Source organism: Athene noctua, chromosome 32 (genome assembly GCF_965140245.1).
Source record: "Athene noctua chromosome 32, bAthNoc1.hap1.1, whole genome shotgun sequence".
Classification (NCBI taxonomy): domain Eukaryota; kingdom Metazoa; phylum Chordata; class Aves; order Strigiformes; family Strigidae; genus Athene; species Athene noctua.
Genome location: NC_134068.1, coordinates 821,565 through 891,132, shown reverse-complemented (window position 1 = coordinate 891,132; position 69,568 = coordinate 821,565). Strand labels below are relative to the sequence as shown.

Genomic DNA, 69,568 nt, shown 5'->3' with positions numbered 1-69,568 from the left:
GTCCCTGATGTCCCAGACCGGACAGCCGTCATCAGCGAGCTCCCCGACCTCTCTGAGTACGTGGAAGCAGGTGCTGGTGGCGGTGGGGAACAGTAAGGACACTGTCCCTGATGTCCTTGATCTCCCCAACAGCCTCACCAACACCGTCTGCCTTGATGAGCTCCCCGACCTCTCCACGTATGCGCTGGAGGGTGACGGCCCTCAGGACCAAGCAGCAGTGGCACGTCTAGGGGACAGTGGGGACACCATCTCGACCTCCAGTGTCCCCAGCTTGCCTGCTGACGTCGTCGAGGAGCTCCCTGACCTCTGCAGGTACGTGGCGGGGGGCGGCTGCCCCAAGGAGCGAGCCGTGGCGGCAGGGCTGGGGGATGGCGAGGACACCGTCCCCAGGGTCCCCGATGTCTCCAGCCTGACCGCCTCCCTTGAAGGGAGCTCCCCCACCTCTCGGAGGACAGGGCAGAGGCTGGCTGCCATAACGAGCAGGCAGCGGCGGTGATGCTGGTGGAAGGTGAAATGATCTTCCCCGATGTCCTCGACAGCCTCGCCAGCACCGCCCCCTCCAGCGAAGCCCCCGACTTCTTCGGGCACGGGGCGCAGGGCGACTGGCCCAAGGACCGCTTGGCAGCCGCGATGCTGGGGCACGCCGACCCCTTCTGGGGGGTGCCGGCCTCCCCCTCGCAGGACCCCACGGCGCAGCAGGGCGGGATGGCGGCAGAACTGCCCACCTGGCTGCCACCGAGGCCCTCGGAGACTGTCGAGGAGAGCTCTGCGGAGAGTCCTCCGAGGAAGGCAGAGGAGAGCTCAGAGGAGAGCCCAAGGAAGGATCCCCTGCAGCGACTCCTGGACAGCGTCCTGCTGCGGGTCCCGCTGCTGAGTCCCCTGTCCAGCCCCCCGCGTCCCTCCCGCTGTCACCCGCCCCGCACGGCACAGCTGGCGGAGGAGGTGCCGCGGAGGCAGCCCCGGGTGGGTTTGACCCACGTGCCGCTGCCCTTGGGCGCCATCACCTACCGGGGGCTGCCTGCATTGTGCCGGCGGGGCGGCAAGCAGGCCAAGCGCCGCGCGCCGGCCAGGGGCCCCAGGGCACAAGAGACCTCCCTGCGGGACAACATCCCACCCAAGAGGAGGAAGATGGTGGAGCAACGGGTGGGAACACACTCAAAAACCCCGCGGGAGGCGAAGCCAGACGGGGACGGCGTGGCGGCAGGCAGCAGCAGGCAGCAGGCGGGCAGCAGCAAGCGGAGAGCACCCGATGGCAACAACGTGCCCGCCAAGCGAGCCAGAACCCTGAGGGACGCCACGGGGCAGAGTGCCGCCCGCCCCCCGGCCCCTTCCGACAGGCGGGCAGAGAAGATGTGGAGCCGGATCCCCGCCACAGGCAGCCTGCGCCCGCCCGCTCCAGCCCCAGCCCCAGCTCTCTCCCGGCGCTCTCCGGCTTAGTTCATTAAAGGTTCGATGTTTGTTTCACAGCGCCTCTGCCTGGGCTCATCCCTGCAGCGGGAGGCGGGGGGCCAATGCAGCCCCTGACCCATGTGTCGATCTGACCCTCCACAGCTTCACCCACTGTAGGAGGAAACCCCCACGATTCTGGTCATGTTAGCCTTCGTTAGCATATTGAGGGCTGTTTGCTTTAATATGCATTCCGTGGATAATGAAGCAAAGGTCATTCCCCGGACAGATGGCCCCTGTAATTGGCCCGGGAGCCCCAGAGCAGAGCCATCCTGTCCCGCAGGGCTCCCTCCCTCACCTGCATCTCGTGTTCCTGGGGCAGCCTGATCGGCTTCCACCCCGCCCCTGTGACTCAGAGCTCTGTCTCGCCAGTGCTGGAGGCATTTCTTCCATCAGGCCCAGCTTTTGCCTTCTCAGGCTGTTTGCCTTAGTTTCTCGCAGGCCTGGTTTCTCATCTCTCGCAGTGGGGCATACGGGGGGATACAGGGAAGCTTTGGGGTGATTTGGGAGGGTATGGAGGTACGGTGGGGATATGGGGGGTTGGGGTGATTTGGGAGGATGTGGGTGGGTTTTGGGTAATATGGGAGATATGGGGAGACATGGTGGTGATTTGGGGGGTTATGGGGGGTTTGGGGGTGATATGGGGTCTATGGGGGTATATGGTGGTGTTTTGGGGTGATATGGGGGGATATGCTGAATGGGGAAATATGGGGGGTGATTTGTGAGTATATGGAGGGTTTGGGGGTGATTTGTGGGGATATGGGGGGCTATATGGGGGGTTTTGGGGTGATATGGGGGGATATGGGGGGGTTTAGCGGTGATATGGGAGTATATGGTGGGGTTGGGGGGATATGGGGGTAGATTTGGGTGTAATGGGGATGTTATGGGGGTGATTTGGGAGGGTACGGGGTGGTTTGGGGGTTATTGCGGGATAAGCGGCATTTTAGAAGGATATGGGTGTTTTGAGATTATAGGGGGGTTTTGAGGGGATTTGGGGAGACAGGGCTATTTGGGGGTGTAAGGGCCTGTTTGGACTTTGTCTCAACATCGCTGCTTCGCGACCACCACTTCTTGGCCTCGGCGTCCCGTCGCTGTGCAGGAGTACGCTTTGAAGGAGATGAATAGTCCCCGACGAAACCACGACACCCGCCCCAAGCTAAAACAGCAGCCTTGGCAGTGCCCGCCAAGCTGCGCCGGCACACGAGCTGGGTGAAGAGGACATCGCGGTGAGGAAGACGGGCAGAGGCTGAAGGCACCGCAGGCCGACCCCTTGCCAGCAAGACCACTGTGCACACCCGGGCGTGCGCGCGCGGAGGACCGCGGGGTGGCACGTATTGCCGCGAGCTCCGTGGAAATGAGCGGACTTTTCGGAGAAGTCGTGGGGACGGGGACAATGAAAGGACTGCGTACTCCTCTCTCGGGTTGCCTGTTGCGTGTTGGTGCGTGTTGCTTGTTGATGCTTTTAATGCTTCTTAACGGATGCCCGAGAATTTGGCGGAGCTTGGAGTGAGGAACATCATCACCCGCACCGAGACCGAGCCGACAGAACATCGCTGGATCCCTGGTGGTGGTAATTGCATCTCTGCCGCTTTCTTGCTTAGGGATTCTGACTTTGTCCTTTCTTTCTCTCTCTGTCTTATTGCTCTTATCAGTTGTTACAGAAAATAAAGTTCACACGGTTATGCGGCATCTGACCTTGTTTGTGTCTCAACCTCGCTCTTGGGATTAAGAACCCTCCCCGATATCGGATCAGGACACCACTGGAGGTCACCGACAAACAGGGATCTGCGTTTCCTGCAGCCGCTGGGAGGGGATTTAGACCGGGGAGGGGAGGTGGAGTCCTCCAGCAGTTTTGCGAGAAATTAGTTTTCGCCGACTGATAAAATATGGCAACGCTCTGATCACAGAGTATTGCAAACCAGGCAAACCACGTATCGTAGTCCAGCTGATGAATAAGGAGTGAGCACAGCCATCAAATACTTTATGCTGTTCTGGTGGTGAGCACGGCTGAGTCAGCGTGGCGTGGGTTTGTACGCAGGCAGCAACAGTCCACTGCTGCCTGTGACTTTGGCTGAGGCATCATTCAGACGACTCTCTCCTCTCTCCCTGCTCTGCTCGGGCAGCGAGAGGCCTGTGTGCTGCACGCACGAGGTACTGCAGCAGTACAAGTATCTCTGGGTGGATCAGGCTCGCGTGGCTCTGGGCGAAGTCGCCCCTCGGATCCAAGGGCAGCTCCTGTCTGAGCACAGACGCTGGTCTGGAGCTGGGGGCTGCAGTGTTTGATCTGCTGCCTTTTCCTCGGGGAGCTGCCAAAGAGTTGTTCTGCCGTGGCAGCTGACGGCTGCCCTCTTGCCTCTGCAAAGGGTTAAATCCCCAGAGTGCCGGTGTCGGTGTGGGACTGGCACCCACTCTTGGCTGCGTGGAAGTGTCCCGGCCCTTCTGGAGATGCGCTGCTGCCAGCTGGTGAGACGGGAGGGCGCACGGCTGTGGCTCAGCCTTCCCCTGTCACTGATGGTACAGAACCGCAGTTCAGGGGCCACGTCCCAGGTTTCTGGCGTGATTTTGACGCCTTAGCTGCTGTCGTTCTCATTCCTGGCCCCTCTGTTCCTGTTCCGCAGGGCTGATCTGCCTGGCCGCAGTCTCGTTTCTGGTTCCGTGCTCTGCCAGCAGACGGGGCACGGAGAAAGGGCCCTCAGCGCCGGCTTGGGTGTGACCTCTCAGCTCTCTCCAAGGGGGGTGTCGTTTCCAGAGGGGTGGCAGGATACAGCTGTCCTGCGCTTCGTGCTGACGTCGCCTGGGACATCCCCGCGGGGCAGAACGGCTCTTTCTGCCCGGGCTCTCGGCAGACTGGCAGGGCACCCAAATGTCGTGGTGGGTTTGGTGGGGCTGCAGGGGCGGGGACGGCAGCGCCCAGACACAGAACAACTTGTGTGTTCCGAAGGGAGCTCCAGCAAGGGCGTCACGGGCCGGTGAACGCATCGAGCGGAGCTTCCCCGGTTCGACGCCGTCTGGGGGCGCCTGGCAACGAGAGACCCCAGAATGACACCCACCCCCAGCCCCGTGCCCTGCTCCCGCGCCCGCCGCAGCCAGGCCGTGGCTCAGGGAGTCCTCTGCTGCCGGGAGCTGCCAGCCACGGCGGGAGAAACCTGAACCCCCTCTGCACCCCGGGGCCGAGCAGACAGCGGGGGGCGGCGCTGGGCCCCTGGCACTGCCCCGCTCAGCACCCCGGGGTTGGAGGAGCCTCAGCGCGGCCGCGCTGGGCAGGACGAGCCCAGACAGTGCCGGGAGAAACCGAACCCCCGCCCAGCGCCCCCCGCCTGCGGCCCGGCCATCGCTGCTGGGGGTGCGGGCAGCGCAGGCAGCGCGGGCAGGGGCGGGCAGCGCTGCACCAGCACCCCCAAAAGCCCCCAAACTTTGCCCCAAAATTCTCTTTGGACCCCAGAATGCCCCAGTTTGGCCTTAGAATGTTCTAACAACTAACCAGTGCCCAGTGAAATCCAGCCCAGCTCCCCAGTACAAGAGAGGATTTGGTGCTGGGACAAATGGCGACGTGCCAGCTCGGCGCACGGGAGCTTTTTTGTGCCCTGAGGTGTCTCAGGAGGGGCAGGATGGGCCCAAGCTTCCCTCCTCCTCCTCCTCTCCGGGCTGGGTGCGGGTGTGCGGTCCTGGGGGCAGCGGCAGAGGCCGGGGGGGACCCTGCTCAGCACACTCAGGGGGGTCCCCGTGGGAAGGACGCTACGGAGTCCCAGCGGCTTGTGGCTCCAGCTTTATTTAAAAAAAAATAATTATTCAAGGACAGCCTGTTTCCAGAGCGTTTGGTCTCTTGAAGGCTCATCAGAGCCAGCAGCACAGCGACCGCAGGCTCCATCTCGATGTCGGACTCTGCTCTATGGTCAGGACCGAGATGGTCTTGACTGCCAGGGACCTGATGGAGAGTTCCGTGTCTTTCCCCAAGGGCAGGAGCGCTGGGAGAGAAGGGAGCAGAGCAGACGTGAGCCCCCAGTGCCTGCAGAGACCCCCAGGACCCCCCCCAGCCCATGCCAGCCCCATCCATCTTCTTCCCTGGCCAGGAGGAGCCGGTGAGAGAACCAGAGCGGCTGAAGCTGCTGCTCAGGAATGACCCGTGTGCCCCCGACACACAAAGGAGCTCAGGACTGGGCCAGACCACAGAGTCATTTTTCTGTTTGCCATACGAGCTGGTCTAGAGTTGTGTGTGGCCTCAACGAGCCCGTGTATTGATCTGAGCATCAGTGTGGAGTCTGGACATCATCAGCCTCCTGGCAAGGGGCAGGACAGAGACGGCTGTCCTTCCCCCACAAATTCCCTTCCTTTCTGGGGAGAAAACAAAATTCCTCCCATTTCAAGACCTTACTAAAGAGATATGCTAACCTGTGTGTCAAAGACACACACAACTTTGTGAAACTGCTCTTGAAAAAACATTCTGAAACTACTCCTCTGCCCCCGGAGCGTTTTCCTGGGGCGGGGCTGGGCACGGCAGCACCTGCCCGGGTTCTGTCCCCTACTCACCATCGCAGATGTGCCACAGCCTCTCCTGGCTGAGGATGCTCTGGCGCCGCGCAGCAAGACCTGGGGCACAGAGCTAATGTCAGAGCTCTGCTCCCCCTGGGCAGGGCTGTCCCCCGGCAAGGACAGCTCCCGAGGGCTCTGGGACCCATCAAGACCCCCAGCGAGCCCCACCAGTGGCGACTGGGTCTGGGCGGCCAGAAATGGGTCCCTGGGGACTCACCGATGAACCTGACGGCCTCCTCCCGCACGGTGGCCTGAGGGTCCTTCAGGTAGGGCAGGCTCTGGAGCAGATACTCCTCCACCCTGCTCCTCCTGTGCGTTATCTGAGGGAGCACAAGGGCACGGGGCTGGTGCGGACCCTCCACAGCAGTCCGGACCAGTCCCTCCCGCCAGCACCCCAGCTCCCTCCCAGTGACTCCCGTCTCCCAGCCGGGAGCCCCGTGGGGCTGAGGGCCAGAGACAGCCGCGGGCAGAGGGGGCTGGGGGTGCCGAGACCCCTCCGTCCCGCTGCCAGGGCCCAGCTGGGCCGGGCTCTCCTGGAGAAGAGCCCCTGGGGGCTGCGTGCTGGAGGGCAGGGAAGGAGGCTGCAGCTGGAGCAGCGGGGCCGGGGCAGGGCGGCGATGCAGAGCGGCACAGCCCCCCCGGGCACGGCTGCAGCCCCCGTCCAGCCCGCCCCGGGGGTTTGGGGGTTGTCCTCACCAAGCACTCTCCGATCAGGGGTGTCTGCCCTGTCTTGGCCACAGAGCTGAGCCTCCTCAGGCCCAGGAACTTGGCAGAAGCGTGGAGGGTGTCCCGGGAAGCCTGCGGAGAAGCAGAGGCTGGGAGATGGCCCCAGAGCCCAGGGAAGGAGACCTGGCATCCTCCTGCTCTGGGCCTGGCTTTGAGCTGGGGGCACGGGGTGATCCCGGGACCGGCTCCCCTTCATTGCTGGGGCCATGCCGCGCTCTGGGAGCCGGCCCCGGCTGAGCAGGGAACTGCCTGTGCCAGGTTCTCTGGCCCTGCTCGTGCTGGGGCTGCAGGGACCCTTCCTGTGGGGCAGGGGGTCCCCACCTCCCCCTCCAGCTCTGCAGCACGGGGACCAGTGCAGCGGGACCCTGCGGTGACACCTTCCCATTGTCCCTCAGGCCCAGGCCACCCCCGTGGTGTCAGCACACCCTTCCCCGTGACACCAATCGCTGTCACTGCACCTTGGCCACGCTCTCGATCTCCTCGTTGGTGTGCAGTAACAGTGGGAGCAGCACACTCTGCACTGTCTTCAACATTTTTTTCTTGTTTCTCCCCACCACGGTCTTCATCATGCCTTGGAAGAGGCGGATGGAGAGCTCCCGCACGCGGCTGCACTCCTGGCAGGGAGGAGGACAGAGGGAGCTCAGCACCAGCCGCTCCTCGCCCACAGGGAGCAGGGGCGTTAGCGTGGCCGGGGGAGAGGAGCTGCTCTGGGGCCGGATCCTGAACGCAGGAGCCGTCGGCCAGACCTGCAGCTGCGGCTCAACGGCCCCGGAGCCCTGAAAGGCCGCGGAAGAGGAGCGGGGAGGGGAAGAGCCCCCAAAGGCTACACAAGAGGAGCAAGGGGGGGACCCCTGCCCAAACGCTTCCCGCATGGCCACACTCAAGGGCAGCCACCTTACAGCCGTCGCCTCGGCTCAGGCGCCCACGGCAGCCTTACATCATCGAAGAGGGGCAGGAGCTTCTCCGCCAGGCTCAGGGAGATGAGGTTGGCCTCTTCCCTCTCCATGTGACCCATCACGCTGATGAACAACACCAGGGCCTTCGTCTTGACATTGGCATTGGCATCTGTCAGGGTCTCCAGGATGTCGGGGAGCAGCACCGCGAGTTTTCTGGCCTGTACGAAACACACCGTTGCCTTTTTGTGAAGCGGTGAAAGACCCCCCCACCGCCCCAGCCCCCACCTGCCGATGTGGCTCCCCTTGCCGACCCCCCACTCACCATTTCAGGTGTTTTCGACAGCGTGTTGAGGCCCGTGAGCACCATCGAAAGGAACACCGGGCTGGGACGCCTCAGGTACCTCTGGGCCTTGTAGAGGGCAGCAAACTCCTCCGTGTCAATGTTAGCGCAGGCCAGGAGCTACAATGGAGACAGCGGTGAGAGACCAGCAGAGCTGCAGGGCTCCCTCCCCGCACCAGCACGCTCCATGGCAAGGGTCTCCTCTCCCCTTGAAGCCACCTCCGAGTCCCCACGTCTCTGACCCAGGACCAGCAACCGCCTCGACGCTGGTTTCTGCCCCTTCCCGGGGTCTCCAGGCTGCGGAGCTGGGCAGGGGGATGCCGGCAGGGGGGAGGGCAGAGCGCTGCCTGTGCCGGGACAGGCTTGGTGGGGCCAAACCAGCACGGGGTGGCCCTGAGCCTGTGGCACGGGGGTCTGGCTGGTGCTGAGCAGGGGAAGGAGGAGGAGGAGGAGGAGGAAGGCAGAGCGGTGGGGCTGGGCGTGGGTCACTCACAGCCAAGGGGTAGATGCAGGCGTCCTCCGTGGCAGAGCTGAACACCCTGCTCAGCCGCCAGTCCTGCAGCACGCCGAGCAGCTCCGACATGACTCTCCGCAGAGCCCAGGGCACGGAGACCAGCACCTCCCACATGGCCACGGCCGCCCTGCGGAGCCAGAGCCAACTCGCTCAGCAGAGCTGCCTCGGCGCCTCCAGACCCCGGCCCTGCCCACCCTCTCATTTCGGGGTGCCCGGGGAGGCAGAGGGGGTGAGGTTCTGTTCCCACGGGGCACGGGCTCCGCTTGGGCCGGCTCTGGCTGCAGGGGGAAGCGTGGTGGGATGGAGAGCCCTGCCCCTCGGGGATAGCCCGCAGTTTTCTGTGGGTCTGGCAGCCAGACGGCCTCTGGGCCACTCTCCCCGTGGGGAACGAGCCCTCAAGGCTGTCGGGGCCGGTACCTGTCACTCATTGGAGAGATGCCCAACAGGCTCCTGACCACCTCCCTGGGGCTCCACTCCGTCAGCAGCAGCAGCAGCGAGTGCAGGCTGCGCCGGGCTGGCTCCGTGTGGATGTGCTCCACATTTCTGTGGATGTGTCTCAGGATTTCTGGCACCTGGAGGGGACACGGGTGAGGATGGTGCTGCCCTTCCCACCCCTCCCTGCTGCCTTGACCTGGCTTTGGGTGCCCGAGAGAGCCGGGTTAGGGCAGGAGGGAAGATTTGACACGTCTTGACACAGAAGGACAGTCCAGCCACGGGGCACTTACATCCGTCAGCCAGGACACGGGGTCTGTCATGGCCATGTCCACGATGTCACCGCCCATCTGCCTGTCGTGCGCATCGTCTGCCGTCAAGGCCTCGATGCCCACGAGGAGAACGTCCGTCTTCTGCGAAGGCCGGAAGTATTCGCCAAACACCTACGGGAGGAAGGACGGGGGAAGGCGTGTCACGCTGAGCTTGGCTGAGCAGCTCGACCACCTCTGGGTCCCTTTGCTCGCACAAGCCGATGACACGGACAAGGGTCCCGGCGAGGGGGGAGCTCGTTACCGTTCCCATGTCGCTGCAGTCAAGTAAAGAAAGCAACCAGGCGCCCTCAGAATCCCATCCCGCTTCCTCTGGAATCTCCTCTGGCAGCGTCTCGTCTACACGGAAACACGGAGGAGTCGGTGAGACAACGGCCATCTCGGCCAACCAGCCTCCCAAGGGGTGAAAAGAGCTTGAAACGGGGGAAACGGGGTCCTGGCATCGGCCCCCTCGCTCACCGATCCGCAGGGCCTGGACCAGGGACACCTCGCAGGGCTCCGGCAGAGAGCTGCTCTCCTGGGGAGCCCCCACCTCCTCCCAAACCACCCTGGGGCTGCTGGGGGGTCTCTCTGCCATCCTCAGAAACGGCTGAGGGACGGTGGGGGTTCAGCTTTAGGGAGCGACGGGAAAAGACGCGGGCTGTGCTCAGGAGTCTCCTCGCTGCGCTCCCGCCCTGTCCCTTCCCCGTCTTGTCAGGCACTGCGGGGCTGCGCTGCTCAGATACGGTGCCGGGGGTGACACGGAGCGATGTCACAAAGGGGTCACATTGTGACGCGTCACCCAGGCCGGGTGGGGCAGGGTTCCGCTGGGCGGGGCGGGGACCCCCTGGCCCCCATCGTGTCCCCTCAGCACCTTCCTGCCCCCCGGCTGGTCCCAGAGGTTCTCACACCCCGGCACGGAGCCCGGACCTTCCGCTGCGATCCGACAGAAACCCTCCAGCCTGCCCCGTCTCTCCCTGGCGGTCACCCGCGGCGTTCGCTCGCCCGTGCCCAGTCTCTCCCCCGCGGCCCGAGTAGCTTTCACCTCGGCAAGAGTTTCCCGGTTTTGGCTGGGAGAGAGTTAATTTTCTCCGGCCGGGAGGGAGCACAGCCCCGGGGCCGTGTCTGGCGGCGGCGGGATCTCCGCTCTGTCGGGGTCACCGGCCGGGAGCGGGCTGTTGGCCGGTGCGGGGCGAGCGGTCGCCTTGTGCATGGCCCGTTCGCACCGAGCCCCGCCCGCGGCCCGGCCGGCGCTGCGGGGGGGCGGGCAGCGCGGGCAGCGCGGGCAGGGCCGGGCGGCGCCGCTCCAGCCCCGGAGAGCGCCCGGCGGCGGCGGCGCGGGGACCGTGCGCGGACGCGGCCCCGCCCGCGGAGTCTGAAGTCCAAAGTATCAAAGTAGCCAGAGGCCAACTTTGTGTCCTAAGAATTAGTCAGGGAGCCAGAGATCAGCTTCTTTCCAGTCCATTAGCCAGAGAGGGAGAAACCACCTTCCCTCCCAAAAATATGAGATATAAAATATGCCCACAACCCCATAAATGCCCCCAAAACACCCCCATATATCCCATATAACTCCAAATCACACATATCCCACCAAATCACCCCAAAACGCCCACATACCCCTAAATCACCCCCAGAACCTCCCCATATCCCCGCACAACCCCTCCAAATTCCCCGAAACACTCCATATCTCCTCAAATCCCCACAAATCACCTCAAAACCTCCCCATATAGCCCCAAACACACCCATATCCCCCTAATCACACCATGTCCCAGCAAATCACCCCAAAAACCTCCCATATTCCCCCAAATCTTCCCCCATATCAATACAACACACCCACATCCCCCCAAATCACTCCAAAACATCCCCATATCACCCCAAAACCCCCCATAACCCCCCAAATCACCCCCACTATTCCCCATATACCCCCATAGCCCACGTATCACCCCAAAGACCTCATCACCCTCTGCAGCTCCCTGCCAGGAGGGGGCAGAGAGGGGGGATGAGTCTCTGGAGCCAAGGCCCCAGCGCCAGGCCCCGAGGGAATGGCCTCAAGCTGCCCAGGGCAGGGTCAGGCTGGCTCTGAGGAAGGATTTCTGTGCAGAAGGGGCTGTTGGGCGTTGGAATGGGCTGCCCAGGGCAGGGGGGAGTCCCCGGGATCCCTGGGGGGGTTGAAGAGTCGGGCTGAGCCAGCGCTGAGGGATCTGGGGCAGTTGGGAAGGGTCAGGGGGAGGGTCATGGTGGGGCTGGAGGAGCTGCAAGGGCTTTTCCAGCCCGGATGATTCGGGGATTCTGTGAAAACACACCCATATCACCCCGTATCACCCATATTACCCCAAAACCACACATATCCCACCAACCCCACCATATGCCCCCAAATCACCCCAAAACCCCATATCCCGCCAAACCCCCAATATCCCCCCAAATCAGTCCTGAACCTCCCCATTTTCCACGTATCAACTCCAAAAGCCCCCACATACCCCCAAGTCACTCCAAATCACCATATACCCTAAATCAGCCCCAAACCTCCCCATATGCCCCCAAATTCATCTGTAGCCCAACAAATCACCCCAAAACCCAACCATATCCCCCCAAATCACCCCAATCCCCCCCATGACTCCACATCACCCCACTACATCTCCCCCAAACACCCCCTATATCCCCTTCAGTCACCCCACAAAACACCCATATGCCCACAAATCACCCCCATATACCAACAACCCCCCATATCCACCACAATCACCCCAAAATACCACATATTCCCTCAAATCACCCCAAAACTTCCCCACAGATCCCCAAATCACCCCAAAAACCACAATACACCCCCAAATCACCCCAATCCCTCCATATTCCCTCAAAACCCCCATATCACCCACAAACCCACTATACACCCAATCCTTCTCTATCCCCCAAATCACCCCAAACACCCCTATATCCCCTAAAGCACCCCCAATACCTCCCCAGATCCCCCAAACCCTCCCTAAACTGCATAACTCTCACAAATCCGCCCCAATCTCCTCAAAACTTCCCCGTATTACCGCAAAACCCATATATCCTTCCAAAATAATGCTTATATCCCCCATATCCCCCCAAATCCCCCCATATCTCCCCAAATCTGCCCCCATACCACCTAAAACTCCCATATACCACCAAATCACCACAAAACCACCCCATATCCCCCCAAATGCTTCCAACCCCACATATCCCCCCAAAATCCTCCCCAAAACAGCCCATATTCCCACAAATCACCCCCAAATCCCCCTTACGCCCTGAAATCACCCCAACATATATCCCCCAAACAGCCCCCATATCCCTACAAATCACCCCCAAAACCACCCATATTCCCCAAAATCACCCCCAATATCCCCCACTCCCTCATCTTCCCCCAAATCAACTCAACTGCCCCATACTCCTCCTAATCACTTCCCCATATTCCATCAACCCCACCATATCCACCCAAATCATCCCAAAATCGATCCAGGTCCCCCAAATCAATCCAAAACTTCCCCATATACCCCCATATCCCACATAATACCCCCAAACCACCCCAAAAACGACCATATACCTTAAATCACCACTAAAACGTCTTCATATGCCCCCAAACCACTCATATGCCACCAAATCACCCCCAAAACCACCCATATCACCCCAAATCACCCCCAATATCCCCCAAGCCCACATATCCCCCCAAATCACCCCAACCCCCCCTTATGCCCCTAAATCACCCCAACATATCTCCCCCAAACACCCCGATATCCCACCAAATCACACCCCCATATCCCCCTGTCGCGGATGAAAGTATTGACACGGTAATGATTTAGAAAAATAATCTAGATTTATTAATAACTAACAACTATTTGTCAATACAAAATAGCTCAGAAAGAAAAGCAACTTATTCAGGTTCTAAAATGACAATATTCACTGTAACTTACTTAACGGTACCTTAATTTATACACATAGGTACATGCGCATACACAAACCAGACAGGTACATACAGGAACAAAGGGGTTTGGGTTCGGTAAAATGAACACAAAAGGGACAAGCACACAGGAACAAGGGCAAGGAACGTACCCACACACACACACCAATGAACAGGTGAAATAGAAGCAGCTCAAAGAAAATTTCCCCCTCGAGTTCAGAGCAAATACTCCCAATGCCTTGGCATTCCTCAACGGGCGATCATCGAGACTCGAGCGGGGGGACTTCGCCCCGGCCGGCCGTCTGGAGCAGACGACACCTGAGAGGCTCCCAGCTCAGGGGAGATGCTGGTCACAGCCCGCTGCCATCCAGGAGAGCTCAAAGGGTCTCTCTGGGGGTCGCAGTTTATAGGATCCAAGATAACTGACTTTTGTCAAATCCCATCTGGTGCCTTCCGGCAGCTGCACAAGGATTTGAATAACACGCAACCCTGTTATTGTTCCATCTGACCACATCCCAGGCACAGGGGTGTCAGGCCATCAGGAGGTGATGGGCCGGTATAACCTTTTCCAAGCAATTGGGGGGGCAGGAGCCAGGCTCCTCAAGGTTATCAGTCCTTATCTCCACAGATGGTGTATGGCTCGGGGGGATGTGGATGGAATCACACCTGGCACCAAGCAGCCCAACAAGGAGGGCAGGGAGGGGTAAGAATTGCACCACCACACAAGCCAAACCCTGTCCAAAAAACCTTTCACAATTCAAGTAGAGACAAGAGAGCTGAGGGTGGAAATGTCAAAAAACTGCACCAGAATATATGTAAAATTATTAGATAGTAAGTTTGGAGGGGACATATTAGGGCTGCTTTAAGAGAAGGGAGCAAACGAGGATGCCGATTGACTTCCCGTTGATGATGGCTAATAAGAGCAGCAAGACAGAAACAGATCAGGCAAAGCAAAGTAAGGGTCTGATGGAAAGCACCCTCCATAGGGGAGGGACGCGTGGCAACACGAGGGTGCTCGCAGGAGAAGTGGGCAAGACGGGCTGACTGAAACAGCACAGTCCCTGTCATGTAAGGAAATAAAGGCTGGGCACCTCGTCTGTGACATTCCAGGCTTGAGCCTGCATTAGGAAGTCTGGTATTCTACACTGAAGACATTCCATGTCCCCAAAATCAACAAAGTAAAAAAAGCTCTGAAAAACTTCTCTAACGTGGGCATTTAAGCTTGATCCCAAGACAATGGGGGGAGCTAGGTGTGTCAAAACCATTTCAGGTTTTTATGTCCTTTGTCCACTTACAGTCCTTTGCACCATTACTGTCTCTCTGACAAGACATTTTCACGCATCTCCTTTCATCTTCTTGAATTACGGTTTTATTACCCACAAATGCAAGTTCTGGAATATTCTCTTGGGGCTCAGGATGGTTACAGCCTTTCATCCAGTTAGCTGCAACTACAGAAATCTTACTAGCATCTGTAATTCATCATTTTTGAGTTTTATTTTCTCAGAAATTCTAGGCCACAACTGTCAAATGTTTCATTTGACTGCAACAGAAGTTGAGTTTCTCTGAAATCTGCATGCATCCCTCTCATAGCAACAGCTGCTCTGAACCCAGTTTGGGCAGGAACAAGCTGCTGACTGCCTTTCAGCACTGCCATCCTCTGGGAAATAAAACCTTTCCAGTAAGTTGCCCGTTCCTTGGGCTAGCATCCTATAACCGCTATTGGCCAAATTTAGCCAAAATTTGTTAAAGTAATAGCGGTCTCAAAACATTTTCAAGTTCCTAGAAACTTCATTAAGTCAACAGCTTGTAAAGGGGATTTAAGCTACTGCCCCTGCCAGGAGAGAAACCGGTAGCGACAGAGGTTTGGTTCCCTTTTGTTTGGCCCATCCACCTGCACCTCACAAACGTGACCCCTGCTGTTCAGGTAGTATGTAGGGGACACAGAAGGACCCTGGAGGTACTCACGAGAAGAGGAAAGCAATGCTTCCGTCAATCACCCTTCAGCTTCTGAACCTGCCTGTACATTTTTGGATCCTGTAACATGCCCAACGCTTTGGCAGGGGCTTTGCCCAGGGCTTCGTTTAACATGAACGATCTTGGGCCAAAGGCAGGTGAAACTTGCTAGCTAAAATCTCACTCTTGGAATGAGGCAATCTTAGCACCTAAAAATTAATTAACTAGATTGTTAAAACTGCCTAAAGAAGGCATAGTAACACAGACCATATAAGAAACATTTTTCACAGGGGTTTTTGATTGTTTTGGCTTTGTTTGGTGATTCCAGCTTCTTTTAAAACATTCTGCTACAGATGGCTGGCCACATACAGGAGCAGCAAACTCTCCCCCCGTCTCACATAACCCAACACACTCATGTTGTTGGTATTAGCGTATTCCCCAGCAACAGCATAAAATTATTCCTTTATAAATATTCTGAGGTATTTTGGAGTAGCCAGATGTAGTTCTCAGGAGGAATACATACGGCTTGGCAGTGGGATGTATGCACCCCCACCAGTTAACTCCCTATTTTCTTGATTTTCACAGCCCTGGCTTACAAAAGTAGCTCAGTACATGTTCGTGCTAAGTTTCATGAGTTGGGCTCCCTAAGTTTAAAGATTTTTATCTGTGCCTTTGAAGAGATGAACACAAGCCCTAAATCCTGGTCACACTGAAATAACTGAGAGTTCTGCCTTTAGGGCTGAAGTATAGATTGCATGAAGTATATGAAGATTTCATACAGGAACTCCATCTTTGGGGCACAACCATTTCAAGTACAAACTTAGAACAACAGCAGATGACTGATCTTGCTAGATTTTTTTCTTTTCCACCCTAGTTTTGGCTTTAATTGGGCAGTCTGAGAGTGGAGGACTTGAACTCAAAAGGCTTATTTGGGTGGAAAGAGTCGTACATGTTTTCATTTGAGCTTCTGATGGGCTCGGGATAATCATTGAATCAGATAAATATATCTGGTTATATATGTGATCACATCATTACATTTTTTATCTATTATTATCTATAGTAGATATATATCTATATATATCATTATATCCAACTATAGCATTATATCTTGATTCCTGAGCCTTTTGCTTTCTTTTCTCCCTCCCATTCCTGAGGGGGAAGGAGGGAGCAAGCAGATCCGCGGTGCTCAGTTGCCCTCTGGCCTCAAGCCACAACAGCCCTGACTGACCAGGGATCAACACCATGCCTACTCAAATACTGGAAAGCACAGCTTTATCTGCATATGCAATAGCCCAAGCATGGCTTTTGAGATAACAGTCTACTCTTCTGGAATACATTTTTTAGGCTGCACAGATGCCTTAACCTCTGAAAAGCTGCTAGGGCTACTGTTCACAGCACCACTCTGATAATTTCCTAAAAAAATGTACAAACAAATCAGACCCGTTACTCAGATGGTTAAAAAAATTTGGGCTTGTAATTATTAAGAGATCTCAGCATCATGATGTCACTTTTTCTAAAATTCCTCTTAGCCAATATTCAGCTTTCTTAATAAGCAGCAACCAGGACCTCACGTTCTCAAAAAACTTCAGACCTCCTGCTCTGATCACAGTATTTACCATTCCTTCAAGGTCTAAACTGCCAAGAAAAAAAAAAACAAAAACAAAACACCAAAACCTGTTTCCAAGCTAAGTTTCTCAGTATGAGCAGACAGAAAACAAGGCAGAGTTGTTTCTCTGTTCAAGGAAAGACTAAAAGTCTAGGCCTGTGTGTGATACTGGATTGCTGGTACTCGTATAAACAGGGCATTAACTTGGCAGCCTTGGGAACTTCACCACTGATCAGATCAGATCAGCCGTCAGCTAACATGTTAACCAGGTGTCACCAGACAGTGCAACGAGACACAAGAACGTCAGTGGAATTGCTGCCTACTGAGGCGATGAACCAGATGTTCAATTACACCTATTCAGACTGGTCTTAAAAAAAAAAAAAAAAGTATTAGCTGCTTCAGCCCTATTTCCCCCCAAAATTCTAAAACATTAGTATAAACTATCATAGAGGAAGCTCCACACACAAAAATGGAGAAGGCTTTAAAAGAAGCGGAGAGCACATTTAAGCAAAGGTGTGTACTAAAGCTAAAATCTAAAAGACAAAGTGAGCTTTTACTTACAACTAACCTGTTCATACACATTGGCTTTCCGGGTGATCTTTACTACAACCAGGTGCCTCTCACAGACATTCCTCTATTCTTAGCTGCCTCTTGAAGTAAAAGCACCAACAGACCAACACAGAAGATACTCTATGCTGATTATGCAGTCATTACTTGTCCTTTTTTAATTAAAAAAAAAAAAAATCCCTCTGCCATTAAGGGTAATCAATAGGCTTCACATAATGAACAAAATCTGTAATTCCGTGGGATTTCAGGACTTTCATAGATCCTTTACAACACAGTGATTTCTGTTGCCAGCTCTCATTTTTGGAGGGGCAAAAGTGGTGAAGCTCACTTTCATTTTCTGTGGGTGCAAAATTACGGTAAGGTATTCAGATATCCACCAGAGTCCAGGAAAACTTCAACATGGAAACGTGTTCATAACAGTTTCAGTCACCTACTGACAGCACAAAGTCTCTTATAAAACCCCAGGTCAGCATCGACACCCACAGAAATACTGAGCCAAGGCACCAGGACACAGGACGGTATAAACATTCCCCCCTTCAATCTCCAGGGGATTCTGGACTTTATTAAACAGACGCCACCCAGCCTTCACCTCAGTGAGCTGGAAGAACCAATCAGACGCACGTTTTCGTAAGGAAAATGTGAATTCAGGGGGAAGCTTTGTCTCACACCGGGCCTGTGGAGCAAAGCCTAAGCAAAGCCCAGGCAGGGTCTGTGAGGCTCCTCCCGACCAGGCTGCGGACACAGGGCAGCGAGCGCCTGGACCCGCAGGCACCCGCGGGGGGAAGAGGCAAAAGGGCAGCGGGTAACAAGGAAAGCAGCTGCCCTCACAGCTGGCGCCTGGGGCGAAGAAACATCCGCGTCTGGTTAGCCAGACCCACAGTCACTCGATCTCCGAGTTAGACAAACGCCCCATCTTTCCCCCTCGGCACTCTCGGGAAAGCCCGACTCCGAGCGCACTCTCCCCACAGAAGCGCAGGGTTCAGGAACCCCCCAGCCCCAGCACAGCTGTGCCCGCAGCGCCCGCAGCCCCGCAGCCGAACCCCTCTCCAGCACCGCCTGGAGACAACCCAGAGGACACCTGGGCAGGGGCCCGGGCACCTCCTCTGCTGCCGAGGATGCAGGGAGCGCTGCTCAGGTCCTGGAGCCCGCTTTTCACCCTAAAAACTTGAGCCATCTTATCCCTTGGGCCGCATCCACATACGTTCCTCCAACAGATTTTAAGACACATTTCACTCAATATATAGGCTTGCACACAACAGTCTGCTATGAGAAAATGAACTGTAGCCGTATTTATTTTTTTAAGGCCCATCAAAACCAATTAAGTTAATTAAACTCTCTCCATCAGCTTTCTTAAGTCAGTCCTAATATGCAAGAACATGAAGATGGAAGAGGCCAGATCATTTGCCTACTCTAAGCTGTGAAAAAAATTAAATTAATGGACAGAATAATCAGCATGAGCAGTGCAAATGCTTCCATATTAAACATCTTTTAGTGTTAAACAGAAGATACCTGGACTGTGGACTCTTTGAAAGTGATCACTTTTTCATCCATCCATCAAAGAATGGATGAAAGTTTACCATGTGATAGTCTGCATCCCAGGAATAGCTCTCTTCTCAGATTTTAGGGACAGGGTAACCAGGATGAGCACTGCTTCACACCTCCTACAGAACAGCCCACACTAACCAGTGCCTTCATATTCAGATTTTATACAAACTCTTGTACTTCCAGCTACTAACTAAACTCCACCCTATTTCAAGAAGCTTCCTCTTGCCTGCACATACATTTCCGTATTTTTATTTATATTTATCAAGTTACTTTTTTTTCCTGTTAACTCAAACAAGCAGACTTTTTTTAAACCCCCAAGTTAAAACATTTTCTGACTCTTGAATAAGCTCCCTTCATTTTCTTTAAAACTTCCACAAGCTGACATCATATTTGGCAATGTAAGAAACCAAACCGACTCATCCCAGCAAGCAGTCTCACTGACGAAACACACAGCAGGAAAAACACCTCCTTTATTTCTGCTCGGCACTCCCCCATGCAGAGACATACTGTAGCCTCATCCCCCGTGTGAGATGGGGATTGCTTACCCACCACCTCAGCAAGTCACTATTTTTTTCATGTATTTTAAGAGTGACCTAAATCTTTGCTTCCTTTTCCTGCAATTTTCATTCATTTACCTTATTAAAATGAACGCTGTACCAGTGACTTCATCTGACTATGCAGCACAGATCAGTCTTTGAAATTGAGTTAATTCCTCGTATTACGCTGACACAAACAGCCTTTTTGTTCATCTAGAATCTGAAAGTTTAAGAACTGGTTTTTGAAAAGAAGTGATGCTGGTCACGGCCACAGTGCTTTTCACATCCTTATCTGCGAAGGGGCCTGGGACATACACATGCTGTGTCAGAATGCAGGGGAGATCAAATTTAAAACACAAACACCCCGGGATTTTTTCTTCCTATGAATAGAGTTGAGAGGCTAAAACACCATTCGACATGAGAAATCTAATGTGAATCGGAAGTCATGGTACAGAACCTGAGATTAATTCAGCTGCCAAGAAATTGTTGCCATCGCCTGATACACAGAAAACAAGATCTGCCTTGTTTGGCCACGTGGGACAGTGGATTATCAAAGTTCAAAAACCAAAGAGAAGATCAGCAGCACTCCCTTAGCTCAGGGAGTAAGATTGTGACCTCGTACAATTCGTATTCTCCTGGGCACTGCGGACATAACCAGCTCTCACACAGACTTCCAGCTCTGAACTTCCACAGCTGGAATCAATTTTAATTTGAGGATGCTCCGTGACTGCAGAACTTGCATCTGGCGTGGCCACTCCTACAATGCAGCCAGCCCCCACACTGCACTCAGGCAGGGCAACATCTTCTGTCCAGGAAGAGCAGAAGGGACTGCCCCCAGAAAGAGTCCTCCCGTGTCCTACCATTTTCACACCAGAATTTCTGTCGCCTTGGTAACACTCCTTGGATTTCACTTCCATACGCTTGTCCTGCAATCCCTGGAAAACATCCAGACTTTCAACCTGCGCCACATACTTTGGCATCGAGCTTCCAGGTTACCCACCCACTGCACGAAGACCATGTTAGAAAGCATTGTTTTTTTAAAACTGGCTACACCTCACTCCATGTGTCACTGCCAGTGACAATCAATAAACACAGATAATATTTTATGCACAAAACCCAACTTAACTATTGTTTTGACTGCATTTTTTACATCACAACTGATCCAGTGAATGTATATACTGGGGAAGCAAAAATCCTTCAAAACATCTTGAAAACTCGGTAACTGCATTTCCTGAGAGCACTCATTCCTTCCATCAAGTTGTGGAATTCAAATTAACTACAGCCTTCTCTCCTAAATCCACACATTTAACTGACTGCCACCACGAAATTTAAAACATTTTCGGCATCTGTGCCCACAAAACAACCTTCCTGCGTAACAATCGTTCATAACTGATAAATTACAAAAGGTCTTTCCAATACACCCCTACAGGAACCAGGGCACAACTGAGGCGCAGCCAGCACTGGCTGAAGCACAACTGACACGAACAAAGGCAAAACCATCAGAGGGCAAAAGCAAGAATCCCAGCTACAAACGGATGCTTCACCCCCAGGCACTCTGCTGCACCCGCAGACCTGTTTGTCTCAGCTGAAGTTTGCATTCCAACAGCCAGGTGCATTTTCTGCACGCAAGCTCAGCAAAGGGGTTCACAGGAGCACGGCAGTGCCCACCCGTCTGACAGAGCAACCCAACCCCTTTTTGTAGGGAAACACGCTCTGCAATAATCCCTGCGGGGCCCTGCCCGAACTGCTCTCCAAAATAAACAGCCACACCGGGAGGTTTTTGATGTTGCTGCTGTGCCAGACTCTCACACCATTACCCTTCTTTTTCACAGTCACTCTCTTGAATATTTATTCGGCATGTTCTCCACAGTAAATTGTGATCCACTGTAGGAGCTCAACCAAAATCAAATGAAAGCACGAGAAAACAAACTCGAGAATTCTGACACCCGTTTCCCACAGTAGTTTCCTTGCTCACCCTTCTTTAGTGAACAGCATCATCCTCAGGCCTCCTTGCACTGAGGCTACAATACAATTGCCAATGCACAGTTTTCAGAAACATCTTGCCCACAACATATTAAACTCCTTAAAACCAGGGTGAGTAGGAGTTTTCTGTTATTTTCTCTCCTCTGGTTATTAAGCATTTAGAGACCTGGCAGTGTATTTTAGAAGCTGTGAACTTATATTTGCATTTTACTGTACTAGAGCGAGTAAATGAGAGAAATCCTTTGTTCTGAAGCATCCACTATTGCTGTTCTACATCCAGAACAGAGCGCAGCTTTCAACGGAAAGCTCCACAGCTTCCCTCCTGGCTGCACCGAGAACAGGGGAATTTTACACGCGTGTGTACGTGCACCGGATTTACAGTATGTGTATGTACGCAGGATTTACCCCAGAGCTGATCCTTCCCGTGTCTAGGCAACGTTATGTATCCCTGTCAGCAACTCACCGGGTGGGTTAGCTAAACACTTCATTCACAGCCTAGTCCTCTTCACCTGCTGACACGCTTCATTTGAAACTGTTAGAGGTGTAAATGATGTCTCTCCTGACAAAGAGGAGTCAGAGGCATAATCAAGTTCTTAGGCCTTCAGCTACGCCACCTCAGGGGGCTGTTTGCACGCTCCTAGCTCACGTCAAACACTACATGGAAACAGTTCAAACTAACTTTTCTGTTCATTAAAGCGTAGCAGAGCTGCAGAGCTGACACTCTAAAACAGCCTTGCAGCTTCTGGGTCCGATTTCTGCCCAATAACAGTTTAATCTGTAACAAAATCTATCACAAACAACTGCACGTTAGACCCTTTTTGAGGGCCGTAAGCCAGTACTAAAGACTGGTGTGAAACTGGCTGAGGCCCGCCACAGACAGTCAGCCACCAAAACCAGACTGGACCCAGATCAGGATGTTAATTTTAAAATGAGGCTTTAGAGAGGATCGAGATTACCTTGTGGCTAAAGTGACTAATGCCTGAATTTCTTCTAACAGCCCTTTGGTGGTAGAGTAGAACAAAGGCTGAACAGCTGATTTTTCTTTCATTCCCCACCACCTCTCCTCTACGTCTTTTTCTTCCCCATCTCAGCAGATGCCCCAGAGTTTGCTCACTATAAAATAAAGATTAGCAGATAAAAAGAAGCCATTTGTGGTGTCAGCTCTTAACAGCTGACAAACTAATTTCTCTATATTCCTTTTACTTTGATTTAATGATGTAACAAAAACCATCAAAACCACACACGCTCAGTAGCTTCTGAAGATCATTCCCTGATGAAAATAAATGCTGTACAAACCAAACAGACGCCAAAATATTATTTAAGGATAGAATCAAGAGACCTCATTAAAATCAGCAGCAGTTTTGCCACTGGCTTACAGGGCCAACATTTCCCACAGAGCCTATAGCTGCCACGTTCAAAAAAGAAATAGCTTCAAAACGGTAACAAATGATGATGCTTGAGTCTCCTACCCGCAGCACAATCGCTGCACTAACTAGAGCTACAAACCCCTGGAGAAGTCCCACAAAACCACCCCACGTTATGTCGGCGCTTACGCCGAGGCAGAACCCTGCGGCCCCTTCGCACCCCACATCCCTCCCCCACATCTCCTGCTGGGCTGGAAACTGCGAAACCCAGAGCACGGGAGGTACCTGCAGCTCATTCACCTCCGACAGAGAGAGGAACATCAGGGGAGCAACCGCAGCCCCTTCAGAGGCTGCCTCTGGCAGACACACGCCTCTGCCCGCACATACCCCGTTTTTTCCCCAAATATCCGAGCAGCCACCAGCCAGTGATTCCAGCACAGCGTCTGCACTTCCACGGGCACGCTGCGGCTACCGGGGGCGTTACAGGGCAGCAATTTGTAAATGCCGTTTGCTATAGATCCTCTGGGTCCCAACCACACTTAAGTATCGAGAAATATTAAAATTTAATGTGCACTGATATTTATCAGCCATAGCTACTGGGTCGTTTGATGCCCAGCCGATACCTTGCACTCCCAGCCGAAGGCACGATCTGCTCTCAAGGGGTCTGAGAGGTCTGCAAACCTGACAGAACCTACAGCCCCTTGCAGCATCGCTTTAAATTCATGTGTAGAAAGCCACACCATTTTCCCTACTGCCATTTTCTGCTGGCCACCAATATCGAGAGAAAAAACGTTAATATATCACTGGAAGAATCTGCTTACCAAGGGAGTTTGTTAATATTTCTGAACACTGCAAATTAAATGAGCTTGTTAGCGCTTTCATCCTTTCAATATATAGATTCTTATTTAAAATTCCTGTGTTGACAGCAGAATAAATATCATTTTTCATGCACAGATTGAAGTAGTTAAAGAAAATGAAAGGCAATCTTATTTTTGGCAGCACCGTGGTTATTCCCTTTCCATTGTACGTGTGCCACAACACGTTCAGCTGGGCATCGAGAATCCAGCCTGCGTATTTTAAAGTTATAAATCTGTTCCAACAGTCACCAAGGCTCCTATTCAAATCAGGAGCAGTTCTGTCACAGGCTTAAATGGGCAAAACCTCCCCAAGAATTCAGAGTAAAACTTTGTTCTTCTCCTCCCTACTCATCAGTCACACGGTAAAAAATGAATGCAAAACATGTCAAATGAATAAATAAAAGAGCCAGGGTAGTTCAGCACCGCACTAAATATAGTGAGGAGACACTGCAGAATTTGCAACTCTTACCCAGTACACAGACAAAATTCGAAGCCCCACATGCGGGTTTAGGCTGCTGGCAGAGGGGCAGAAGCTGCTGTTACCCCCCCGGCACAGCACATTACCCCCCCAAGCCCCCTCCTGCCTGTGCCAGGTGCCTTCGCCTTTCCGGGGTCCAGGTGCTGCTGGCACGGCTCACGATGGCAGGGGAACATCATCTGCACAGTGTCATTGCTGCAGGGGTTCTGCTTCGAGTCACCACGTCCCAGGCAGCACAGAGACCAGGGGCCTGCCGGATACTTCTGCACTTCCACCCAAATCTAAACCCCACTGCACCATACACCATCAGCTGCCAGGCAAGAGGGTTCTCTCGTAACAGGCAAAGACAACCGGCTACTTCTTGCACAGGCTCAGTGCAGAGGTTTATGTCTTCTGAGACAAAAGCTTTTACTAAAAAAGAGATCTGAATTAATGATTTTTTCAGAAGGAACACAAGGCAGAGAGATGCCATTGGGATGGGGCAACCCAGAAATCACAGAAAGTGAGTTTCTCCTGAACATCTCACCTCTTTGCTGCTCTTCATCTTTCCATGGCTTCCAAGATGTGTGAAACTAATTTAATCAACTTTAAACAACGTCCTTATCAAACAGAACATGCCAAGAGGAAGAATTTAACCCGCGCATGGTGTGAGAGTACAGACAGTTGTCCTGTTTGTGTCTAATGCCTTTTGTTTCTGAGAAGAATATTTGACACGTGAAGTATATTCAGCAACTTGGCTCTCCCGTTTGCCTTCCTGACTTGCTTCTGGTGCCTCACCCTAAGGGTTATGCATCAGTCAGCGTATTTCATATCCTCCTCCTGGCCTTGAAAAAAGGCAACCAGCCACGAAGCTGTCTAAATGCTGCAAAATTACCAGGTGAGCCTCACTGTTCAAAGACAAACTCATCAATTACTTTACAGTGAGAACAAAGCTAACAAAGAATCAAGAAGGTATTTTTAGCACTAACCAAGCCCAACATATTCCAACATGCTTAAGTACCTACACAGCCATATTTTATCGAACATGTTCAGTTTCCTGAACAGAGACTCAAAAATCAACCCCCTTGCTTTTTTCACCCTTTCATCAGGGTCTGCTGATTCTATAGTAGGACTGTAAGTTGACTAGAAAGGCATGTCCTGGGCTTCCCTCTCCTTCCCAGCACTGACTGCAGATCCCTCCTCTCCCAAATCCTCCTGTGCACGAGGGGTGAGCTGCATTTGCCACTAACCATTCACAAGGGACAGCTGGCATGTGATCTGTCTATCTCTAAATAAAACTTGTGAGGACACAGGAGTGAGGAGATGGGCCAGCTCCATGTGAGGTGAGTTCCTCCGCTCTGTTTTTTCACCCAGAGACCAACGCTGTAACAAACCCTGATTTTGTTCCTCTCTGAAGACTGGGCAGCATCCCCATACCACCCTCATGAATTAGAGAAAGAACGGAGAAGTATTTAAGTAGCAGGTAGAACCACAACTCTGCCTAAGAAAAGACACTTTCCAGTGGCTCAGCCTTGCTTGCTGAGCTGATCTGCCAGGCTGCACCGTCTGCCAGAGCAGGCAGCGGGACTTCTAACAATGAGATCCAGTCACGCAGTGAAGAGATGAATTCACATCAGTTACAATACCTATGGAACAGCTCATTAAATCAGCCAGGCTGTGCCATCCAGCACCCCTGATGGTCTTAATCTAACCTCTCACCCTGGCCCTGGGGTCATCAGTGGGCAGCTGTGACCATAAGTGATGGAAAAGACATTTTCCCAGGAGAGTGTCTGTTTCCTGGAACTCAGGCATCACTGATTATTTGCCTGTGTTGCCCATTCCAATCTTGCCTTTCCAATCTTCTTATCCCCTAGAGGGGCTATGCAGCTTTTTAGTGACTTGAAATCAAGGTATGAAATCAGCAATATTCTGATTACAGGCAAGTTCTGGAGGTAACACCTGTGGGCTTATAACGACACCGCATTAGCACCGTATCGATCTACCATCTGCTGCTGTCTCTGCACAGGTAGGAGCCAATTCATCTAAGAGGTCACATTTTGTTTCCTTATTCCTGCAAAGCCTTGAAGTGTGTTACACTGGGAAGACATAAGGACTTTCAGGAATGCCAAAGCATTTGTACGCGTTTTTCAGAAATTATAACTTCTTTAAACATGAGTCTTTTCAAAGAAAATTGACCCAGCAGGTACACAAATCTCAGCTAACAGAAAGCACATGACATCCACCACATTTTAAGGTTCCCATTTGGCTAGTGGGGTCACTTCTGTTAAGAAGCACCTTGGAGCATGGTCACACCCTGACCTGCAAAGGACCCGTCACTTTACTCCCTGGGATGAGCAGTCTTTCCAGGCAGAGCACGCCACGTGTGCCTCTCCCATCTCTGTTCTTAGCACTCAGCCAAGGGTGCCCACAGGGCCCCAACCCGCAGGACAAATTAGAGGAGCTTTTTTTTTTTTTTTTTCTTTCCTCTGGTTTCCCTTCAGCCTCGAGGACTAGACTTGTACCACCACCTCATTTTGATGTGAGCTGCAGGCAGCTGTCAGATGGCAACACTGCTCACTAATACACGAGTGGGAATTGAGTCAGCAACTTGGGAAGTAAAGGTTTAGCTTCTGTAACTGCTCCTTTAAACCGCCCAGTCCCTAGAACCTAGGGAGCTATTTTACCTCTAAAAATAACCATGTTCTGGGAAAGAAGAACACACACATCATCCCCTCCAGCAAGGCAAACCTGTCTGATGCCAGCGCTTCAACCATTCCAAACACTGTGCTTCAAACAGCAAAAGTCACTTACCAACATACTCCGAGAGGAGCACAACAAAGAATGGAGTCACCAGGTCACTGATTCCCAGCCACCGGCTGCGTGTCGAATGGCTCAGATAAACAGGATTCTGTCAAAGATCTAGGGAAGAATGAGGGAAAGCAGGTACCTGCATTAGCCCTGCACAAAGGAAAGGCAGAAAAGCGTAACTGCTAAGCTCAGGGAGCAGAGATCATGCGCTGACAGGCTCTTCTGCAGCAATACGGGTGAGAAGCAGCATGCAAGTCCTCGGAGAGGCTCTGGTATGATCCACAGATCCCCCACACAGGCCAGCCCACATTTCACCAAACAAAGCAGCCCAGGCTCCTCAGAGCCTCTGTTTGAAGAAATGCAGACCAGGCTTTGCAAGATCCAGGTGGCTTAAGACCCTTCCACCCCTAGGGCAGAGCAGCACACCCTGCTGAGCGTCAGGTGGAAAGCCAAGGCTGTTCCCAGCACAGTTCTCCCGGCAAAACATCACGGGTCAGGATGGTTCCCAGTACAGCAGCCTCCCCCCAACAACCGGCGTGTTATTTCCAGACTGCCCCAGCCCCAGGACACCGTGCTCTGACATAGGCACACACGCTGAGCTTGTTTCTGAGGAGGACAGATGCTCCTCACACCTCCCGGCCACCTCGCAAACCCCTCCCTGCCCGTGTTTCTCACATCCTGCTTCACACAAAAGAGGTTTCTTAGACACACAACTCATCTCCTCTGGTTCAAACACCTTGAATTGGTCTCAAAAGAAGAGCTTCAGGTCTTTCACCAGTTTTTGGCTACATCTCGCCACAAAAGAGCCGATCTCATCACTCCTGAGCTCCAGGTCTGATTTCAGAAACATGGGACAAACTTTCAGCAGGTATTCGCATCAGGAGCTGTCAGCCAGGGAAGTTTCCCTGCAAAACCAACTCCCTCGTGGCAGTGCTGGTCTAACCCCACACACCCCCCACGGCAAACGTGGGGCAGGAGCTTCGCTGCCCCTCTTACCTCCCGGATGAGCAGCTGCTGGAAGAGGGGGATGAGTGCGCTGGTCCTTGGAATGTCCATGTGGCTCTGGAAGAGCGGGTGGGTCACACACACCAGCTGTGCTTTCCGGGGGCACAGTAACTCCTCGGGGGCTAACAGAGGGGAATCCACCCCGCAGTGTCCCCCCAGGCAGGAGCTGCACTTGCTGACAAGCGCAGTGAGGGCTGCAGATGACGGCTGCACTGAGAAAATCAGAAAAACAGCTTAATCTCCAGTCTCCTCTGCTCAGGCACGGGCAGGTACCCTGAGCTGGGAAAGAGCTGGGGTCTGAATTCTAGTTACGAGGTCGATTTAGGGAAGGCTTCTGGAGCCCTGTCCCCTGTGCGCCCGCCTGCAGCTCCGCACAGCAGCGGGGCTCTTCTCAACCCCGGGCTCTGCCCAGGGACACGAGAAATCACAGCGCTGCCAGCATACAGCAAAGGCTCCAGGCTCTCGCCTCTGAAGCAAAACCCTTCCAATCTGCACTTACGCATTTCATACAAAATCCACCAGCAATCCAAACAGCTCCGTCCACCAGAGAAACAACCCCTGGCTGCTATGGGGACGTGAGCAGCTGGGCACGTGTGACTTGCGGAAAAACTAACTCCACAACTGTGAAGTTGTAAAGTAGGTACGTTTATTCAGCGCCGGGCGCATGGGGGATCGCTCCTCCACAAGCATGCGCACCCCTTGCAGCTCTCGTCCTGCTTATATATTACAAAATAATGCATATTCATAGAATGCTTATACATAAACATAATATTTCCCCGCCTCCCCTCGCTTCTCATGGTAATTAGGTCTCCTCCTCTTGCGTCTGCGCGTTCAGCTCCTTTGGTGGTCGCAAGTTCCTGGGAGAGGGTCGTATAGATGAAGTATCTCCTCTTCCTCGCTGATGAACTTTTTACCTTATTCTTCTGCGCAGCCTCAGTTGTTCCCTAACTCCTAGCTAAACCACAAGGCCAATTAGTGTTAGGATTTGAGGTGATCTATTGCTGTTCTGTACTACTTCAAGGACAATAGGAAGCTTCTGTTTGAGCCAGAAGATAATATCTTAGCAACAGTCAGCCCCTGGTATGTCTTCACGTATAGCCCCCTCATCTTGGCGCAAGCTCTGCACCATCAAACTCAAATTCTTTAAATTCCCTATCTCATTCCCCCCTTTTCTTCTTACTTAGTAAATTCTTTTACTACTCAAACCATCTTACAGCTTACTTTTATAACTAAGTTGTGTTAGTCTTCACTATTCTTTTGAAACTCAGGTTATATTTTATCTGTTATGTGCATTTGCTGTCTTGATGTTTTGCCCTGTATCATTCCTTGCTTTGTTCAGTTAATCCAACATGTTGTATCTAGCATGTAGTTTACATCTACTGCTTCACCTGATGGCGTAAAACAGATTCGTACTGTTTGCCAATCAAAGTCTACTGCTGTATTAATCATTTAAACTTTATATACACATGTATTCTTGTTTATATTTAGGATAGGTGCTTTTAGGCCTAAATAACACATGCACGTTGGGCTGGGGGCGTGGAAATTCTTTTCTTGCTGCGTATTTGGACTTCCATTTTGGAGCTTTGGAATCTATCGCAACCATGAATATGGATTGCATTTCTGCGCTAGCTTTAATTCTTGTTTTATCGGCTATTGCCTTATTTGTTATTGTAATGTTTCTTTTTTGTCGGTGTGAATGTCAGTTCTGTAAGTTATTTTCACGTTCTTCTGCTGCTTCGCCTGAATCTCCTGAGCAGCAACCACTGCAATCCTCTGTTAATTCTCCTGCATCTCCTCCTCAACTATCGTCTTCTTCTGCCACTGTTTTCACTGCTACTATCCTTGAACCTCAACCATCGTGTTCTTTTGTTGACTTTCCGGAATCTCAAGTTTAGTTTATACGATGTTTTTGTTCTATAAAGTTAGAAATAGTAGTATTGCTTATTTGTTTTGGTTGAAAATCAAAATAGAACTTTCTAGTCTCACATGACGCATGCGCTTTGGGATTAAAAAGGGGGTGCGGAGAGCCTTTTCCCACTGCGCATGCTGATCCCGAACCCAGCAGACCAGAGCAGCCGACCGCGTGGATCTGCAGGGCCGTAATCAGTTTGTGATATCTTTTGTTATAAGAATGGATCACCTTTTGGCATTAATTTTGATTCATGTTGTCTTTTTTTCTTTACTGGCTATTATCTTACTTATCATTATTATACTTTTGTTTTGTCCTGGTAATTGTTGTTCTTGTAGAATGTCACTTCGTCCCTCTACTGATTCATCGGAGCCTCAAACTTAGTTTATAAAATGCCTAGGCTTTGTAAAGTTAATTAGTTTTAAACATGTTATATTTGTTAGATAAAAATGTTTAAATATTGTTAAAATATGTGTTTGTTAGATAAAAATGTATAAAAATGTTTATTGTTAAAAATAGTGTTAAAAATATTGTTAAAAAAATATATACTTGTTAAACTAAAATGATTTGTAGTAAAGAATAATGTTAAAAATATATACTTGTTAGTTACAGTACTGCGCTTTTCCTAGCTTTTCTCTTTCTGTACTGTTATCTTTCACACCACCACGACGGCAGCAATGTTGAGCCATGGAGTGGTTCAGAGACTTTTGGTTTGTCTCAGCATTGCTGCCTCCAGGTATACCACTTCCTGGCTACAGCATCGTGTTGTTGTGGAGGAGTACGTTTAGGAGGCGACAAATAGTCCCTGGCAAAACCACGACATCCGCCAAAGGTGAAAAACAGCAGCAGCCTTACCAGCACCCACCGAGCTGCACCTGCGCACGAGCCAGGTGGAGGGGAAACCACGGCGAGGCTGAAGACGCCGCAGATCGGCCCCTCACCAGCACGACCACCATGGACACCTGGGCATGCGCGTATGGAGGACCATGGGGCGGCACATAGAACAACGAGCCCCGTGGAAATGGGCGGACAGATCGTGAGGATGGGGACTATAAAAGGACAGACTGCGTACTCCTTAGTAGAGGGGAACCAACTTGGAGCCAGGAACGTGGAGCGTCATCGGGCCGCCAGAACATCGCTGGATCCCTGGTCGTGGTGGTGGTAATTAGTTGCGCTTCTATCGTGTTCTTGCTTAGGGATTCTGACTTTTCCTTCTTTTTCCTCTCTGTCCTATCGCTTTGATTAATTGTTATAGAGAATAAAGTTTCTAGGGTTATAAAGCATCTGACCTCATTTGTGTCTTAATCTCGCTTTTGGCTTGGTTTGTATTCGTAAAAGAGCTATATGGAGAGATAGAGGCCAAGCCAAATTAGTCTCCTATAACTAATTCAGTGTTAGTAGAATCTACCCCAGTCTTTTAAAACTCGGATTATGGTATAAAGCTTCATACATAATTTGCAGGCGTTTTGTAAGTCTCCAGTTCCATATATATATAGTTACAGTAAGAATTAACAAAATTACTACAGATATCAAAAGAACTACTACTGGGTGAAGGATTGCGTTAAAAATTCCGGTTGCCGTTGGTGACCATCCAAGGAGGGTGTCCCACCAATGATGTTCTCCTACCTTTTGTACTTTCATCAAAATCTCGTGAATTTGCTCCGTATCATGTTTTACTACTATTAGCATCTCCTTCCCTTTTTGTTTTACTTCTTCTAGAATAGAAAGTAAGTCTTCGTGCTGTAGCATCTCCTTCACTCTCTCCAAATTCATTCCTATGGGGGTAGAACCTATTTTCGATACAGAGTATATTTCGTTTCTATTACTTGGGAGCTCAGAACAGGGCTGACATAGTTAAAGTCACAACCTTCGATTTTTGTAAAATTACATACACAATGATTAGAGTGGTTTCCTATTTCCATTTCATCACCATCGACTATAAAGCTCTTACAAGAAGTGCGTAAACATATGCACCCCCCTCCTATGTATATTAGAACTGTATTGTGGTTAGGAGAGGGTTGTACTTCAAAGTTGCACTCTTTCTGGTGGGTGTCCAGGCACATATCTTGAGCCTCTATGGAGTTTCCTTCGCAGACATATCCCTGATGTCCCATGTTAGTGCACAGATCTGTGTCAATAGTCTGCCATTTATCCCCTTGTTGCCACACCCACCCTTTATGTCCTACCGGATTGATTATTACTCCCTTATGATACAATCCTATGGCAGTAATAGGGTAGATTTTATACTGTGTAGCCCTTGATATGGTCAGGACGAAGGCGATTATTTTATCATTCTTATCATCATACGTGAAATTTACCAATTTCCACCAGGATTGCAATTCTCTTTCTTGATCAAGTGCTTTATCCCAAACTACCTTCCGAATTTCCTTAGGGAGGATTCCTTCCTCCCCTTCTCTCAGAATATCGGAAATAATCAATTGTATCCACATTTGTGCTTGTATACAACTAAGAGCCAAGGATGTGTCTTTCTGTAGAGCCTCCATCCCTTCTACCACTAATGAATGGTCTTTGATGTTAACTCTCTCCCAATCAGGGAGAAGTTTTGATGTTAGCCATTGGTGAGTCCCTAAGGCTAATAAGGACGATTTTAGAGGCCGTTTTAATTGATCCAGTTCTTGAGTTGCTGTAGCCAATTTGTTCATTATTACTTCTGAATCTACACTATTCAATACCCCCAATCCTGTCCCTAAAATTCCTGTCACATCCCTTTTTTGTCTTTGAACAGCCCGAGCCTTTAGCCAGGCATCCCATCCCCTTTGAGTTGTTTCCAGATATGGAAGGCACTTTGGTTGTATGTCTGTCAGATTCACCTGCAAATGCACTTCCACCTGTTTTAGTGACCACTGGGGATTAAACAATAGGACTTGCTGACCAGTTTTCCGGATCACATGTGGACCTATTTTAAAGATTCTTGGTTTTGACTTTAGCACTTGCCCAGCAATTGCTTTTGTACCTCTTACAGACGTGACAGGTGGCAAAGTGGTTGCAGTAGACTGCATGGGGTCAATTCTGACCCTGTAGAACAATGCCTGTCCCCTTGACCCTTGTCCTAAGCATGTTACAAAAGTTATCTTGGTTAAGGTAAAGTTAAACCAACACATTGATTTCCCTTTGCACGATTCTCCAAATTTATATGGGGACCCTATCATTCTCACACCTATCATAGTGTCTTCTAACACTGGAACTAGACCGTCCTCATGATATACTTGACAACCCACTGTTATTTCATCCCCCGTTTTTCCTTCTAATTGGTCGATTTCATCCTTATCGTCCCTTCTCCACTGGTCCCCTTGGTATACCTTATTGTTGTTAACAACCACCATGGCTAGTTTTGTTCTTAAGTCCACATCCTTCACCATCATGGCATGATTTTTCTGGGCGTGATTCCAAGGCCAGTCTTTGGGTTCCTGGGCACAGGCAAGAAGGATAATCCTAAAACATATTAATAGTTCCAACTCACGGTTGATCATTTTGAGGTCTTAATCCGAAAGTTTTTGTTTGAATTTGAGTTTTAATGGTCCAGTTTCTGTCACCTCCCAGCGTTGTTTAGGAGCCTTCTTGATCCTAGTATGATGTATCCATGATGTGTGTTCTTTAATTTTCACTGCAGTAAAGGTCGTAAGCAGCACCTGGAACGGCCCCTCCCATTGTGGTTCCAATGTTTTTTCTGCAAGAGACTTAACATACACATAGTCTCCAGGCTGTATATCGTGTACCGGTCCGTCTAACCCTCTACCCCGAGTTCTGAATACATGTTTCCCAATTTTGTTAAGTTGTTTGCTTAATGCTATCATGTATGAAGTCATAGTTTCCTCTCCAATTTGCATTGATATTCCCTTTTGCACTGCGTAAGGTCTGCCATATAACATCTCAAAAGGACTCAACCCTTCTTTGGCCCTTGGTTTTGCTCGTATGCGCAAGAGTGCCAATGGGAGAGCTTGGGGCCAGGTCAGGTTTGATTCCTGACCGAGTTTTACTATTTGCTGTTTAATCAAATGATTCATTTTCTCTACTTGGCCACTGGATTGGGGACGATATGGGGTGTGAAGCTGCCAATCTATGCCCAGATAGTAACTGACTTGCTGGACTACTTTGGAAACAAAGTGCGACCCCCTGTCTGAGGATATGGTCGCTGGAACCCCAAAACGTGGAATTATTTCTTGCGTTAATACTTTTGTCACTTCTCTGGCTTTAATCGTTCTGGTGGGGAACGCTTCTGGCCAACCTGAAAAGGTATCTGTTAATACCAATAGGTATCGATACCCCCCTTTTCTTGGAAGTTCTGAAAAATCAATTTGCCATTGTTGTCCTGGTCCGTTCCCTTTTCCAATCTGGCCTACTTCTAGATTAGGGGTATTCTTAGGATTAGTCTGGAGGCAAAGGTCACACTGTTGAGTCACTTGCCTTACTATGGTATACAAATTTCTGGCTCTAATATTCCTAACTAAATATCGGTATAGGGCCTCTGCCCCCCAGTGTCCTTTTCTGTGTTCTTCCCTTACCAGGTGTCTGGTCAAATAAGAGGGAATTACTATCTTTTCTTGGGGAGTGACAGCCCAACCTTCTTTATTATATGATCCTTCCAGATCTGCAATAAGCTTTTTGTCTTCTTTTGTGTAAATAGGCTTACCTTCTAAAATAGTCTGTCCATCAGGGACTAAAGCACCCTCCATTTTTACCTCTCTTTTGGCTGCTTGTTTTGCCTCTCTGTCCGCCAGTTCATTTCCTCTTTCTAAGTCGGAATTCACCTTTTGGTGTGCCTTAATATGCATGATTGCCACTTTTCTTGGAAGTTGGACAGCTTCCAGTAGCCTCAGAATTTCCTTCCCATGTTTAATGTGTTTCCCTTGTGAATTTAGCAGTCCTCTTTCCTTCCAGATTGCTCCATGAGCATGAACTACCCCAAAGGCATATTTTGAGTCCGTATAAATGTTCACAGTTTTGCCTTGGGCTAATTCTAAAGCACGGGTCAGAGCGATTATCTCCGCCTTTTGTGCAGATGTACTCACAGGCAGTGGTTCTGATTCCAGTATCTCTTGGGTGGTAGTAACAGCGTACCCAGCATATCTTTTACCGCTCAGGACATAACTGCTCCCATCTGTAAACCAGTTCTCTGCATCTTCCATAGGGCTGTCCTTCAAGTCTATGCGGCTTGAATATGTTGCCTCGATGGTCTCCAGGCAGTCATGTTGCACTGGTTCTCCTGTGTCTCCACTAAGGAAAGAAGCTGGGTTGATAATGTTAGTCACTACAATCTCCACATCATCTTGTTCTACCAGTTCAGCCTGATATTTTAGGAATCTTTGGGGTGAGAGCCAATGCCCTCCTTTAATTTCCAATACTGCTGACACTGTATGAGATACTAATACAGTAATCTTCTGGCCTAATGTGAATTTTCGTGCTTCCTGTACATTTAGGATTACTGCTGCAACCGCTCGTAGGCATCCGGGCCAACCCTTAGCGGTTGTATCCAGTTGTTTGGAGAAATAGGCAACTGCCCGATGGTATGGGCCTAAGTCTTGTGCCAATATTCCCAATGCAATTCCCTGTTTCTCGTGTGAAAAGAGAAAGAATGGCTTACTTACATCTGGGAGTCCTAAAGCCGGAGCTGACATCAGGGCCTTCTTTAGTGAGTCAAAGGCCCGTATGGCCTCTTTATTCCACTGGAGGTTCTTCTGTTCAGTGACAGTTAGTGCATATAGTGGCTTAACAAGTAATCCATAGTTATAGATCCATAGCCTGCACCAACCAGTCATTCCCAGGAATGTTCGCAATTCTTTCACTGTTTGTGGTCTCGGAGTCTGACAAATTGCCTCTTTCCGAGCTTGTCCTAAGGTCCTTTTCCCAGCACTGATTTCGTAGCCCAAATAGATCACTTCACGCTGCACTACTTGGGCCTTCTTTTTAGATACCCGGTAGCCCTGAAGTCCCAGAAAATTTAAAAGGCTTACCGTCCAGGTTACGCAGGCCTCTTTCGTCTTAGTGGCAATTAGGATGTCATCTACATATTGCAGCAGCTTTCCCTCTTCAGGTGGAGTTGGGGCTTCCCATAGTTCAAGGTCTTTGGCTAGTTGGTTGCCAAATATAGTGGGGCTGTTTTTAAATCCTTGTGGCAGCACTGTCCAAGTTAACTGAGTTTTACGTCCACTCTTAGGATTTTCCCATTCAAATGCAAATATTTTCTGACTGGCTTCGAGGAGAGAGAGACAAAAGAAGGCATCCTTGAGGTCTAAAACAGTAAACCAGATTAGTTCAGGAGTTAGCTTTGTTAATAAGGTGTAAGGGTTTGCTACCACTGGGTAGAGATCTTCCGTTATTTTATTTATTGCTCTTAGATCCTGAACTATCCTGTATGACCCATCGGGTTTCCGGACAGGTAATATGGGAGTATTAAAATTAGATTCACACTCCCTTAATAATCCTATTTGCAAAAACTTGTCTATAACTGGCTGGATCCCTTCCCAATCCTCCTTCTTTAAAGGATATTGTTTAATTCTTACCGGTTGTTGTCCTTCTTTAAGGTTTACCTCTACAGGTGGAGCATTCTTCGCCCTCCCAGGGGTATCAGTGGCCCATACTCCGGGATACACTTGATCGATAATTTCCTCGCTAATTTCTCCTTCTGTGGGGACACTAGTTAAAGATAAGCTCATGATTTGTATAAATTCTTGGTTGTTTACCTCCAGAGTAATCTCTCCATGGTTAAAGTTAATGGTTGCTCCTAATTGTTCTAATAAGTCTCTCCCCAGGAGCGCTTTTGGGGAGTTCGGCATATACAGAAACTTGTGTATGCCTAACTGCTTTCCCAATTCATATTTCAAAGGTTTGCAAAAGTATGCCTTTTCACTTTGGCCAGTGGCTCCCACCACCATGATATAATCTTTCTCCAGGGGTACTAAATCCATGTTCAAAACTGAGTATGTTGCTCCAGTATCCACTAAAAATTCTACTTCTTTTTGTTCTTTCCCTAGCTTTATTTTAACCAGCGGATCCGCTAGGGTAGATTCCCCGGGTCCCCGTCATTGTTCTTCTAAATTAGCTAATGTCTGCCGTTTTCGGCGGTTTCCCCTTTTTCCTGTGTTTCCCCATTTCTCTGGACACTGCCTCTTCCAATGTCCGAACTTTTTGCATATAGCACATTGATTTCTGTTAAGCGGCTGTCGCTCCGATCTCCTTTGCTCCCCTTCTTTTATTACAGCCAAGATTTTCTTGTGCCCTTTCTTGTAGTCCTCTTCCCTATTCCGAAATACCCTCCATGCCTCCTCCAATAGTGTCTCTAAGTTCCTTCCCCCAGGAGGAGGTACTTTCTGAAGTTTTCTCCTAATATCCCCTGTGGCTTGCCCTAGGAACAGAGATACCAGATGTTGTATCCCTGCCTCTGAACTCAGGTCTAAGGAAGTGTTACTGCGCATTGTATCTCTCAGCCGATCCAGGAACTCGGATGGGGACTCGGATGGACCTTGTTTAATTTCATAGAGTGTTGCCCAATTTATTGTTTTAGGGATAGCCCTTTCCATTCCCTTTGCAATCCACTCTCGGTATGCTCTTAATCTTTCCACATGTGCAGACCGATTGGGATCCCATTTCGGGTCATCATGTAAGGGGAGGAACTCCTTATAGTCCCCCCCAGTAGCTCTATAGTGATCCTCAGCCAAATTTTGTGCTGTTTTTAAAACCAGCTGTTTTTCGGTCTCAGTTAAGTGATCCAGTAGCAGCTGCATGTCTTCCCAGTCAGGGTTGTGCTGCCTTATAATGAACCGAAAATGCCTAGTCACACTCTCAGGGTCATTTCGGTAGTTTTTAGCTTTCTTTTCCCATATCTCTAAATCAGAGGTAGAAAACGGCACTTTAACCAACATAGTGCCCTGGGGTCCCACCGCCTCTCTGAGGGGTGCTTGGAGAGCTTTAGGAGTTCTTCCCTGTGTCCTGGAGGAGATTGGGCTATCTGGAGAAATGGACTGTTCCTCCGAGTCCTTGTCCTGTTCCTGGGACTGAGGAGGGGGTTTGAATAGGTCTTTGAAGCTCTGCTCTTTCGCCCTTCTAGTCTTATCTGTTCTAGTACACCTCTGTCCGATGCTGCATGACGAGCAGCACCTTTTTAGTTTTCCTTTAATTTCTCCCTTATAATCCTTTTCCAGGGCAAGCACTAAAGGGTCTTGTGGTGGGACTAATCCACAATCCCTCTGCCACTCCGGGTGATTCCGGAGGGTGAAAAACATATCTGCGTAGGACACCTCGTCCCACTTCCCCTCTCTCCGTAAAAATAACATTAATTGCAGCAGTGTATGGTAGTCTAAGGTCCCATTCAGTGGCCATTTAGCCTCCTCTTCCAGTTCGTAAAGTGGCCACCACTGATTACAATATTTAATCAGAATTTTCTTGCTTTCTGTGCTTCCCCTCCCCGCTATGTCTTTCCAGTGTGTTAATATACAATCTAATGGGCTTTTCTTTACAATTCTTCCCTGCTTATTTCCCATTATTATTTCTTCTCAAAATCCTTTCTTTCCACTTTTCCCAGCACTCTGCACACCTCGACCTCCTCTTATCAGACGCACAGTACCACTTACATCGACAATCTACGCACTCTGCTAATACCCATACTTGGTGAGAATTCCCTTACCGGGGGGGGCAGGAATACAAAGAAAGCAGGGGATTCTTCCACGGACCCGGCGGTATAATCAGCTGGTTGTTTCCAATCCAATGCTACCAGCTGCCCAGAAGGAGTTGTGTACAGTCCTTCTAGCAGGTATAAATCATCTCCCCGTGCCAACCATTTATTCCTTCTACACAAATAATCACTAGATTCCAACCCAAACCAACGGAGAAGGGATCCGCTTTCCCGGTTCATGCGATGTTTTCACAAAACATACAAAGACAGTGCATTACTTAAACAGATAGAAACTTTTCACTTGTTTTGCAGCGGCTGCGTCTCACTCACGCCCTGCAGGCTCTCACTCACACAGCAGCGGCTGCTCTCACTCACACCCTGCAGGCATGCAGGCACACAGACACGTAGCAGCGGCTGCTCTCTCACACAAAGCCGCGGCTGCCTCTCACTCTTAAAGGGCCAGTCACACCTTCCACTCACACCACAAAATAAAACAACAACTAGGTCCGTGTAGCATATATCATAAACCATTAACAATTTGCCGTAAGTTCAAAACCAGTATATCCACAAGTAGTGCACTATACAATAACAGCCCGGAAAAATAGGGTAAGATCTTACAGGTGACGGTAATTGGTAATTACCAGTGCCCTGCCCAAATGCAAACTGCCTCTTATATACCAGTGATCGGTAGTTTGACCCAAAAGACCTTACACCTTTCCCTCGGCTTTCCAAAACCAGAACCAAATGGGTATACCCCCTCCTTGGGACTACGCTGTGCGCCAGACGTCTCTGTGCGTCTTACCAGCAGCCCGTTACCCTTTAAACATACCTTTGTCCGCGATTTAGATGGTCCTTGTCTACTCCCGCAGTGGACAGCTGGGAGCGGAGTTCCTCCGAGAAAAGCTCGGGGTGCGCACCTAGGATGTCCACCCCTCAGCAGTGTCCCGGCAGCCGAGTAGAGAGTCCCATCTGGGTCGCCAAGTTGACTTGCGGAAAAACTAACTCCACAACTGTTAAGTTGTAAAGTAGGTATGTTTATACAGCGCCGGGCGCATGGGGGATCGCTCCTCCACAAGCATGCGCACCCCTTGCAGCTCTCGTCCTGCTTATATATTACAAAATAATGCATATTCATAGAATGCTTATACATAAACATAATATTTCCCCGCCTCCCCTCGCTTCTCATGGTAATTAGGTCTCCTCCTCTTGCGTCTGCGCGTTCAGCTCCTTTGGTGGTCGCAAATTCCTGGGAGAGGGTCGTATAGATGAAGTATCTCCTCTTCCTCGCTGATGAACTTTTTACCTTATTCTTCTGCGCAGCCTCAGTTGTTCCCTGGCTCCTAGCTAAACCGCAAGGCCAATTAGTGTTAGGATTTGAGGTGATCTATTGCTGTTCTGTACTACTTCAAGGACAATAGGAAGCTTCTGTTTGAGCCAGAAGATAATATCTTCGCAACAGTGTCAGCCCCTGGTATGTCTTCACGTATAGCCCCCTCATCTTGGCGCAAGCTCTGCACCATCAAACTCAAATTCTTTAAATTCCCTATCTCACGTGTTATCAAGAGCAGAAACCCAGGATCTGGAGCATCGCTTCACCGCGGGTGTCTCCCAGACACACACGACCCCAGAGATCCTGGCACCGCTGCCCGGGGTTCCTCCTGCACCAGAAAGAATTCCGACACTTCTACACGTTTCCTTCCGATTTACAGCGGCAGCAGCTGGGGCATTCATTCTGGTTTCTCGAGCCGTTACACTCTCCCCTTGATTAACAGCCATCCCCGGCCAGACTCCAAACCAGATCTCCGGGAACCTCGGCAGATGGGTCTGCAGGGGAACGCCCGGTACCGCCGGGGGTCCGACAGCGGCGTTCCCTCGAGACAGCTCACCTCCAGCTTTCCAAAACCCCCGAAAACACCCACAGCCCCGGTGCCACTGAGAAGCAGCGGGAAAACGGATCCTTCGCTCAACCTCGCTCTTGCCCAAAGCGCAATTTCCACGCGGCCCTGGCGCCCAGAAGCCCCCATTTTACTCGCACGGTTTAACTCTCCTCCGCGCTCTCGATCCGCCCCTCGCGCAGTTTCTCTCTCCCACGAACACGCGCAGGCCCTCCGCAGATCCCCCCCGCGTGTTCCCGGCCGCCCGCCCCGGGTCCCCGCGCAGAGCCCGCGGGAATCCCCCGCCCGGAGGAACCGGCGTCCCGGCCCCGAGCGGCCGCCCCCGGCCCCGCCGGCCCCTCCGGCAGCGCCGCCCCGCCGGCCCCGCGCCTCGCTCCGCGCCCCCCCGCGCACGGCCCGGCCGCCCCCCCGAGCGCAGCCCGACCGCGGGAGCGGAGCCGCGGGGCGATCCGCGCCGTCCCCGTCTGCCGCCGGCTCGGGCGGGGCGGCCGCCGCTCCCCCGCCGCGGGGCCGCGCGGGACCGCGCCTGCGCGGGGGGGCCGCGCCCCGTGCCCGCGGGTGCGCCTGCGCGGGAGCGTCCCGCGCGCCCGCGGCCGTCTCCGCGCGGGGCTCCGCGCCCGCCCGGCCCCGGTGCCCGGCGCCTCCGCCCCTGCGCGACGGGGCCGCTGCGCCCGCGGCGGGGGGGGCGGCCGCGTCTCCCGGGGCCGGTCGCGCGGGGCCGCGGCCGCGTCTCGGCTCCGGGCGGGGCCGGCGCTCCGCGGGCGGGGCCGCGTCCGCGCACGGTCCCCGCGCCGCCGCCGCCGGGCGCTCTCCGGGGCTGGAGCGGCGCCGCCCGGCCCTGCCCGCGCTGCCCGCGCTGCCCGCCCCCCCGCAGCGCCGGCCGGGCCGCGGGCGGGGCTCGGTGCGAACGGGCCATGCACAAGGCGACCGCTCGCCCCGCACCGGCCAACAGCCCGCTCCCGGCCGGTGACCCCGACAGAGCGGAGATCCCGCCGCCGCCAGACACGGCCCCGGGGCTGTGCTCCCTCCCGGCCGGAGAAAATTAACTCTCTCCCAGCCAAAACCGGGAAACTCTTGCCGAGGTGAAAGCTACTCGGGCCGCGGGGGAGAGACTGGGCACGGGCGAGCGAACGCCGCGGGTGACCGCCAGGGAGAGACGGGGCAGGCTGGAGGGTTTCTGTCGGATCGCAGCGGAAGGTCCGGGCTCCGTGCCGGGGTGTGAGAACCTCTGGGACCAGCCGGGGGGCAGGAAGGTGCTGAGGGGACACGATGGGGGCCAGGGGGTCCCCGCCCCGCCCAGCGGAACCCTGCCCCACCCGGCCTGGGTGACGCGTCACAATGTGACCCCTTTGTGACATCGCTCCGTGTCACCCCCGGCACCGTATCTGAGCAGCGCAGCCCCGCAGTGCCTGACAAGACGGGGAAGGGACAGGGCGGGAGCGCAGCGAGGAGACTCCTGAGCACAGCCCGCGTCTTTTCCCGTCGCTCCCTAAAGCTGAACCCCCACCGTCCCTCAGCCGTTTCTGAGGATGGCAGAGAGACCCCCCAGCAGCCCCAGGGTGGTTTGGGAGGAGGTGGGGGCTCCCCAGGAGAGCAGCTCTCTGCCGGAGCCCTGCGAGGTGTCCCTGGTCCAGGCCCTGCGGATCGGTGAGCGAGGGGGCCGATGCCAGGACCCCGTTTCCCCCGTTTCAAGCTCTTTTCACCCCTTGGGAGGCTGGTTGGCCGAGATGGCCGTTGTCTCACCGACTCCTCCGTGTTTCCGTGTAGACGAGACGCTGCCAGAGGAGATTCCAGAGGAAGCGGGATGGGATTCTGAGGGCGCCTGGTTGCTTTCTTTACTTGACTGCAGCGACATGGGAACGGTAACGAGCTCCCCCCTCGCCGGGACCCTTGTCCGTGTCATCGGCTTGTGCGAGCAAAGGGACCCAGAGGTGGTCGAGCTGCTCAGCCAAGCTCAGCGTGACACGCCTTCCCCCGTCCTTCCTCCCGTAGGTGTTTGGCGAATACTTCCGGCCTTCGCAGAAGACGGACGTTCTCCTCGTGGGCATCGAGGCCTTGACGGCAGACGATGCGCACGACAGGCAGATGGGCGGTGACATCGTGGACATGGCCATGACAGACCCCGTGTCCTGGCTGACGGATGTAAGTGCCCCGTGGCTGGACTGTCCTTCTGTGCCAAGACGTGTCAAATCTTCCCTCCTGCCCTAACCCGGCTCTCTCGGGCACCCAAAGCCAGGTCAAGGCAGCAGGGAGGGGTGGGAAGGGCAGCACCATCCTCACCCGTGTCCCCTCCAGGTGCCAGAAATCCTGAGACACATCCACAGAAATGTGGAGCACATCCACACGGAGCCAGCCCGGCGCAGCCTGCACTCGCTGCTGCTGCTGCTGACGGAGTGGAGCCCCAGGGAGGTGGTCAGGAGCCTGTTGGGCATCTCTCCAATGAGTGACAGGTACCGGCCCCGACAGCCTTGAGGGCTCGTTCCCCACGGGGAGAGTGGCCCAGAGGCCGTCTGGCTGCCAGACCCACAGAAAACTGCGGGCTATCCCCGAGGGGCAGGGCTCTCCATCCCACCACGCTTCCCCCTGCAGCCAGAGCCGGCCCAAGCGGAGCCCGTGCCCCGTGGGAACAGAACCTCACCCCCTCTGCCTCCCCGGGCACCCCGAAATGAGAGGGTGGGCAGGGCCGGGGTCTGGAGGCGCCGAGGCAGCTCTGCTGAGCGAGTTGGCTCTGGCTCCGCAGGGCGGCCGTGGCCATGTGGGAGGTGCTGGTCTCCGTGCCCTGGGCTCTGCGGAGAGTCATGTCGGAGCTGCTCGGCGTGCTGCAGGACTGGCGGCTGAGCAGGGTGTTCAGCTCTGCCACGGAGGACGCCTGCATCTACCCCTTGGCTGTGAGTGACCCACGCCCAGCCCCACCGCTCTGCCTTCCTCCTCCTCCTCCTCCTCCTTCCCCTGCTCAGCACCAGCCAGACCCCCGTGCCACAGGCTCAGGGCCACCCCGTGCTGGTTTGGCCCCACCAAGCCCGTCCCGGCACAGGCAGCGCTCTGCCCTCCCCCCTGCCGGCATCCCCCTGCCCAGCTCCGCAGCCTGGAGACCCCGGGAAGGGGCAGAAACCAGCGTCGAGGCGGTTGCTGGTCCTGGGTCAGAGACGTGGGGACTCGGAGGTGGCTTCAAGGGGAGAGGAGACCCTTGCCATGGAGCGTGCTGGTGCGGGGAGGGAGCCCTGCAGCTCTGCTGGTCTCTCACCGCTGTCTCCATTGTAGCTCCTGGCCTGCGCTAACATTGACACGGAGGAGTTTGCTGCCCTCTACAAGGCCCAGAGGTACCTGAGGCGTCCCAGCCCGGTGTTCCTTTCGATGGTGCTCACGGGCCTCAACACGCTGTCGAAAACACCTGAAATGGTGAGTGGGGGGTCGGCAAGGGGAGCCACATCGGCAGGTGGGGGCTGGGGCGGTGGGGGGGTCTTTCACCGCTTCACAAAAAGGCAACGGTGTGTTTCGTACAGGCCAGAAAACTCGCGGTGCTGCTCCCCGACATCCTGGAGACCCTGACAGATGCCAATGCCAATGTCAAGACGAAGGCCCTGGTGTTGTTCATCAGCGTGATGGGTCACATGGAGAGGGAAGAGGCCAACCTCATCTCCCTGAGCCTGGCGGAGAAGCTCCTGCCCCTCTTCGATGATGTAAGGCTGCCGTGGGCGCCTGAGCCGAGGCGACGGCTGTAAGGTGGCTGCCCTTGAGTGTGGCCATGCGGGAAGCGTTTGGGCAGGGGTCCCCCCCTTGCTCCTCTTGTGTAGCCTTTGGGGGCTCTTCCCCTCCCCGCTCCTCTTCCGCGGCCTTTCAGGGCTCCGGGGCCGTTGAGCCGCAGCTGCAGGTCTGGCCGACGGCTCCTGCGTTCAGGATCCGGCCCCAGAGCAGCTCCTCTCCCCCGGCCACGCTAACGCCCCTGCTCCCTGTGGGCGAGGAGCGGCTGGTGCTGAGCTCCCTCTGTCCTCCTCCCTGCCAGGAGTGCAGCCGCGTGCGGGAGCTCTCCATCCGCCTCTTCCAAGGCATGATGAAGACCGTGGTGGGGAGAAACAAGAAAAAAATGTTGAAGACAGTGCAGAGTGTGCTGCTCCCACTGTTACTGCACACCAACGAGGAGATCGAGAGCGTGGCCAAGGTGCAGTGACAGCGATTGGTGTCACGGGGAAGGGTGTGCTGACACCACGGGGGTGGCCTGGGCCTGAGGGACAATGGGAAGGTGTCACCGCAGGGTCCCGCTGCACTGGTCCCCGTGCTGCAGAGCTGGAGGGGGAGGTGGGGACCCCCTGCCCCACAGGAAGGGTCCCTGCAGGCCCAGCACGAGCAGGGCCAGAGAACCTGGCACAGGCAGTTCCCTGCTCAGCCGGGGCCGGCTCCCAGAGCGCGGCATGGCCCCAGCAATGAAGGGGAGCCGGTCCCGGGATCACCCCGTGCCCCCAGCTCAAAGCCAGGCCCAGAGCAGGAGGATGCCAGGTCTCCTTCCCTGGGCTCTGGGGCCATCTCCCAGCCTCTGCTTCTCCGCAGGCTTCCCGGGACACCCTCCACGCTTCTGCCAAGTTCCTGGGCCTGAGGAGGCTCAGCTCTGTGGCCAAGACAGGGCAGACACCCCTGATCGGAGAGTGCTTGGTGAGGACAACCCCCAAACCCCCGGGGCGGGCTGGACGGGGGCTGCAGCCGTGCCCGGGGGGGCTGTGCCGCTCTGCATCGCCGCCCTGCCCCGGCCCCACTGCTCCAGCTGCAGCCTCCTTCCCTGCCCTCCAGCACGCAGCCCCCAGGGGCTCTTCTCCAGGAGAGCCCGGCCCAGCTGGGCCCTGGCAGCGGGACGGAGGGGTCTCGGCACCCCCAGCCCCCTCTGCCCGCGGCTCTCTCTGGCCCCCAGCCCCACGGGGCTCCTGGCTGGGAGACGGGAGTCACTGGGAGGGAGCTGGGGTGCTGGCGGGAGGGACTGGTCCGGACTGCTGTGGAGGGTCCGCACCAGCCCCGTGCCCTTGTGCTCCCTCAGATAACGCACAGGAGGAGCAGGGTGGAGGAGTATCTGCTCCAGAGCCTGCCCTACCTGAAGGACCCTCAGGCCACCGTGCGGGAGGAGGCCGTCAGGTTCATCGGTGAGTCCCCAGGGACCCATTTCTGGCCGCCCAGACCCAGTCGCCACTGGTGGGGCTCGCTGGGGGTCTTGATGGGTCCCAGAGCCCTCGGGAGCTGTCCTTGCCGGGGGACAGCCCTGCCCAGGGGGAGCAGAGCTCTGACATTAGCTCTGTGCCCCAGGTCTTGCTGCGCGGCGCCAGAGCATCCTCAGCCAGGAGAGGCTGTGGCACATCTGCGATGGTGAGTAGGGGACAGAACCCGGGCAGGTGCTGCCGTGCCCAGCCCCGCCCCAGGAAAACGCTCCGGGGGCAGAGGAGTAGTTTCAGAATGTTTTTTCAAGAGCAGTTGCACAAAGTTGTGTGTGTCTTTGACACACAGGTTAGCATATCTCTTTAGTAAGGTCTTGAAATGGGAGGAATTTTGTTTTCTCCCCAGAAAGGAAGGGAATTTGTGGGGGAAGGACAGCCGTCTCTGTCCTGCCCCTTGCCAGGAGGCTGATGATGTCCAGACTCCACACTGATGCTCAGATCAATACACGGGCTCGTTGAGGCCACACACAACTCTAGACCAGCTCGTATGGCAAACAGAAAAATGACTCTGTGGTCTGGCCCAGTCCTGAGCTCCTTTGTGTGTCGGGGGCACACGGGTCATTCCTGAGCAGCAGCTTCAGGCGCTCTGGTTCTCTCACCGGCTCCTCCTGGCCAGGGAAGAAGATGGATGGGGCTGGCATGGGCTGGGGGGGGTCCTGGGGGTCTCTGCAGGCACTGGGGGCTCACGTCTGCTCTGCTCCCTTCTCTCCCAGCGCTCCTGCCCTTGGGGAAAGACACGGAACTCTCCATCAGGTCCCTGGCAGCCAAGACCATCTCGGTCCTGACCATAGAGCAGAGTCCGACATCGAGATGGAGCCTGCGGTCGCTGTGCTGCTGGCTCTGATGAGCCTTCAAGAGACCAAACGCTCTGGAAACAGGCTGTCCTTGAATAATTATTTTTTTAAAAATAAAGCTGGAGCCACAAGCCGCTGGGACTCCGTAGCGTCCTTCCCACGGGGACCCCCCTGAGTGTGCTGAGCAGGGTCCCCCCCGGCCTCTGCCGCTGCCCCCAGGACCGCACACCCGCACCCAGCCCGGAGAGGAGGAGGAGGAGGGAAGCTTGGGCCCATCCTGCCCCTCCTGAGACACCTCAGGGCACAAAAAAGCTCCCGTGCGCCGAGCTGGCACGTCGCCATTTGTCCCAGCACCAAATCCTCTCTTGTACTGGGGAGCTGGGCTGGATTTCACTGGGCACTGGTTAGTTGTTAGAACATTCTAAGGCCAAACTGGGGCATTCTGGGGTCCAAAGAGAATTTTGGGGCAAAGTTTGGGGGCTTTTGGGGGTGCTGGTGCAGCGCTGCCCGCCCCTGCCCGCGCTGCCTGCGCTGCCCGCACCCCCAGCAGCGATGGCCGGGCCGCAGGCAGGGGGCGCTGGGCGGGGGTTCGGTTTCTCCCGGCACTGTCTGGGCTCGTCCTGCCCAGCGCGGCCGCGCTGAGGCTCCTCCAACCCCGGGGTGCTGAGCGGGGCAGTGCCAGGGGCCCAGCGCCGCCCCCCGCTGTCTGCTCGGCCCCGGGGTGCAGAGGGGGTTCAGGTTTCTCCCGCCGTGGCTGGCAGCTCCCGGCAGCAGAGGACTCCCTGAGCCACGGCCTGGCTGCGGCGGGCGCGGGAGCAGGGCACGGGGCTGGGGGTGGGTGTCATTCTGGGGTCTCTCGTTGCCAGGCGCCCCCAGACGGCGTCGAACCGGGGAAGCTCCGCTCGATGCGTTCACCGGCCCGTGACGCCCTTGCTGGAGCTCCCTTCGGAACACACAAGTTGTTCTGTGTCTGGGCGCTGCCGTCCCCGCCCCTGCAGCCCCACCAAACCCACCACGACATTTGGGTGCCCTGCCAGTCTGCCGAGAGCCCGGGCAGAAAGAGCCGTTCTGCCCCGCGGGGATGTCCCAGGCGACGTCAGCACGAAGCGCAGGACAGCTGTATCCTGCCACCCCTCTGGAAACGACACCCCCCTTGGAGAGAGCTGAGAGGTCACACCCAAGCCGGCGCTGAGGGCCCTTTCTCCGTGCCCCGTCTGCTGGCAGAGCACGGAACCAGAAACCAGACTGCGGCCAGGCAGATCAGCCCTGCGGAACAGGAACAGAGGGGCCAGGAATGAGAACGACAGCAGTTAAGGCATCAAAATCACGCCAGAAACCTGGGACGTGGCCCCTGAACTGCGGTTCTGTACCATCAGTGACAGGGGAAGGCTGAGCCACAGCCGTGCGCCCTCCCGTCTCACCAGCTGGCAGCAGCGCATCTCCAGAAGGGCCGGGACACTTCCACGCAGCCAAGAGTGGGTGCCAGTCCCACACCGACACCGGCACTCTGGGGATTTAACCCTTTGCAGAGGCAAGAGGGCAGCCGTCAGCTGCCACGGCAGAACAACTCTTTGGCAGCTCCCCGAGGAAAAGGCAGCAGATCAAACACTGCAGCCCCCAGCTCCAGACCAGCCTCTGTGCTCAGACAGGAGCTGCCCTTGGATCCGAGGGGCGACTTCGCCCAGAGCCACGCGAGCCTGATCCACCCAGAGATACTTGTACTGCTGCAGTACCTCGTGCGTGCAGCACACAGGCCTCTCGCTGCCCGAGCAGAGCAGGGAGAGAGGAGAGAGTCGTCTGAATGATGCCTCAGCCAAAGTCACAGGCAGCAGTGGACTGTCGCTGCCTGCGTACAAACCCACGCCACGCTGACTCAGCCGTGCTCACCACCAGAACAGCATAAAGTATTTGATGGCTGTGCTCACTCCTTATTCATCAGCTGGACTACGATACGTGGTTTGCCTGGTTTGCAATACTCTGTGATCAGAGCGTTGCCATATTTTATCAGTCGGCGAAAACTAATTTCTCGCAAAACTGCTGGAGGACTCCACCTCCCCTCCCCGGTCTAAATCCCCTCCCAGCGGCTGCAGGTAACGCAGATCCCTGTTTGTCGGTGACCTCCAGTGGTGTCCTGATCCGATATCGGGGAGGGTTCTTAAACAATCTGACTTGCGGAAAAACTAACTCCACAACTGTGAAGTTGTAAAGTAGGTACGTTTATTCAGCGCCGGGCGCATGGGGGATTGCTCCTCCACAAGCATGCGCACCCCTTGCAGCTCTCGTCCTGCTTATATATTACAAAATAATGCATATTCATAGAATGCTTATACATAAACATAATATTTCCCCGCCTCCCCTCGCTTCTCATGGTAATTAGGTCTCCTCCTCTTGCGTCTGCGCGTTCAGCTCCTTTGGTGGTCGCAAGTTCCTGGGCGAGGGTCATACAGATGAAGTAGCTCCTCTTCCTCGCTGATGAACTTTTTACCTTATTCTTCTGCGCAGCCTCAGTTGTTCCCTGGCTCCTAGCTAAACCGCAAGGCCAATTAGTGTTAGGATTTGAGGTGATCTATTGCTGATTTGTACTACTTCAAGGACAATAGGAAGCTTCTGTTTGAGCCAGAAGATAATATCTTCGCAACAGTGTCAGCCCCTGGTATGTCTTCACGTATAGCCCCCTCATCTTGGCGCAAGCTCTGCGCCATCTAATTAAAATTGTTTAAATTCCCTATCTCATAACCTGACAGATCAACCCCGCAGACACCACAGACCCCTACAGACAGCAAAACCCACCGAGTTCAAGGGAAAAGGACAAGCACAGCCCCACATCAGAACGTCTGAAGAGCCCAAAAGGTGACAACAAAGCTTTTTTTTGAGGAAAAATCAGAACCATGACAAAGTTGGGGGTTTTAGACGAAAGCTTTCCCCTTCCCCAGCGATCCCGCCCCCCCTGCAGGGAAATCGGGCCCAGCCCCTGCGCTCAGCCCTGCTGGGCCGGAGCCACCACCACGAGGGCTGGGGCTGCTGGGGCTGGGGCTGCTGCCGCCTTTGCAGGAGAAACATTCCGTCAGCCCTCCAGAACAACGCCAGTGTTTCCAGAGGAGGAATTCCCACTGGCCGGGCGAACCAAATCTCTGCAGGAACATCCCTCAGGGGAGGCCCTGGAGAGCTGGAGGCCTCCTGCCCGGGCCGCCTCCCTGGAGCCCACGGAGCCCTGGCAGAGTGTCGCAGGCAGTAGGCCCTGTGGGGCCAGGGGACCCCGGGGGGCTCCAGCACGTTGTGTCCCCCCAGCACCTGCCCACACTCCTGCCTGTGCCGTGAGGGGGCACTGGGGACCGGGGGGTTATTGGGGGGGTGTTACTGGGGTTCTGTGGGAGGTGTGGGGGATATTGGGGTCCTGGGGGGTATTTGGGTCCTAGGGGGAGTGCAATGGAGTCGTGGGTGGGTGAGGTTGGAGAGGGGTTTGGGGGGGCCGAGGCTGTTTTGGAGATACCTGGAGGTGGCAAAAGCAGTTTGGGTGGGTTGCAGGGGGGATTTGGGGTTCCCGGGGTACCTGTGCCCCCGCCCCCCCCCCCGGCGGGAGCTGCTGCCCCAGGGGTACCCCGAGAGCATCAGCCCCGACCCCCTCCAGTACCAGTGCTGGGACGCCGTGGGGTGGGGGACGGCGCCTCCACTGTCACCAGGGCCACCCTCACCTGGGCGCTGCAGGGTGAGTTCCCCCTGATCCCCAACCCCCCTTTTCACCCCGAAATGGCCCTTGGTCCCCAGATCCGTGTTTGGCCCCCAAACCCCGTGTTTTATCCCCAAATTTCCCCATTTGACATCCAAAATCATTTTTGACCCCCAAATCTCCCACTTTGAACCCAAGTGTTCCCGCTTTGACCCCCAAATCAGCCTCAGCACCCTCAAAACTCTCATGTTTCATTCTCAGAATCTATCTTGAAAGTCAAACCCCCCCAGTTTTGCTCCAAAATCTGTTCTAGCAACCGCAAAAGCCTTCCAGTTTCACCCCCAAATCTTCCTTGGACCCAGAATCCCCCTGTTTTCACCCAGAATGTTCTAGTTTGACTGCCACATCTCCCACACTCACCCCAAAATCTCTTTTGGAACCACACAATCCCCCCGTTTGTCCCCAGAATTTACTCCAGCACCCCCAAAACCACCCAGTTCCATCCCCAAATCCCCCCATAGTTTGACCCCAAAACATCCCTGTAGGCAAAATCCCTTTTTCCCCCCTGTACCCCAAATTCCCTCATTTCACCCCAAATCCCCCCATACCTGCAATTGCCCCTTTCCACCCCAAACTCCACCATGGCTCAAATCCCTCAGTTTCATCCCAAACTCCATGTTCCCAAAATCTCTCAATTTCACCCCCAAATTCCTGTCATACCTCAAATCCTCCAGTTTTATACCCCCCCCCCCCCAAAATCCACCCGGTTCACCCCAAACCTCTCTTGTCTGTGGGCACTCAGGGAGCTGTGGGGGCAGGATCTGTAGCACGCTTGGGGTGTCTCTTGAGATTTTGGGGGTCCGGGTGGTTTTGGGAATATAGAGGAAGTTTGGGGTGGTTTAGTAGGTTTGGGGTGATATGGGGGATAAGGGGGGATATGGGGAAGTTTTGGGGATGATTTAGGGGATATGGGGGAGTTGGGGGTTATTTGGGGGGATACGTGTGGTTTTGGGGTAATATGGATGATATGGGGTGATACGGGTGTGTTTTGGGATGATTGGGGGGATTGTGGAGTTTTGGGGTGATATGTATGGGGGTATATAGATGTTTTGGGGGATATGGGGTGTTTTGGGTTGATTTGAGAGGGCATGGGGATATGGGGTGATTTGGAGGGATATAGGGGCTTTGGGGTAATATGGGGGTATAACGGGTGTTTTGAAATGATCTGGGGAGGTTTTGGGGTGATTTGGGGGATATATTTGGTGATGTGAGGAGGGTTTGGGTGTATAGTGTGTTTGGGGGTGATATGGGGGTGTTTGATGGGATATGGAGGGTTTTTAGGTTGATTTAGGTGTTTGTGGAGGATTTGGGGTGATTTGGGGGGATATGGGGAAGTTTTGGAGTGGTTTGGGGGGGATATGGTGGGTTGGGGGATATGGGGGTGTGATTTGGTGGGATATCGGGGTGTTTGGGGGAGATATGTTGGGGTGATTTAGGGGCATAAGGGGTGGTTGGGGTGATTTGGGGGGATATGTGGGCTTGGGGGATATTGGGGGTGATTTGGGGTGATATGGGTGGTTTTGGGGGTGATTTGGTGGCATATGAGTGGTTTGGGGGCATATGAAGACGTTTTAGTGGTGATTTAAGGTATATGGTCGGTTTTGGGGTGGTTTGGGGGTATTATGTGGGATATGGGGGTATATGGGGAAGTTTTGGATTGATTTGGGGGACCTGGATCGATTTTGGGATGATTTGGGTGGATATGGTGGGGTTGATGGAATATGGGGAAGTGATTAGGAGGAGTACGGGGCAGTTGAGTTGATTTGGGGGAAGATGAGGGAGTGGGGGATATTGGGGGTGATTTTGGGCAATATGGGTGTTTTTGGGGGTGATTTGTACGGCTATGGCTGTGTTTGGGGGAGATGTTAGTGTGATCTTGGGGCACAAGGGGTGTTGGGGTGATTTGTGGAATATGGGTTGTTTTGGGGGTGACTTGGTGGGATATGGGGGTTTGGGTGGGTATGGGGCATGATTTGGGGAGATATGGGGGGATTTGGGCTGATATGGAGGATATAAGCGTTTTTTGAAGGGATATGGGTGTTTTGCGGTAATACAGGGAGGTTTTGAGGGGATTTGGGGTATTTGGGGAGATACATGCAGTTTGGGGAGGATTTAGGGTTCATCACTACTGGTTAGTTTTGGGCACCTGTGTCGAGGACTCACCCAAAAGGGTTCTGTCCCTGTGCTCCAGCTCCACGACAAAGGGAAGCTCCTGCGGGATGGGGCATCCAGCTCTCCGTCCTGATCAACACCCCAGGTGAGAGCTGGAAACACAGACTGGCCCCTCTCACCCACAGAAGTTGGTGGCCTCATTCCCCCAGGAGAGGGGCCCGCTGGTAGTTTTGCTCAAACCAGCAAGTTTAAGTGTAGAAGCACAAACAGATTCTTCAGACTAAGAAAATAAATAAACCAGGGCGTGTGAAACAGAACAGAGCGCTAGCTGGCGTGAGTGACACCACGCTCTGGCAGGCAGTGGAGTGCCCTGCCGGCAAGCTCTCCGAACTTTTGGTTCTCTTTTTTATTTTGTGTGAGTGAGTGTGTGTGTGGAATAATTTCAAGGAGAGCGAGGGCCAGGACGTGGGGATCTCAGCTCCTTGTTCCTTGCTGTGATCATTAGACACGTTCTTCTAGAGGTGAAGTGCTGTGCTGGGATCAGTTCTGCACGGGGGATACTTGAAGAACGATGAAGAAGTATTTGGTCTGAGGTGTATCAAGCTGAGTGTTTTCTGCTCTCTTGGGTTTAGTTTGAAATCACACCAAAACCTGTGGCTGTGTCTTGAGTTGCCTCCGGTGAGTGCTGCTCCGCGACTCCTGAGCCCCTGGCTGGGCTGCGGCGCCGTCGGAGGGTCCTGCCTCCCGCTTGGCCTCTGATCTCCTGCAGAAGTGGAACGATCAGCACCTGCCGGGTCTAAAGCTGCCGCAGTGCAGCTCGCTTTGATGTCAGCCTTAACCCTTATTTTAGCCTGATGTGCATTTTATGGGTGTGTGGATGTTATGGCACAGAGGAAAAGCAGCTGGCCAGGAGTGAAGCCAGCGAGGAGTCAGGACGGGGCTCCCTGTCCCCCCACTCTCCTCTCCGCGGCCCCGGGCGGCACCTTCCACCCTCCAGACTGGCAGCAGATACGGCAGGGACAGAGTAGCTGCGGCTTCATCACTGGCGTTAGCCAGCCCGTGCCTCAGCTTCCTCCTGCGTGAGCTGGCACCAGGGCAGCTGGTGCCTGCATCTGGGGAGCTTTACACCAGGACGAATAACACTGAAAAGTTGCACGGCAGTCACCAGGCTGGTTTTGCTCCGAGCAGCCGTCAACGGGGTGTAGGTACAGGGCCCGGTGTCCTCTGGGCTGTGGTTCAGCCAAGGCTGAGGGCAGCCACGGAGCGAGGGGCCGGCGTGCCCAGAAGCCCACTGCCTGCGGCGCGGCTCACAGCCGGTCCCAGGTTACGGGCTGTCGTTAGGGGTGATGTCATAACGGGGCAGAAACAAACCACCCGACGACGGGGTGTCAGAGCGTCAGTGCTGCAGCCGCGCCGCCACCGGTCGCTGCCGCCATGCTGCGCTCTGTCCCGGGGCTGCCGGCGGCCTCTGAGCCTGCCCAGCTGCCCCCCATCACCTACCAGCTGCCCCAGGGCAGCGTCTGGCAGGGGGGGCCAGGGCCCATGGGGACCCCGGGGCAGCTGGTGCAGCTGAAGCCGGTGGACCTGCTCGAGCAGGAGCCAGATGCCTTCGCGGAGGCCTCTCCTGAGCAGGCAGAGGACACCACCGCCAGCCATTTCCTCGCCTGGCTCAACACCGCGGAGAGCAAGGACGCCACCCGCCATGTCCCCGACAGCCCTGGTGTGACTGCTTTCCTCCAAGAGCTCCCCGACCTCTCTGCCTACATGGGAGAGGGCAGCAGCCCCAAGGAGCAGGCGGCGGTGGCAAGGCTGGGGGACGGCGAGGACACCGTCCCTGATGTCCCAGACCGGACAGCCGTCATCAGCGAGCTCCCCGACCTCTCTGAGTACGTGGAAGCAGGTGCTGGTGGCGGTGGGGAACAGTAAGGACACTGTCCCTGATGTCCTTGATCTCCCCAACAGCCTCACCAACACCGCCTGCCTTGATGAGCTCCCCGACCTCTCCGTGTATGCGCTGGAGGGTGACGGCCCTCAGGACCAAGCAGCAGTGGCACGTCTAGGGGACAGTGGGGACACCATCTCGACCTCCAGTGTCCCCAGCTTGCCTGCTGACGTCCTCGAGGAGCTCCCTGACCTCTGCAGGTACGTGGCGGGGGGCGGCTGCCCCAAGGAGCGAGCCGTGGCGGGGGGGCTGGGGGATGGCGAGGACACCGTCCCCAGAGTCCCCGATGTCTCCAGCCTGACCGCCTCCCTTGAGGGGAGCTCCCCCACCTCTCGGAGGACAGGGCAGAGGCTGGCTGCCATAACGAGCAGGCAGCGGCGGTGATGCTGGTGGAAGGTGAAATGATCTTCCCCGATGTCCTCGACAGCCTCGCCAGCACCGCCCCCTCCAGCGAAGCCCCCGACTTCTTCGGGCACGGGGCGCAGGGCGACTGGCCCAAGGACCGCTTGGCAGCCGCGATGCTGGGGCACGCCGACCCCTTCTGGGGGGTGCCGGCCTCCCCCTCGCAGGACCCCACGGCGCAGCAGGGCGGGATGGCGGCAGAACTGCCCACCTGGCTGCCACCGAGGCCCTCGGAGACTGTCGAGGAGAGCTCTGCGGAGAGTCCTCCGAGGAAGGCAGAGGAGAGCTCAGAGGAGAGCCCAAGGAAGGATCCCCTGCAGCGACTCCTGGACAGCGTCCTGCTGCGGGTCCCGCTGCTGAGTCCCCTGTCCAGCCCCCCGCGTCCCTCCCGCTGTCACCCGCCCCGCACGGCACAGCTGGCGGAGGAGGTGCCGCGGAGGCAGCCCCGGGTGGGTTTGACCCACGTGCCGCTGCCCTTGGGCGCCATCACCTACCGGGGGCTGCCTGCATTGTGCCGGCGGGGCGGCAAGCAGGCCAAGCGCCGCGCGCCGGCCAGGGGCCCCAGGGCACAAGAGACCTCCCTGCGGGACAACATCCCACCCAAGAGGAGGAAGATGGTGGAGCAACGGGTGGGAACACACTCAAAAACCCCGCGGGAGGCGAAGCCAGACGGGGACGGCGTGGCGGCAGGCAGCAGCAGGCAGCAGGCGGGCAGCAGCAAGCGGAGAGCACCCGATGGCAACAACGTGCCCGCCAAGCGAGCCAGAACCCTGAGGGACGCCACGGGGCAGAGTGCCGCCCGCCCCCCGGCCCCTTCCGACAGGCGGGCAGAGAAGACGTGGAGCCGGATCCCCGCCACAGGCAGCCTGCGCCCGCCCGCTCCAGCCCCAGCCCCAGCTCTCTCCCGGCGCTCTCCGGCTTAGTTCATTAAAGGTTCGATGTTTGTTTCACAGCGCCTCTGCCTGGGCTCATCCCTGCAGCGGGAGGCGGGGGGCCAGTGCAGCCCCTGACCCATGTGTCGATCTGACCCTCCACAGCTTCACCCACTGTAGGAGGAAACCCCCACGATTCTGGGTGGAGATGTTTAATCAGAACTTTAGTTCCCAGACTCGTGTTCAACGAACTAGCAAGAGCTCTCAAAAATCTATCTGCTCCCATGGAAGCAGGAAAATTCTTCTTCAGCTTTGACCTGCTGTCAAAGCTGTCTGGGGCTCGACACGCTCACGCTGCATCAAGGAGGGGTCTGTGCAGGGATCCAACCCCCCTGTTGCGCCAGTGTTACAAATCTCAACAAACCGAACACGATGTCCCGTGCCATTTCCAAACATTTAAAAACGTGACATCAACTCGCCATAGCTCCTGGTGGATTTTCACTTTCTGGCCTATTTAGGTGGATACCATCCTTAAATTTGGCCCTGATTTGAGCCCAGAGGGCAACTCTGCACCACGCAGCCGCTCACTCACCCCTTCCCCCCCGTGCTGGGAAGGAGAAATGAAGCAAAAAGCTCAGGAATGGAGATAGTGACAGTGACGGGTGGCTCACCCATTACAGTCAGGGGCAAAAGACAGACTTCTTAGGGGAAGGAAACAAGACTATCACTTGAATTCAAACACTAACAACAAAAACAACACTTAACAGAGGCAGTGGGACAGGGAAAAGTGTTACGTTACCACACCTTAAAAACCCCTCGCCCCACACCTCCCTTCTTTCTGGGGTCAGTTCCCTGGATAACGTCCTCGGCTCCATGGGGTTGCCCTTCTGCTCACCCTGTCCTGGGTGGGAGAAGCCAGCTCTGCTACAATACCAAGCACCCAGACCGTCCTGGGGGATGCATTTCACATGGGGGACCCTCTGAAACCCTCGGACATATGAAGTTTTACTCCCCAGGAAAGGGCTCTGGCACCAAATTCTGTAATGATGCGACACCAAAGGTAAGGAGCTTTCCCCAGGTCTCACTAAGCAGGCACTCCCGGTTTCCAATTTCCTTCCACTGAACTATACAAAAACTCTACAACAACAAATTGCATGTGCCTGGGACCATCCCCTGGAATGGAGGCCAACTGGCACGATTACCCTTGTCCATTTTGTTATACAAAATTTGGTTGCAGAATGCCCAAAAATGCCCGCTGGGAAATCCCCTGGCCCATCCCCGCTCGTGAGCGCTGCCAAGGAACGGCTTGAGCTTTTCCGCTGACATGGGCCAAACCTGTACCCGTAAACATCCGACAGTTTAGCGCTACAGATGGCCGAGCACCGCTTCAGCGCAACACTCACTGCTGCTCTTTAATTCAGTAGCACAGGTACTGCCAAAAATTCCCCCTCAGACAGCATCTCGTGCTAACACACACAGGGTAAATTGCTTCAACACTCTCTTAGAACAGCAGGAAAGAGACGCAGAGGAAAGCCATGTGAAGAGACCAAGCTCATCCGCTACGTCAAGGACAGAAGAGTGGCTCATTGCCTTAAGAATGCAGCCTAAAGAGCAGCTGGCTTAACCCCAGTGCTCAGCTGGAACGCATATTTTCCGTTACTGTGATGGACAGTCAGAAGGTGGGGGGGGGTTGGCTGTTCTTCTGAAACTTCTGACTTTTAAAGAAAAAAGGGAACAGAAGCTGTTGAGCGTCTACAGACAAGGCACTGTCGGAAGCGTGGGATCTAGTAACAAGAAGCGACTGAAGAAATGGAGACAGAAAATGGGAAGGGTCAGCCAGTTCCTAAACACAATTCACAAGTGAAACGATCCTGCCAGCACAGCACTTTTTGCCATCAAAATACTTGATCAGCAACAGTTTACTCCTTCGAGCAAGAGGACATCAGAGCAATTAAAAAGTGAAGAGGGAACAGGTGTCTTGAAAGACAGTGCCTGCAGAGGCAGTGAATTTGAAGGACAAAGAGGCTGGAAGAGATCGCCAGGCCCATCACGAACTTACTCAACTCCGCAGTAAGCCATTTTCTGAAAGGGTAACAAAAGCAGCTTCGGCAAGATCAGAGTCAGACCACAAATCTGCTTCCTTCAGAGAGCAGGCCCTGCTGTCTCTGAGCAGCTCAGATCCCCCAACAGCCGCTGGGCCGGGCCTGCAGGAGCTGAACAGCTCGAGTCTGAGCAGGGACGAGGCAAAGCCTGGGGAAGAAGGCCAGCTGTGAAACAGTTTGAGAGAGAAAATGTGGGGCAATAGAGCTCCCAAAGGAGATTAAAAGAATCGGGGCTTCACGAACCCAGTCCATGAGCTCGAGGGCTTGTATCTGCACAGATGTTCCTGTACTCGGAACGGCAGAACACTCAAATCCACTGCCCAGGGAGAACAGAGAAGCTTTGGAGATGAGCACAGAGCCCAGCGCTGCCACCTCCTGAACAGCCAGCAGAGCACACCTCCTCCCGGGGGGCAGCTCTCACTGCCACACTGCTGCCCGGGGAGCACAGGGGAGCAGAGTCAGGACAGCTGCAAAAGGTTCAGGGGACTTCTCAAAGGGGAAAAAAAGGAAAGGGAAAATAACCAACATCTTTTTACCAGGCTGTCTGTGGCAAGAGCCATCAAAACAGGAGAGTGGGTGATGGACAGCTGGGGAGAACAGTCAGGATTCCACAAAACAGTTCAGGCAGCAGGAAATCAGAGAGAAAATTAACATTCGTCAAAAACATCTCTCAGTATTTTGCTTTGCCCGAGAGGCACCTCTGTGTCACAGGGTAAATAGCCCAGTGCACTGCCCAGATGCAGAATTATTCCGGTCACCAAGGGCTTGTCCACACAACAACCTCTGCAGCCCGGGGCACTGCAGCCCTGCATTCGAGTACGTGCACACCCAGGGTGTGCAGGCTGGCAGCTGGAACCTTTGCATACTTGTCTCTCCATGGCTGCTGGAACATTCTGGCTCCCCAACCCTACGCCCTGGTTCTGCAGTAACTCCCCATACGGGCAAACTACAGTTTCAGGCACATCCCATTGCCTGCCCAGGATGGAATCCCCAAAGTGCCACTGTTCCCTATTCCGTTTTCCCGCAGGAAACAATGGGATAGCGAGGAATGTGTGCAGGCCCTTCGGCAATGCACGCAGCCGAGCCACACAGGAGCAGCTGCTGTGACGTGGGAGATGCTGAGACACAAGCGAGACCTCTGGGGCTGTCAGCTGCCAATTCAACACCTGGCAACGACAGAAGTACTAGAGGAGATTCTAACTGCTTTCAATATACCAAGAAATAACTGCTACTTACCTGAAGTTTGGACTGGAATATCTCTTTATAACACAGAGTTAAATTTCAGGATGTCCTGGTGACCCTGTGTGACCCCTCTTCAAACAGATCACCATTCTGAAACCTCTCAGCTGCTTCTCCTGGGACACTGAATCCCTGACAAATCTCTCACTGCCACTGGTCCTGCTGCCTCTCCTGATCCATCACATTTTCATCACCACTTTCAGATGCCTGCTGCTCACCAGGGCCAGTGAAGGATGAGGGAAAACAGGACCATGACAACAGTAACCAGAGCAGGCTATTAAATACCTGACTGCAGAGCTCCGAAACAGAAGGCCCAGACACCAAGGCGCTGCTGTGCACAAGCTTTCACAGTGCAGACGCAGGATAGACAGGGGAAGGATCTGCTCCCCAGCTCCGGCAAAAACCATCTCCTCAGCAGCAGCACTACTGACACCTGCAAGCTCCCTTCCCTAAGTTCTAAGGACAGAGGAGCATCCCCTGGATCCAGATGCAACCCCCTCTGAGATGTGCTGCCATGGTGAGCTGTTGCATTCTTCGTGATGATCAGCAATAACTTATAAGACAAGATTTCAGTTAACTGTCCTAAAACCTAAATCCCCAACAGGAATTGCCTCCAAAGGTCCATCAGAGATGAGCCGCCTCCACCTGCTGCATCGCCTCCCCTGACACCACACACAGAGCTCAAGCCCTCCCCGGCCTGTCCCAGCCAGCGCCCAGGAAGGTGCTGTCAGACCTCTCCGCTCCCTGACACCCCCGGCCAGCTCCCCGGCACAGGGCACACGCCGGCTGCAGGCCGCCAGCCAGCCTCGGCACAGGGAGTCACTTCAGGAAAACTCACGTCTTCCCCAAAGACCAGGTTCTGCTCCGAGCCCGAGCTACTGCCACGAGCCCACAGCACCCGGCCTCTGCGCAGCACCCGAGGGTGCGAACCCGACCCGGAGCAGACACCAGCCCCGTCCCACCTGCTCCACACGGCATCCCTGCAGCCACAGGCACCTCCTGAAAGGGGGAACCTGCCAGAGCAGTTCTTAAATGTGTTTCTACAAAGACCAGGCAATTACAGCAAACAGATTTCACAGGGAGAAAACCAGGGAAAAGGAGCAGGAGGAAGTCACTCTGCCTGGCCACATGAAATGGGGATGAGAACAAGCGGAGATGCAGGGCAAAGCAGAGCTGAACAGGAGCTTGAAGGTGATGGGAAGAAACAAACAGGCAAGATGAACTACACAGGTGTTCTGGACAGGAGCCTGGTTTTGTTTAAATCTTGATTCTTCCTCAGCAGTTATCCTGATGATTAATTCTATTTTCACATGGGCATTTTGTCAGCATTTAACAAGATGCACAGGAGACCCCAGGAGAAGCAGCAACACTCACCTAGGAACGAGGTGACGATCTGCAGGCTGACAGCACCTCAGGCAGGACAAGCTTGCAGAGAAACACGATGGCAACCAGGTACATCCCGTTTGCAGCAATCCACAGCCACGTGCAGTGAGAAGTGACGATTTTATGCAGAGCTGCTGCAGGGGGGAGAGGTGGAGGTGAAGGAGCAGCTGACGGGGGAGGATGAAGCAGGGCCCCCCACGGCAGAGCGGCTGTTTGCAGCCTCAGCGCAAGGGCTGCTGCCGAATTTCCCAGGCAGAAGCACTCCCGGTTTCCCAGCACACAGACACTTGGCCTTTAATTACTTTTCAGTTACTTCTTGTACCTTCACTGTGTGAGATTTCTGCTCTGCCGGCAGATGTCAAGAGATTCTTTTCTGAAAGCAGAGCAGGTCGTTCTTACTTGAAAAAGGCAGAATTTGTTTTTTTGGGAAAGGTGCAAATTAGAAGCTCAGCACAGAAGCTGAACTTGCACCAGAAAGCCAGAGAAGCAGCAGGGATCTGCAGGGGGGCTGGGCTCCAGCACCCCCCTGCTCACCCCCCCACATCTCTCCCAGCACCTCCCAGCTGGGAAACACTGTCCCACAGCCAGAAGGCAAGAGCCCCCTGGGTCAGCTCTCGCCCTGGGACTTAATGCCGGTTTCTGAGCAGCACCTCTTGGCCCTGGTGACCGGCACCCTCTGAAGCACCGCTCCGAGGTGTTTCATCAGACTGAACCCACCCAAATCAAATCAGACACAGAGAGCAGAAGATATTCAATGCATCACTTCTTTCCCACTTGAAGTAAAAATAACGGGCTAAAATTCACTTTCCCTGGGGTAACCTGACAGATCAACCCCGCAGACACCACAGACCCCTACAGACAGCAAAACCCACCGAGTTCAAGGGAAAAGGACAAGCACAGCCCCACATCAGAACGTCTGAAGAGCCCAAAAGGTGACAACAAAGCTTTTTTTTGAGGAAAAATCAGAACCATGACAAAGTTGGGGGTTTTAGACGAAAGCTTTCCCCTTCCCCAGCGATCCCGCCCCCCCTGCAGGGAAATCGGGCCCAGCCCCTGCGCTCAGCCCTGCTGGGCCGGAGCCACCACCACGAGGGCTGGGGCTGCTGGGGCTGGGGCTGCTGCCGCCTTTGCAGGAGAAACATTCCGTCAGCCCTCCAGAACAACGCCAGTGTTTCCAGAGGAGGAATTCCCACTGGCCGGGCGAACCAAATCTCTGCAGGAACATCCCTCAGGGGAGGCCCTGGAGAGCTGGAGGCCTCCTGCCCGGGCCGCCTCCCTGGAGCCCACGGAGCCCTGGCAGAGTGTCGCAGGCAGTAGGCCCTGTGGGGCCAGGGGACCCCGGGGGGCTCCAGCACGTTGTGTCCCCCCAGCACCTGCCCACACTCCTGCCTGTGCCGTGAGGGGGCACTGGGGACCGGGGGGTTATTGGGGGGGTGTTACTGGGGTTCTGTGGGAGGTGTGGGGGATATTGGGGTCCTGGGGGGTATTTGGGTCCTAGGGGGAGTGCAATGGAGTCGTGGGTGGGTGAGGTTGGAGAGGGGTTTGGGGGGGCCGAGGCTGTTTTGGAGATACCTGGAGGTGGCAAAAGCAGTTTGGGTGGGTTGCAGGGGGGATTTGGGGTTCCTGGGGTTCCCGGGGTACCTGTGCCCCCCCCCCCCCCCCCCGGCGGGAGCTGCTGCCCCAGGGGTACCCCGAGAGCATCAGCCCCGACCCCCTCCAGTACCAGTGCTGGGACGCCGTGGGGTGGGGGACGGCGCCTCCACTGTCACCAGGGCCACCCTCACCTGGGCGCTGCAGGGTGAGTTCCCCCTGATCCCCAACCCCCCTTTTCACCCCGAAATGGCCCTTGGTCCCCAGATCCGTGTTTGGCCCCCAAACCCCGTGTTTTATCCCCAAATTTCCCCATTTGACATCCAAAATCATTTTTGACCCCCAAATCTCCCACTTTGAACCCAAGTGTTCCCGCTTTGACCCCCAAATCAGCCTCAGCACCCTCAAAACTCTCATGTTTCATTCTCAGAATCTATCTTGAAAGTCAAACCCCCCCAGTTTTGCTCCAAAATCTGTTCTAGCAACCGCAAAAGCCTTCCAGTTTCACCCCCAAATCTTCCTTGGACCCAGAATCCCCCTGTTTTCACCCAGAATGTTCTAGTTTGACTGCCACATCTCCCACACTCACCCCAAAATCTCTTTTGGAACCACAGAATCCCCCCGTTTGTCCCCAGAATTTACTCCAGCACCCCCAAAACCACCCAGTTCCATCCCCAAATCCCCCCATAGTTTGACCCCAAAACATCCCTGTAGGCAAAATCCCTTTTTCCCCCCTGTACCCCAAATTCCCTCATTTCACCCCAAATCCCCCCATACCTGCAATTGCCCCTTTCCACCCCAAACTCCACCATGGCTCAAATCCCTCAGTTTCATCCCAAACTCCATGTTCCCAAAATCTCTCAATTTCACCCCCAAATTCCTCTCATACCTCAAATCCTCCAGTTTTATACCCCCCCCCCCCAAAATCCACCCGGTTCACCCCAAACCTCTCTTGTCTGTGGGCACTCAGGGAGCTGTGGGGGCAGGATCTGTAGCACGCTTGGGGTGTCTCTTGAGATTTTGGGGGTCCGGGTGGTTTTGGGAATATAGAGGAAGTTTGGGGTGGTTTAGTAGGTTTGGGGTGATATGGGGGATAAGGGGGGATATGGGGAAGTTTTGGGGATGATTTAGGGGATATGGGGGAGTTGGGGGTTATTTGGGGGGATACGTGTGGTTTTGGGGTAATATGGATGATATGGGGTGATACGGGTGTGTTTTGGGATGATTGGGGGGATTGTGGAGTTTTGGGGTGATATGTATGGGGGAATATAGATGTTTTGGGGGATATGGGGTGTTTTGGGTTGATTTGAGAGGGCATGGGGATATGGGGTGATTTGGAGGGATATAGGGGCTTTGGGGTAATATGGGGGTATAACGGGTGTTTTGAAATGATCTGGGGAGGTTTTGGGGTGATTTGGGGGATATATTTGGTGATGTGAGGAGGGTTTGGGTATATAGTGTGTTTGGGGGTGATATGGGGGTGTTTGATGGGATATGGAGGGTTTTTAGGTTGATTTAGGTATTTGTGGAGGATTTGGGGTGATTTGGGGGGATATGGGGAAGTTTTGGAGTGGTTTGGGGGGATATGGTGGGTTGGGGGATATGGGGGTGTGATTTGGTGGGATATCAGGGTGTTTGGGGGAGATATGTTGGGGTGATTTAGGGGCATAAGGGGGGGTTGGGGTGATTTGGGGGGATATGTGGGCCTGGGGGATATTGGGGGTGATTTGGGGTGATATGGGTGGTTTTGGGGGTGATTTGGTGGCATATGAGTGGTTTGGGGGCATATGAAGACGTTTTAGTGGTGATTTAAGGTATATGGTCGGTTTTGGGGTGGTTTGGGGGTATTATGTGGGATATGGGGGTATATGGGGAAGTTTTGGATTGATTTGGGGGACCTGGATCGATTTTGGGATGATTTGGGTGGATATGGTGGGGTTGATGGAATATGGGGAAGTGATTGGGAGGAGTATGGGGCAGTTGAGTTGATTTGGGGGAAGATGAGGGAGTGGGGGATATTGGGGGTGATTTTGGGCAATATGGGTGTTTTTGGGGGTGATTTGTACGGCTATGGCTGTGTTTGGGGGAGATGTTAGTGTGATCTTGGGGCACAAGGGGTGTTGGGGTGATTTGTGGAATATGGGTTGTTTTGGGGGTGACTTGGTGGGATATGGGGGTTTGGGTGGGTATGGGGCATGATTTGGGGAGATATGGGGGGATTTGGGCTGATATGGAGGATATAAGCGTTTTTTGAAGGGATATGGGTGTTTTGCGGTAATACAGGGAGGTTTTGAGGGGATTTGGGGTATTTGGGGAGATACATGCAGTTTGGGGAGGATTTAGGGTTCATCACTACTGGTTAGTTTTGGGCACCTGTGTCGAGGACTCACCCAAAAGGGTTCTGTCCCTGTGCTCCAGCTCCACGACAAAGGGAAGCTCCTGCGGGATGGGGCATCCAGCTCTCCGTCCTGATCAACACCCCAGGTGAGAGCTGGAAACACAGACTGGCCCCTCTCACCCACAGAAGTTGGTGGCCTCATTCCCCCAGGAGAGGGGCCCGCTGGTAGTTTTGCTCAAACCAGCAAGTTTAAGTGTAGAAGCACAAACAGATTCTTCAGACTAAGAAAATAAATAAACCAGGGCGTGTGAAACAGAACAGAGCGCTAGCTGGCGTGAGTGACACCACGCTCTGGCAGGCAGTGGAGTGCCCTGCCGGCAAGCTCTCCGAACTTTTGGTTCTCTTTTTTATTTTGTGTGAGTGAGTGTGTGTGTGGAATAATTTCAAGGAGAGCGAGGGCCAGGACGTGGGGATCTCAGCTCCTTGTTCCTTGCTGTGATCATTAGACACGTTCTTCTAGAGGTGAAGTGCTGTGCTGGGATCAGTTCTGCACGGGGGATACTTGAAGAACGATGAAGAAGTATTTGGTCTGAGGTGTATCAAGCTGAGTGTTTTCTGCTCTCTTGGGTTTAGTTTGAAATCACACCAAAACCTGTGGCTGTGTCTTGAGTTGCCTCCGGTGAGTGCTGCTCCGCGACTCCTGAGCCCCTGGCTGGGCTGCGGCGCCGTCGGAGGGTCCTGCCTCCCGCTTGGCCTCTGATCTCCTGCAGAAGTGGAACGATCAGCACCTGCCGGGTCTAAAGCTGCCGCAGTGCAGCTCGCTTTGATGTCAGCCTTAACCCTTATTTTAGCCTGATGTGCATTTTATGGGTGTGTGGATGTTATGGCACAGAGGAAAAGCAGCTGGCCAGGAGTGAAGCCAGCGAGGAGTCAGGACGGGGCTCCCTGTCCCCCCACTCTCCTCTCCGCGGCCCCGGGCGGCACCTTCCACCCTCCAGACTGGCAGCAGATACGGCAGGGACAGAGTAGCTGCGGCTTCATCACTGGCGTTAGCCAGCCCGTGCCTCAGCTTCCTCCTGCGTGAGCTGGCACCAGGGCAGCTGGTGCCTGCATCTGGGGAGCTTTACACCAGGACGAATAACACTGAAAAGTTGCACGGCAGTCACCAGGCTGGTTTTGCTCCGAGCAGCCGTCAACGGGGTGTAGGTACAGGGCCCGGTGTCCTCTGGGCTGTGGTTCAGCCAAGGCTGAGGGCAGCCACGGAGCGAGGGGCCGGCGTGCCCAGAAGCCCACTGCCTGCGGCGCGGCTCACAGCCGGTCCCAGGTTACGGGCTGTCGTTAGGGGTGATGTCATAACGGGGCAGAAACAAACCACCCGACGACGGGGTGTCAGAGCGTCAGTGCTGCAGCCGCGCCGCCACCGGTCGCTGCCGCCATGCTGCGCTCTGTCCCGGGGCTGCCGGCGGCCTCTGAGCCTGCCCAGCTGCCCCCCATCACCTACCAGCTGCCCCAGGGCAGCGTCTGGCAGGGGGGGCCAGGGCCCATGGGGACCCCGGGGCAGCTGGTGCAGCTGAAGCCGGTGGACCTGCTCGAGCAGGAGCCAGATGCCTTCGCGGAGGCCTCTCCTGAGCAGGCAGAGGACACCACCGCCAGCCATTTCCTCGCCTGGCTCAACACCGCGGAGAGCAAGGACGCCACCCGCCATGTCCCCGACAGCCCTGGTGTGACTGCTTTCCTCCAAGAGCTCCCCGACCTCTCTGCCTACATGGGAGAGGGCAGCAGCCCCAAGGAGCAGGCGGCGGTGGCAAGGCTGGGGGACGGCGAGGACACCGTCCCTGATGTCCCAGACCGGACAGCCGTCATCAGCGAGCTCCCCGACCTCTCTGAGTACGTGGAAGCAGGTGCTGGTGGCGGTGGGGAACAGTAAGGACACTGTCCCTGATGTCCTTGATCTCCCCAACAGCCTCACCAACACCGCCTGCCTTGATGAGCTCCCCGACCTCTCCGTGTATGCGCTGGAGGGTGACGGCCCTCAGGACCAAGCAGCAGTGGCACGTCTAGGGGACAGTGGGGACACCATCTCGACCTCCAGTGTCCCCAGCTTGCCTGCTGACGTCCTCGAGGAGCTCCCTGACCTCTGCAGGTACGTGGCGGGGGGCGGCTGCCCCAAGGAGCGAGCCGTGGCGGGGGGGCTGGGGGATGGCGAGGACACCGTCCCCAGAGTCCCCGATGTCTCCAGCCTGACCGCCTCCCTTGAGGGGAGCTCCCCCACCTCTCGGAGGACAGGGCAGAGGCTGGCTGCCATAACGAGCAGGCAGCGGCGGTGATGCTGGTGGAAGGTGAAATGATCTTCCCCGATGTCCTCGACAGCCTCGCCAGCACCGCCCCCTCCAGCGAAGCCCCCGACTTCTTCGGGCACGGGGCGCAGGGCGACTGGCCCAAGGACCGCTTGGCAGCCGCGATGCTGGGGCACGCCGACCCCTTCTGGGGGGTGCCGGCCTCCCCCTCGCAGGACCCCACGGCGCAGCAGGGCGGGATGGCGGCAGAACTGCCCACCTGGCTGCCACCGAGGCCCTCGGAGACTGTCGAGGAGAGCTCTGCGGAGAGTCCTCCGAGGAAGGCAGAGGAGAGCTCAGAGGAGAGCCCAAGGAAGGATCCCCTGCAGCGACTCCTGGACAGCGTCCTGCTGCGGGTCCCGCTGCTGAGTCCCCTGTCCAGCCCCCCGCGTCCCTCCCGCTGTCACCCGCCCCGCACGGCACAGCTGGCGGAGGAGGTGCCGCGGAGGCAGCCCCGGGTGGGTTTGACCCACGTGCCGCTGCCCTTGGGCGCCATCACCTACCGGGGGCTGCCTGCATTGTGCCGGCGGGGCGGCAAGCAGGCCAAGCGCCGCGCGCCGGCCAGGGGCCCCAGGGCACAAGAGACCTCCCTGCGGGACAACATCCCACCCAAGAGGAGGAAGATGGTGGAGCAACGGGTGGGAACACACTCAAAAACCCCGCGGGAGGCGAAGCCAGACGGGGACGGCGTGGCGGCAGGCAGCAGCAGGCAGCAGGCGGGCAGCAGCAAGCGGAGAGCACCCGATGGCAACAACGTGCCCGCCAAGCGAGCCAGAACCCTGAGGGACGCCACGGGGCAGAGTGCCGCCCGCCCCCCGGCCCCTTCCGACAGGCGGGCAGAGAAGACGTGGAGCCGGATCCCCGCCACAGGCAGCCTGCGCCCGCCCGCTCCAGCCCCAGCCCCAGCTCTCTCCCGGCGCTCTCCGGCTTAGTTCATTAAAGGTTCGATGTTTGTTTCACAGCGCCTCTGCCTGGGCTCATCCCTGCAGCGGGAGGCGGGGGGCCAGTGCAGCCCCTGACCCATGTGTCGATCTGACCCTCCACAGCTTCACCCACTGTAGGAGGAAACCCCCACGATTCTGGGTGGAGATGTTTAATCAGAACTTTAGTTCCCAGACTCGTGTTCAACGAACTAGCAAGAGCTCTCAAAAATCTATCTGCTCCCATGGAAGCAGGAAAATTCTTCTTCAGCTTTGACCTGCTGTCAAAGCTGTCTGGGGCTCGACACGCTCACGCTGCATCAAGGAGGGGTCTGTGCAGGGATCCAACCCCCCTGTTGCGCCAGTGTTACAAATCTCAACAAACCGAACACGATGTCCCGTGCCATTTCCAAACATTTAAAAACGTGACATCAACTCGCCATAGCTCCTGGTGGATTTTCACTTTCTGGCCTATTTAGGTGGATACCATCCTTAAATTTGGCCCTGATTTGAGCCCAGAGGGCAACTCTGCACCACGCAGCCGCTCACTCACCCCTTCCCCCCCGTGCTGGGAAAGAGAAATGAAGCAAAAAGCTCAGGAATGGAGATAGTGACAGTGACGGGTGGCTCACCCATTACAGTCAGGGGCAAAAGACAGACTTCTTAGGGGAAGGAAACAAGACTATCACTTGAATTCAAACACTAACAACAAAAACAACACTTAACAGAGGCAGTGGGACAGGGAAAAGTGTTACGTTACCACACCTTAAAAACCCCTCGCCCCACACCTCCCTTCTTTCTGGGGTCAGTTCCCTGGATAACGTCCTCGGCTCCATGGGGTTGCCCTTCTGCTCACCCTGTCCTGGGTGGGAGAAGCCAGCTCTGCTACAATACCAAGCACCCAGACCGTCCTGGGGGATGCATTTCACATGGGGGACCCTCTGAAACCCTCGGACATATGAAGTTTTACTCCCCAGGAAAGGGCTCTGGCACCAAATTCTGTAATGATGCGACACCAAAGGTAAGGAGCTTTCCCCAGGTCTCACTAAGCAGGCACTCCCGGTTTCCAATTTCCTTCCACTGAACTATACAAAAACTCTACAACAACAAATTGCATGTGCCTGGGACCATCCCCTGGAATGGAGGCCAACTGGCACGATTACCCTTGTCCATTTTGTTATACAAAATTTGGTTGCAGAATGCCCAAAAATGCCCGCTGGGAAATCCCCTGGCCCATCCCCGCTCGTGAGCGCTGCCAAGGAACGGCTTGAGCTTTTCCGCTGACATGGGCCAAACCTGTACCCGTAAACATCCGACAGTTTAGCGCTACAGATGGCCGAGCACCGCTTCAGCGCAACACTCACTGCTGCTCTTTAATTCAGTAGCACAGGTACTGCCAAAAATTCCCCCTCAGACAGCATCTCGTGCTAACACACACAGGGTAAATTGCTTCAACACTCTCTTAGAACAGCAGGAAAGAGACGCAGAGGAAAGCCATGTGAAGAGACCAAGCTCATCCGCTACGTCAAGGACAGAAGAGTGGCTCATTGCCTTAAGAATGCAGCCTAAAGAGCAGCTGGCTTAACCCCAGTGCTCAGCTGGAACGCATATTTTCCGTTACTGTGATGGACAGTCAGAAGGTGGGGGGGGGTTGGCTGTTCTTCTGAAACTTCTGACTTTTAAAGAAAAAAGGGAACAGAAGCTGTTGAGCGTCTACAGACAAGGCACTGTCGGAAGCGTGGGATCTAGTAACAAGAAGCGACTGAAGAAATGGAGACAGAAAATGGGAAGGGTCAGCCAGTTCCTAAACACAATTCACAAGTGAAACGATCCTGCCAGCACAGCACTTTTTGCCATCAAAATACTTGATCAGCAACAGTTTACTCCTTCGAGCAAGAGGACATCAGAGCAATTAAAAAGTGAAGAGGGAACAGGTGTCTTGAAAGACAGTGCCTGCAGAGGCAGTGAATTTGAAGGACAAAGAGGCTGGAAGAGATCGCCAGGCCCATCACGAACTTACTCAACTCCGCAGTAAGCCATTTTCTGAAAGGGTAACAAAAGCAGCTTCGGCAAGATCAGAGTCAGACCACAAAATCTGCTTCCTTCAGAGAGCAGGCCCTGCTGTCTCTGAGCAGCTCAGATCCCCCAACAGCCGCTGGGCCGGGCCTGCAGGAGCTGAACAGCTCGAGTCTGAGCAGGGACGAGGCAAAGCCTGGGGAAGAAGGCCAGCTGTGAAACAGTTTGAGAGAGAAAATGTGGGGCAATAGAGCTCCCAAAGGAGATTAAAAGAATCGGGGCTTCACGAACCCAGTCCATGAGCTCGAGGGCTTGTATCTGCACAGATGTTCCTGTACTCGGAACGGCAGAACACTCAAATCCACTGCCCAGGGAGAA

The 69,568-nt window shown here is 54.4% G+C and overlaps 3 protein-coding genes across 3 annotated transcripts; 2 read left to right on the top strand and 1 right to left on the bottom strand.

Moving 5' to 3' along the window:
• Nucleotides 1–5,280: 5,280 nt before the first annotated feature.
• Nucleotides 5,281–9,592, bottom strand: LOC141972313 (maestro heat-like repeat-containing protein family member 6). The gene is made up of 11 exons (XM_074930199.1): nt 9,458–9,592; nt 9,178–9,327; nt 8,870–9,024; nt 8,432–8,579; nt 7,921–8,058; nt 7,640–7,816; nt 7,161–7,316; nt 6,673–6,774; nt 6,194–6,296; nt 5,974–6,033; nt 5,281–5,411 (listed from the first exon to the last, which is right to left on the bottom strand). Exons 1-11 carry the CDS (start codon nt 9,590–9,592, stop codon nt 5,281–5,283), a joined length of 1,455 nt encoding a protein of 484 aa, XP_074786300.1.
• A 32,357-nt stretch (nt 9,593–41,949) lies between these two features.
• LOC141972312 (uncharacterized) lies at nt 41,950–43,500 on the top strand. The gene is made up of 5 exons (XM_074930198.1): nt 41,950–42,084; nt 42,215–42,364; nt 42,518–42,672; nt 42,963–43,114; nt 43,484–43,500. Exons 1-5 carry the CDS (start codon nt 41,950–41,952, stop codon nt 43,498–43,500), a joined length of 609 nt encoding a protein of 202 aa, XP_074786299.1.
• LOC141972311 (maestro heat-like repeat-containing protein family member 7) lies at nt 43,432–46,261 on the top strand. Its single transcript, XM_074930197.1, has 7 exons — nt 43,432–43,621; nt 43,726–43,902; nt 44,226–44,381; nt 44,768–44,869; nt 45,246–45,348; nt 45,509–45,568; nt 46,131–46,261. Exons 1-7 carry the CDS (start codon nt 43,577–43,579, stop codon nt 46,259–46,261), a joined length of 774 nt encoding a protein of 257 aa, XP_074786298.1. The 5' UTR covers nt 43,432–43,576.
• Nucleotides 46,262–69,568: the final 23,307 nt, after the last annotated feature.

What these genes read in the sequence shown, in the direction of transcription:
- LOC141972312 (XM_074930198.1), top strand. Translation starts at nt 41,950, where the DNA reads ATGGCCGTTGTCTCACCGACTCCTCCGTGTTTCCGTGTAGACGAGACG. An exon ending in ACTGCAGCGACATGGGAACG is followed by an intron (nt 42,085 to 42,214) that starts GTAACGAGCTCC and finishes TTCCTCCCGTAG; the next exon opens with GTGTTTGGCGAATACTTCCG. An exon ending in ATCTCTCCAATGAGTGACAG is followed by an intron (nt 42,673 to 42,962) that starts GTACCGGCCCCG and finishes CTGGCTCCGCAG; the next exon opens with GGCGGCCGTGGCCATGTGGG.
- LOC141972311 (XM_074930197.1), top strand. Translation starts at nt 43,577, where the DNA reads ATGGTGCTCACGGGCCTCAACACGCTGTCGAAAACACCTGAAATG. An exon ending in CCCTGATCGGAGAGTGCTTG is followed by an intron (nt 44,870 to 45,245) that starts GTGAGGACAACC and finishes GTGCTCCCTCAG; the next exon opens with ATAACGCACAGGAGGAGCAG. An exon ending in GGAGGCCGTCAGGTTCATCG is followed by an intron (nt 45,349 to 45,508) that starts GTGAGTCCCCAG and finishes TCTGTGCCCCAG; the next exon opens with GTCTTGCTGCGCGGCGCCAG.
- LOC141972313 (XM_074930199.1), bottom strand. Translation starts at nt 9,592, where the DNA reads ATGGCCGTTGTCTCACCGACTCCTCCGTGTTTCCGTGTAGACGAGACG. An exon ending in TGTCGAAAACACCTGAAATG is followed by an intron (nt 7,817 to 7,920) that starts GTGAGTGGGGGG and finishes TGTTTCGTACAG; the next exon opens with GCCAGAAAACTCGCGGTGCT. An exon ending in GCTGTGGCACATCTGCGATG is followed by an intron (nt 5,412 to 5,973) that starts GTGAGTAGGGGA and finishes CTTCTCTCCCAG; the next exon opens with CGCTCCTGCCCTTGGGGAAA.